A 72,089-nucleotide genomic window follows, 5' to 3' on the forward strand; every position below is an offset into this window, starting at 1 on the left:
TTCATGCCTTCTGATGAAGCTTCTACTCTGAGGCTTCTGTTCCTTGGAAGGAACTTCTCTTCTCTGATGAGGCTTCTTCTCTGAAGCTTCTGTTCCCTGAAGGAACCTTCTCTTCTCCAGTCTTCATTTCTGAAGCACCAGTTTCTGTAAAGGAACTCTTCTTTATGGATAGCTCTGCTTCTGGCCTTCTTGTTCCTTATGGTATTTTTACAAGACACTTAATTCTCCTGGTCTTTGCAACTGAACACACACTTAAACAATCAAGCACTTATTAGTTTGTAAGTAAGTGAGGTTGTGTCATCATCAAAATCACTAAGTCCAACAATAGGGAAGAAGGGTCGAACCACAGGGAAACAAGTCAATTTATTCCTAATTAATTAAAAGCAACCTAAATTATCAAGTAACCAAATTATTATTAAAAGGGTAATTAAACTACTAAAGGTAAGATTAGGAAGGAAATAAAATAAGAGGTAAATCAATGGAAGAAAAGCCTAAGCCATAGGTTCACTTATAAACAATATTCCAGGGTAAAACATAACAATCAACCATCAATGCATCAATTAATCAGATTGTAAAGGGCTTTCGCTACGTATTACAATCACAGAGTTAATTTACCGGTATTAAATCTCATCTCTCGAATCTCGACTTAACCATTTATAAATTAGTCCGCCTATTGAAACTAAGCCTAAATATCAATTCTCATCTCTCGAATCTCGAATTAATATTGCTAAACTCATACAATTAAATCTGGCCAGACCTAATTGCATAGCATTAAATCAATCAATAGGAAAATAATTAAGCATTGACAATCAACAATCACAAATTGCCCCTTCATACTATTTATTAGATCCCCATAAACCCTAAAAATAAAACCACTCACGCATAATTAAATCTAAACTAATCAAAGCAATAAAATAAGACATGATGAAAGAATTAAAGAAAATAATCGAAATTAAAATAGAAGAAACCGTTACCAAAAGTAATCTGAATTAAGGAATTGAATTAAGAACAAAGTTGAGAGAATTTTAGAGAGAGAAAATATTCTAAGTAGAGAGAGAAAGTCTAAAAGAGAAGGTAAATAAAAATAACGTACTTAAATCGTACTTAAAAATCTCTAAAACAATCCTAATTAAAAACTAAGAATTCGGCAATCAGGTGCCTCCAAAAACACGCGCTTGATCGCGCGAAGGGCCGCCCGATCGGGCCCGCCTTTTTCTTCAAGCTTCTCTTGAGCAGCCGCGCCCAATTGAGCTAATGTTCACCCAATCGGGCGCGCCTTTCCTGATGTCTTCTTTTGCTCGCCCGCCCGATCGGGCACAAGCTTGCCCGATCGGGCCCGTTCTCTTCCTCGAGGCTTGGACTTCGATTGGGCTTGATTCTTCGGCCCAATCCGAATTTCCTCTTCGGGTCTTGAATACTCGGTCCAAATGCCCCGGTATCACACACCGAGCCCTTAATCACCGGCTCTAACTGATCCTGGGCTTCAAAGATGGTCGTGTCCTCCTAATGTCCGTAGTTGCTCCATGAAAAACCCGAAAAACGCTCCAAATGTGCAATTTCCTACAAAACTCGAGCAAAACTACAAAAGCACTAGAAAACACCAATTAGTAATAAAAGTGGCTCAAAAGAGCCAAAAACACTACTAATTATGACCAAGGGACGGGGGTCAAACACTATAAATTGGACACATCAAACACCCCCAAATCTCCCTCTACGAAAATACTAGTATAATACGTATAATTATACCGTAGAGATAGACTTGGGTGTATTACCACTGCGTGATTACGCAAGGCTACTCGAAATACTTAACTCAACAACAAAACTTGCAGCGGAAACTCAACTTTGTTTTATTAATACTTTTAAAAATAGTAACACTGTTACGAGTCTCAAAATAAAGACAAGACCAACATTCCTAAACTAGGTGAAGCAAATCCCGGGACTCCCATATACTCATTCATGACTCCACCTGAAAATAGTCAACACTGCTTACCATTACGGTAAACAGGGCGAACCAAAACAAATAAGAAATACAGATTAGCAAATTATGCTAAGTACGATAAGTGCAAGATAGTGTAAACTCAATTTATTTGCAAACATGCTTTTAAAACCAATTCCAATAATTAATCCAATAAATTCAAAAATCATGATTCAAAACCGATTCTCAATATTCCAATATCAATAATCAATAAACCAATACCAATTATTTTAAAAACCAATTCCTCATATAAAAAACCAATTCCTCATAATAAACCAATAAAACCAATTGAACCAATTAAATCAATTCCTCTCCTAAGTGTGCACACCCCACAAGCTAGTCTCCTTTATATTACAAGGCTATTCTTGAGGAAAGACCCGGTCATACAAAGTCCAAGGTCTTATCAATAAACCAAATCCGCATAGTGAGATTACTAACAAGCTTATAAAGCATTAATAAAATAATTCAATGGTTCAATAAATCCTTTTAATATCCAATAGTTCCAATATAATTCAAAAATCCTTTTTAATTAATTCCACATGCTTTCAAAATCAAACCTTAGCTTGTAAATAAATACTTGAGAATAAAATCTCATATTAATAGCTTTTCAAAATCAATAACTCTTCCTTGAAAAACCTCTATTTAATTAAACAAATCTTTTAAAATCGATTCCTTTATTTAAACACGATAAGTAATCCAAACCATTCAAAACATGATTTAAAAATCAATCATTCAAAATACTTTTATTAAAATAAATACCTTCAAACATAATTTATTTCAATCATAATTCAAATCAGTTTAATTCAACCACCAATCAAATCATGTTAAACATGTTATTCAAACCAATCACTTTCAAAGGTATCTAGCCACCTAAATGTACCTTGATCATTGCTAGAAAAAACACACAAAAAGAACCTCAAGAACCTTGATTCCGAATATCAATCAACACTTCGCACTTTCAAAGTTCAATCACGAATACACCTTGCAAATAAATATAACCTTAATCAATATAAGGCTAACAAATAATTAAAAACCCCCAACTATATGTACATGAACCTTTTAAATTAATTTCTCATAAACATCATTAAAAATCTGATTTTATATAATTAAAACTACTCATAATAATTATTTATAAGTCCCCCATAGTAGTAGTAGTAGTAGTAATAATAATAATAATAATAATAATAATAATAATAATAATAATAATAATAATAATAATAATTGAATAAGAGAAGAGAATAAGAAAAGATAAGAAACCAAGGAAAAGAGAAGAATTGGATTTGCGTTGGAAAGAATAGGCAGAACTTGCAGAGGCTATAACTCCTTCAATATAACTTTGAATTGGGTGATTCTTGAGCCTAAACTCAAGTATTTTTCGAGAGGAACAATCTTTTGTGAAACATAAATACCCCAAAAATTGACCAGAAAATAACCTTTTCGTAGCGATTATTTTAACCTTTAGTATCGATTGTAATTGCAACAAAAAGCTTTCCCAACGAATGGTCATTCGATACAATATCCCCTGTTGCCTTAGCCTTTAGTAGTGGTTTTCAATATCGCTGGGGTTGGCCTCAATAATCGATACGAAAAACTACATCCAATCGTGGTGATTATTGTAGCGATTACAATCGCTATAAATGTTTAACTTATTTTTTTCAAAAAAAAAAAACATGCGTATGATCTTTACAAGATTCGGACATGCAACCTCAAACTCTTATATTAAATGTTTCACCAATAAGCTATGACATATTTTATGTATTCTTTGTCAAACAATATTTATATATCTAGTGTTGAAAAGGCTTTTCGTATCAATTTTTAGGATTTAGTGGCGATTGTAAATGTTACGATTTCTCAAAATTATATAAATGTGTAAAAATAGTGTTGATATGTATTATTATGTTTTCCGTATCGATTTTATATGGGAAAACCATGGCGATTGTAAAAATAATACGACATCCTTAATTATTTCACAAACATACTTGCATATTGTAGCGAATGTACAATCGCTATGAAATAATCCCTACGAAAAGAGATTTGTCTTGTAGTGAGAAGAATGAATGGCAAGAAAATATGATGATTGGATATTAAAAAGATGGAGAATTAGAATTAAGAAAAATAAGAGATTTTGGGAGATAATTAAGAATATAATTTTACCAAATAAATTCCCCCAAAATAATTCATGAGGGCCGAAAATATTGAGCTTACCATAGCTCAAATATTCGGATTCCTCTAGATATATTTAGGAAGATTTTTCTCGGTTTTTAAGGAATAAAATAACTGTATAAAAATATAGAATGAATAATTAATTAATTAAATACCAATTATTTACCAATAAATAATCAAGAAAAATCAGATTATCCATACATGGAAAATCCGAAAATCCAAGCTAATTATTTGGAAAATTTCGGCCATAATAAAATAATTAATAATATATTATTTTTCTTTAATTAAAATATCCGAAAAATGTAAATAATTCTATTTTAAAAATAGGATAAATGGATAATATATCTTATCCAAAAAAATGATTACTTTTAAAAATACTTTTGGCGCCAAAATTCAAATATTATTTTGGCTCCAAATAATAAATTTACTAAAATACCCTTTTATAAAATAATTCTTAATTAATTAATTAGAAAATACGTATGAAAATACGGGGTATTACAAGGAATTAATGAGTCTCTCGAGTATAATGAACATAGATGTCGAAAATTCAGCTAGGAGCGTCGAGACCGAGCGTTGCAAGTCGAGTCGATTAATAAAAGACGAGACGGTAAAAATCAATTAATCAAGTACCAAAATACCCCTAGCATCGAAATGCCCCGAGCAAACCAAGTGTTAGGGGAAATGGTGCTAGCACATAAGCTAGCATGCGCACCGCACCGCACTAAAGGTGTTGGCAGCACTAGGCTAGTGCAGGGTGCACCACGTGCTAGCATGCACGCTAGCATCGCTTGCTAGCATGGGGCGCAACACCATAGCGAACCATGCCTAGCAGCAAGCATTGCTTGCTTGGATGGCGCGCGAAGGTGTTGGCAGCAGCATCCCGCATCAACGCGAGGCTTGCTGGCGCTTGCTGCTAGCCCGAGCGACCAGCTGGCAGGCAAGCCAAAGGGCAGCAACCTTGGCGCCCAAGGCTGGTGTTTCGGGGTATTCTGATGTCCTGCGGGAGAGTTACAATTCCGAGACTGGAACCGGACGCCTGTACCTGCAAAACAAACGGATGCTCCGGATGATTGGAGATCCGCCTCCGACGGTCAAGTTAGTACTTGATTAAGGAGTAATTAATGCGGAAATTAAAGTGATTGGGTCTCTCTAGGTGAGAGTGTTTAATGTGTGTAATCTGCTTTTTAGCGTGTTCTCTCCCTTAATGAGGATTAAGGGAGGTATTTATAACCTCGGGAAACGTGTCAATCTAGGTTTAGGTTAACCTTGGGCTGATTGGGCTTCCCTCGGAAGTTGGGCCTAGGTGACCGGTTATCCCATGTGTCATGGGAAGGACACGTGTCGTGTCGTAATTGGTCCATGGTGGACGGATCATTGCTTGACACGTGGCAGGCTCCTATTGGCCCATGTGACGGACACATGGCGGAACCTGATTGGTCCACTTGTCAGATGGTGATTGGTGGGGAAAAATCCCCTAATCAGCTGGCAGCGCCAACTTGCGCGCATTGAGTGGCTCCGGTTTTGGGGTTGGTTGAGGCGGTTTGGGGATAATTAAATATTAATGAAAATTATTTTAAAAGTTATGTTATACAACTTTATATTAATTCCTATCTAACAACATATTTTATGATCAAATATATTTTTATTATGTTAGTAAAAAAATTATGGTCAAATCTAATGCGTGAATAGTAAAAAAAAAGTCCAACGTCTCTTGTATTGTGGGACGGAAGGAATAATAATTAGAGTAATGACTCTAATAACGCTCGTTTGTACAAAATTGTATTTAGGTGATATTGTTTATTACCAACAAAGACATCTAATGTTACGAACAAATCACTTTTTTTTGTTAGTTTTGATAAAGAAGTATCTTGGTATTATGGTGGTTGCTACATGTGTCAAAAAGGCCTCCGTTAATTGTGTACGATACCATATAAGGGCCTGTTCACATTTACTTAATTTCATTTCAGTTCAGTTCAGTTCAGCTCCAATCAGTTCAGTTCAGTTCAGTTCAGCTTCTAATTTCCCTCTCTAATAAAATATTCATTTCAGCTCAGTTCAGTTCAGCTCTAATTAGTTCAGTTCAGTTCAATTTAGCTCAATTCAGTAAATGTGAACATGCCCTAAACATAAGTTGATACCAACAAAACATTATTAGATGAAGTATTTTGGTAGCATAATGGTTGCTACATATATTCGGAAGGCCTCCATTAATTGTGTACGATACCATTTTTTTTAAAAGAAGTCTACGATACCATCTAAACACAAATTAATACCAACAAAACATTATTACAGTCACTAAAAACCCGTTTTCTTTAGCTTAATTTCAGTTTACTTCCACAATTTAGTTTAGTAAATTAGAATAGACCCTAAGAAACGTCAATAGAATACAAAGAGCACTCGCCACTCTCCCATGTTATTGATTATGCTAAACCTCTTACCTCCTAGTCCTCCCTACACTCTCCCTATATGATAAACCCAGCTCTTTAGAAACAACAGACTCCAGTACTCCACTAGTCCACTGTGCCAATTGCAATTTGCTAAACAAAAAATTTCCTACCATTTTCCTTCCTTGTTTATGTTAATTTATTAACTCATTTTTTCAAAAATTTTTCATGTCTTCCACAATTCTCATCCCCAATTTCCAAACCACAGTATTCTTGAAGCACCTATCCCCTCCACCGTTACCATGCCGCAGAAAAAAATTCAAATCTTCGCGCCCCAGACCTTTATTCATCGCTTCTGCTTCTGGGAATTCAAATGGGTTTTCCTGGGATAAGCTTTCGGGCTCCATTCGCCGCGGTTCCGACCGATTTTTGACTAAATTTGGCGAGGCAGTGATGAAGGAGACTGGCATTGATTCTGGGGACGCCCAGAAATTAATTTCTCAAGTTTCAAGCCGGGTTGATGGTGCTGTGAGTTATTTTGGAGCTGGGTTTAATCGTTTTAGGTTTGAATTGGTTCCTGAATTCATCAATTGGAACAAATGGGATAATTGGAAAGTAAGATTTTTTTATATTTTTTATATATAGAAATTTATATTTGCTATACTTCTTTTATGCTTAAATATGGTGTTTTACTGTGGAAGTTGATACATATTTGTTGAGAAAATGACTTTTGAAGAGGTGAAAACATATATGTCATTGAAATTTTAAAGATCAAAGAAAGTATTTTATTGCTGGTGCTGTTGAAGGGTGAATTCACTTTTTTTGTGTTTGTAAAAGCCAGTTTTAATGAACACTACCCTTCCCCCGAAAATACCGAACATTCTTAGGTGCACCTACCGGAAATACTCGGGTGAAAAGTCGTAGTTCTGGTGTATTCAAGTGCAAAATAGAGTTTCTCATGAAATTATCCTATATTTAAGCTTGTTCCAAAATATGTATAAGTTGAGGTTTTATAGTAGTTTATTGTATGAAGAAGTTTGCTTTTCAAGTAAAGATATCATTCTCTCATTTTAGTTGATTATAAGTAGAAGAAAATGCCGGTAAGTTGAATTCACGCTGTTATTGATGCAAATTCTTATAATTCCATTGCCTATTGAATAAGAAATATATGGACTCAACCGTTCCTTTTTTGGATTGAAATTTTTTTTGCTCAAGGCATTCTGTGAAATTATGTTAAAATCTAATTGTTTATATTCTTATAGTTTCTTTATGAAAATTTCGTTTTAGCTTGTTCAAGTATTGATCATCTTTAGATCAATCTAATGATTTGGACCCATGTTTTGTTCCTTCTGTTTTATGGGATGTAGGACACATGAAACTGATGATTTGCATCAGTACCAAGGATTTATTTGATTCCTAAAAATTCTAGAATAGTATGGCTAACATCTCATTCTACAGGATGTAAAAAGCTGGGAACCTAATCGTTTTGGTGCCCTGTTGCTCTATTTTCTTGCTATCGTAGTGTCTTCTCGGAAAATTTACATGGGTCTTCCAGCTCCTCGCATTGCACAAGAGAAGAAAGAGTTGACGGAAGCATATATGGAGGCATTAGTTCCTGTTCCCACGCCAAGTAATGTCAGGAGGTATGTTACAGCTGCAATGCCTCCGTCGAAATTGCCAGCTAATTAACCAAATCTACTCAAACCCAATTCTTCAAAAAAATAAATCTGATATGGAGTAAATTTTAAAGAAATACAAAGTATGTAAGATATAAATAGCTTTTCTTGCCAATTTTCTCAATATCTTATCTTTACCATTGTTACCCCTTTAAATAAATAAATATTCTAAAAATATTGAAATTCATAAATTTAAATACTTAGTATCGTTGTAATTTTAATTTTCCAAACACACTGAAATATTATCTACAATAACAAAATTAATACTGCCTTTATCAGTGCAAGTATTTAGATTATAGTTAAGCTTCTTCAATATCGAAAGTCCTTAATGACAATATATCTGTCACAAATGGAGGACTGTGCAGTTGGTGTCATAATGTAGATGAAGATTTATGTGATGTTAAACGAATTAGGACTCCAGCTAGCAGCAAGCGTGTTAATTTATTACTTCAATTTCTCTTCCAAGATAAATTAATTTACAACATGAGGATGAGTATAGGTTCCAACTCCCAAGAATATGAAAGAACTATTTGTACATTAGTTTGGGAAATCCATTCCATTTATAAAAAAAAAATAATCACTTTAATCAAAAGTTTCTTCTATAAACTTAATTAAAAAAAGGAAAAATTGTCAAGAACTACCCATCTAATAGGTCATTTTGTCAACAACTAGTCGCTTAAAATTTTTATCAAAAAAAACTACCCACTAAATTTAAAAAGTTTGAGTAGCACTACCCATTTTGGTTCTCCGGCAACAAAATTCGGCAAGTGTGGCCTAATTTTATTTTTTTCTTCCAAAACTTAAGCCTAAACCTCGTATTAACAACCAACCTAATCTCCTTTACAACGATTCACCCTAGAGGCACAAATTTTTTAATATTTCCCCAATTAAAGAGGGTGAACGTAATTGTGATTTTAATTAAGAAATATGTAATGCTTCTAAATTGATGTTAAATTCACTTGTTTTGGCTTCTTAATTGAGTGATTCATCATATCGTGTTTAAATTATGGAAGAAAAAACAAAAGTGAACCCCAGTCGCCGGAAAACCAAAATGGGTAATGCTAGTCAAAATTTTTAAATTTAGTGGGTAGTTTTTTTGATAAAAAATTTAAGCGAGTAGTTGTTGACAAAATGACCTATTAGGCGGGTAGTTCCTGACAATTTTTCCTTAAAAAAAATCTGTTTGAGGGACATAAAACAAAGAGCTGGCTAGCACTGCAGAAGATGCTACTGACTGCTGTAATATGCTACGGGAGGACGGGCTTTAGAATGTGGAATGAGAGATAGAGGTGGTTGTGGAGTTTCAAAGTTTGCTTTATTAAAAGGTTTTATCTTAAAGTGTTAGTGATATACTTATATATGTTTTTCATCCAAGTAGTAAGTGTGGGCTACTCGGGTTTGGTGCTTGGTAACTTTCAGATGTTGCTAAACAACATGGAACTCTTTTGTAAGTGCAGGCTGAAGAAGGGAATGTGGAGAAATACGATGCCGAAAGGACTGAAAATGAAGAAATTTATTGAAGGACCCAATGGGACTCTAATTCATGATAGTTCGTATGTTGGAGAAGATGCATGGGATTATGATAGTGAACAGCCTATCGAAAATGTGAAAGGAATAATCAACAGTGATGCAAGTTTAAGTGCAGAAGCAAAGAAGGACGTTCAAAGTGAGATTGGGGTGTCAGGTTAGTAAATAACCTTTATTTTGTTAAATAAATTTCAAAGTTGGTAACTGAAACTCTGGCTGAATTCATCATTTACCATTTAGGAGGAAGGGCATAAGAAACATCACTAGGCTTAGTGTGTAGTAAAGGTAGGATACAAGTTTTTAATGGGTAAAAATGACTTCTTCACTAAATATTGTGTCAGAAGCAGACATCATGGTCAATCTATTTTATCAGGCTCTGTCTTCCTCCACTTGATGCTTTATCAAATTCTGCTGCATGTTTCATAAAGTGAATTTGTATAGCTTGACAATGCATGATTGCATGTATCCTGTGTTAACTCTTATGTCCTGTTTGATCTGGGTTTGACTTAAAAACACAAGGATATGAAATGAATGATACTTGGAACCCAGACTCCTCTATCTCTCATTTTCTAAAAATTTAGGGCCAGAATTTCTGTTATCTCTGGTCATGCTTAAGGAGGTTATATTAGGAAAAATGAAGGTGAATCAACTAATTTTAAAAAATCTTTGAACAAGTTTGCAGTTGGAAACTCTCACTTAAACCATTGATGGTCGCGGAATATTGATTGCCAATGCCACTGAATTGCTGCTAAACCATTCCCTTTTAGTCATGTTGATTCTTTCTTTGTAGGATAGAAGGAGCCACTAGAGGTGGAATTAATGGTTGTGATTGTGGATGAAGGTGGTTGGAGTGAGATAGGAAGAAGTAGAGGCGGGTGGATGAGTTCTAGAATTAGTGTTGGATGGCTCGCTGATTGGAGTTATACGTTTTCTTTTTAGACTTTATGATTTTATAGTTACCATTTTGATGTTGATTGGAGGTGGGCAGTATAACCTAGAGGACTTTCCAACCCATATAGCTGATCAACAGAGAAGAAACCAGCCAAACATTGGGTCTGGTTTTATTTCATACTGTACAGTGTTTGTACCAATTCCTATAGGTGAACCAGATGGTGCTTTATGTATTTTAGAAGCAAGGTAATGATAGCTAGCTCTTAATATTTATCTAAGGAAACCAAGCTGAACAATTTTTTTCGTTAGAGATTGGACTTTTGTACGGAGCTACATTATCGTATTTCAAATTCCTCAATTATATACTAGATACATTGGCTAAAATTATTTCTCCTTTCTGGAAGTGTTACTAATTTTCATTGTCTAACCTTGCAACCCTTCTTTCTCTATCACATTGCAGCTCATACGCAAGAGCTTAGAGGATCATGGCGTGGAAGGCTCAAGGCATGGACAGAAATTCTGGAAAAGGAGAAGTTAGCAGAGCAAACTAGCCCTTTAAATGCTAGATATTCAGTTGAATTTGACATGAAAGAAGTTGAGGACAGTCTTCGAAAAGATGTTGTAGAAAAGGCATCAGATGCACAAGGAGCCAGGGCTTTGTGGATATCTAAGCGTTGGTGGCGATATCGACCTAAACTACCATACACTTATTTTTTTGAAAAGCTCAATAGCTCAGAGGTAGACTCAGTTTCCTTCTTTGTTGTATTGTGCTTTTGTCTTGCCGATTTGCTGGTAGTTAAAGAATATCTGAGAGCCTATATTGTTGAATTGTTTAAACGTCAGATTGCTCAGTGCTACCTACGGAGTATTTTGGTTGATTCTTTAATTTGTGCCTAATCATTTCCTCCATCAATATTTTAATATGTAGAAGAATTCACAATCATGAATCATGTCATGTCTATTGCTCCATCCTTGCTGTAGCCAATGTGTTTTCTTCCTTCTTAAAACAATTAGCTGGTGGTATGGATGATAGGATATCTTTTTATTGGAAGGTTTCCAATCTGAATGAGAACATTTTTGAGCTTCTGTATACCTTTGGCAGGTTGCAGCTGTTGTCTTCACCGAAGATCTAAAGAGATTGTATGTAACAATGAAGGAAGGTTTTCCATTGGAGTACATCGTAAGTGACATATATGCACACATTTCCTATATGAGCTGGATAGTGTTTCGAAACACTAACTACTATTTTTATCTAATCACTTCGTATATGTTAGAAAAAAATTAATAATTTAAAAGTATACATTGCGACGAATCCAACAATATACTACTCTTACATAATAACATCTGTAATTTACTCCGTATATATTAGTTAATAATATATCCAAGTCAAATTACTAAATACCTCTTTATAATTAATCTTTTCCTCATGTTTGTTAGATTGACATCCCTCTTGATCCGTACTTGTTTGAGACAATATCAAATTCTGGGGTTGAGGTGGATCTTCTTCAGAAACGGCAAATCCATTATTTTCTGAAAGTTTTAATTGCGTTGTTACCTGGAATTCTGGTTTTGTGGTTTATGAGAGAGTCATTGATGCTTCTGCACATTGCTTCCAGCCGTTTTCTCTATAAGAAGTATAACCAGCTGTTTGACGTGGCATATGCAGAGAATTTTATTTTGGTAAATATTTGGATCCTGGTAATAGAGTGTTCCGACGTTCTGTCTAGGCAGTTAGTTCATTAGCTGATTCCATCTGATCCTTTTGTAGCTTGTTGGTGAAGATGTTAAAACGAAGTCAATGTACAAAGAAGTAATATTAGGGGGTGATGTTTGGGATCTTCTCGATGAAATAATGGTTAACATGAGAAACCCTATGCAGTTCTTTGAAAGGGAGGTGCAATTTGTGAGGGTACTACTCTTGTCCATAATTAGTAGTTAGTTGAATTTTGTATTATCTATTTCAATTTTTGGCAATATTTCCAGCTCGTTCTGGATTTTAGTCTTTTACAATGGAACTCGTGATTTTATTATCTTATATCATGTGCGGATGATGTATAAGTGATTTTTCATGTTTCTGTGGCAGGGTATTCTTCTTTCAGGACCTCCAGGTACTGGTAAAACACTATTTGCTAGAACACTATCAAAGGAAAGTGGTTTGCCTTTTGTGTTTGCTTCAGGTGCAGAGTTTACCGACAGTGAGAAAAGTGGCGCTGCAAGGATCAACGAAATATTTTCAATAGCACGAAAAATGTAATTGTCACTCTTGTTGGTTACATTTTCTTATTTTCTTAAAGAAAGATTTGCTTGGTTCTTTATGACATTACAATAGATAAAAGGTTGCAACAGTTGAGTGGTTACTTGTTATCCATGTTTAGCCATTCAGTGGTGTTGGGATTGAAGTGGGACTGTGGGACAGGGAGTTGCACATCAAGCCCTCTTCAAGTGTTTCTTAGGCTGATAGAACCATATCTTTGGTGTCTTATGTGGTCTCATGCCCTAGCAACCTTTCGTAATTCATCACTTTTTAATGTACAATGTAATTAAATGCAATGTTCTTCCCTATTTTGAAGAGGACTTCTTGTCATTTTCCATTGCAAAGTGAGTTTTATACTTTTCTTTCCATAGCAAAACTTTTTTTCCCTCTTCAAATGAAACTTTATGTGTATAGTACACTAATTGATGGTGCATTTGTTGGATGTAAATTAAACTACAATGTCTAATGCAACATGAGGACAGGCTTACTATTGTGTATGTGTATCTATGTTTTTTTTTTTTTTAATTTATATTATTTTTTTTAAAGCTCCTTGCAGTAGCTAGATTTTGTTTTGTTTTTGTCTATTTCTATTTTTTAAAATTTTTTTCCTGGTAAGACATTAAATGCCTGCTATGTATTTTTGAATTCAAATCTTGTAATTAGTTGATGAATTGATGTCAATTTTTCTTTTGCTTTTTCGTTTTTTTTGTAGGCTCCGTCATTTGTTTTCATTGATGAAATTGATGCCATAGCAGGAAGGCATGCTAGGAATGATCCTCGAAGAAGAGCTACGTTTGAGGCCTTAATTTCTCAGCTGGATGGAGAGTAAGGCACTGATTTTTTGCTTGCTTCTACTGCATCATCAAATTTCTTTGTTGCTGAGCTAAATACTGTTCCTGTAAACAAACTGGCATACTATTGGAAAATATACACATTGCAAAATTGAATAGCAAAACTAAACTAATCAACAATTTCATCATCAACGTTGTATGCAAAATATACTCATACTTGTCCAAAATCAAATCAAACAAACAACAAGTAATTCAATCAAATATCAAGAATCAAAAACTAAAATTGCATTCTAGAGTAAAGAATTCTTACAAAACTTTGATCAAAATCAAAGAGGAAGAAGATTGAAAGTAGCATTCATCAAATTCACCAAGTTTCTCTCTCTAGAATCTAAGAACAAAATTTTTTTCCAATTTGAGCTTCTCTCTCTAAAAATCCAATTTATTTCAAATTCTAATCTAATTCTAAGCTATTCCCTCTCTAAAAATGAAGAAATTCTATATATAGTGAAACTAACAAAGGAGGAGTTAGTTAAACGTCCAAAAAAAACTCCAATAGGCGCGCCCTCTCCTCTACATGCGCGGCCGCAATGAAATGGGTACGGAACAGGGGGAGGAAGGCTGTGCGACCGCACCTCCCACTTGCACGGCTGCGCCACATCCTGTCGCCCTCGTGCGCGCTTGCACGTGGGAGCAAGGCACTTCCTTCTCGTGTATCCGTTGATGCTCCCGTGCGCTCCACTTGATGCATGGTTGGGGTGGCAGTCTCCGAAGGTCTTCACGGTGGGTTCAACACCGATTTTGATGCCCACGCAGCATGAGAGCGCGGCCTTGAAGACTAGGCTTTTGCACTCCTTCACTTTTGAGCTTCAAGGGAAGGAACCGGCTTGCACTTTAAGCCTTGCAAATCCCGAGAGAAGGTCATTTAGTTCCTTAGATGTCTCCATTCAAATAAAAGAGAAAAAGCAAAATAAACCAAGAAATGCAAGAAAATGGGAAAACAACTTAGGAAAACACAAACTAGAGAAATATTAAGTAAAATTAAAGAAAAATAGATAAAAGGGATATGAAAGCAATCAAAATTCATCCTAAAAGAAGCTCAATGAGTGCCATAAATGACACTCATCAATAGGAAAGAAAAGAAATAAACCTACCCTCAATTTCGGTCTTTTTAGAGTGAGTTCACAATTCTCTTTTGAGTATATTGTTTAAGAAACTCTTTCATTAGCCTTTCTCTTTTCGGTCTTTTCCCCACCCCATCCTCCTTAGTAGGGATGTCAATGGGGCCGGGGGGGGGGGGGCGGATGTTGGCCTTCCCATCCTTATCCCCACCTAAAATTTTCATCCTATCCCCATCCCCAACCCCGTAGCGGGTCTAAAATTCATCCCCATCTTCGCTCCGGCGGGTACAATTCCAAAAACATCCCCGCCTCACCCCCCACTTGGATATCCATCCCCACTAAATCCCTACATAAGACCCGCCTAATCACCACCTCCCTATACACAATCCAACATAATTAATATTGATTCCAAAAAAAAACATATTGTTAATATTACACACTTTTTTAGTTATAATATTACTATACTAATTATTATATCTACTATTTTATTTTACATAATTTTTTTTATATAAAATAGTATAAAAGTATATAATTTTGTTTTTAAAAATATATATGTGGGGGTGAGGCGTGTACAATGTAACATTCACCCTCGCTGCATCACCCATGGCAGGTTTGATTTTTATCCCCATCCCCGCTCTACCACCCACCAAACCAGGACCCATCCCCGCCCCCATTGGGGCGGGTCTCCTACTTGACCCACCCCACTAACATCCCTACTCCTTAGCTTTCATGTCGCCGTACACCTTTAATCGCTACCCCTACTGCCTTCAATTACCCTCTTCACTACCACTGCCAAGGTCTATGATTTGACCTTGGGTGGTTTAATTGAAGATCAATTATACCAATCCATATCACTGACATCTTAAATTTCGGTGGTGTGGCAAGTTAATTTTCTAGTTAATCTTGTTCTCTCTCTCTCTCTCTCACACACACACACACACACACACACACACACACACACGCACACACACACTTGTGCTGTTGTGGGGTCACAGACTTGCGGTAGGTTATAGAAGTGGTTTTTTGTTTTTAAATAGTAGTTTTGGTGGCGGCTGCTTTTGAAGTATTCTGGTTGGAAGTTAGTTCGGTGGTTGTCAAAACCTTGTGATTTGCGGTGATTGGGAGGAGGAAGTGTAATAGACTGTATTTAATTACAATGAATTTGGACTGAACTGATTCTGTTAATGGAAGAAGGGCTGATTTTTCATTTCATTAGTCAAAGGATTACAAAGGATAGTTTATTAGCTTGAGGTTACAAATCTCCAAGCCACTTTAGGTAGCCACTCTCTTGTGTTTGCCTTACAAATTTCTGGATGCCTTCTACAATGACTAAACTATTTTACTTATACAAGATTACTAGAGGTCAAAGCTGACTTTAAGGTTTACATGTGACTTACTTAAACACAAATTGGAAAACCATTAAAAACATAATAGAAGCAGGCTGCTTTCTTTCCTTCTTCTATATTAACTTTGTCTTCTACTTAATTGGAGTCTTCAAATCTCGAAATTCTCTAAGGTGTTGCTACCCTTTGTTGTTCTTGGTGCCTTCCTGCTCTCCTAGTGTAGACCCGAGAATACGGTTGACCCGGATCCATCACATTACTCCCCGCCACAAGTTTCACCTTGTCCTCAAGGTGGAAGGACGGAAAGCGATCATTCATAGCCACTTAATAAGGACTTCCAGCACCACCTTGTTGCCTCCCCTTTTCTTGTGGACATTCAAAACGGCTTCTGGTTCCGCCAATGATCCGCAATAATTCGGGTATAGTGGGGCTGGTGGGTCGATCACCGTCATCCTCTTCAAATGCGACACATGGAAAGTAGGGTGGAGCTTACAGGACGCCGGCAGCTCAAGCCTGTACGCGGCCACCTGCTTCTGGAGAATCTTGAAAGAACCATAAAATCACGCGGCCAACTTCTCAAAGGGACGTCGTGCCAAGGATTTCTGCCGATAAGGTTGGAGCTTCAGAAATACCATCTCTCATACTCCGAAGCTTTCATCTCTACTATGCTTATCAGGCCTTCATCAATTGTTCTTCCAAGGACCCCACCGGTGTTTGGACTTCCATAACTTAGGCGGAGGACGACCGTAAACCACTTGAAACAGAGTGGTTTTGGTGGCTGAGTGGGGAGACGTGTTATACGCGTACTCTGCCCAATGAAGCCACATCGCCCATGTCTTCGGTTGTGTAGACGTGAAACATCTCAGATACGCCTCTAACCCCTTGTTGACGATTTCCGACTGCCTTTCCGTCTGCGCATGGTAGGAAGTACTCCTCTTCAATTGCGTCCCCTGTACCCGAAACAATTCCGGCCAAAAGTTACTCATAGAAATTCGATCTCGATCGGATACAATCGATGAAGGGAACTCGTGGAGCCGCACTATTTCCCGTGTGAAGATGCCGACAATCTTCTCGCTGGGTGCTTGACTCCAATAAAAATGGCCATATTTCGAAAAACGGTCCACCACTACTAGGATGACATCCACACCTTTCGAAAGCGGTAGCCCTTCTACAAAATCCATTGAAACATCTTCCCACACCGCCGTTGGTATGGGTAGTGGTTGGAGAAGTCCTGCCGGTTGCCTCTGCGAGGCTTTGTTTCGTTGACAGACGTCACATCCCCTCACATAATCGCCTATGGATCGGCGCATCCCCACCCGTACCATTCGGTCGCCGCTCGTAGGTAGGTCTTAACCTCTCTGTCGTGGCCGCCGGTAGGGGAATCGTGGTACTCATGGAGCAACTGGGGAATCACCTTAGCTGACTTAGGTAACACTATTCGACCTGTATACAACACCCTGCCTTCTGCCAAAGTAAAGTCATTGGGCCCTTGGCCCAAAGTCTCAAGGCCCTTCTTAATTTCTGCCAACTAAGGATCCCTTGCAAGTTCCCCTTCTAATTCCTTCCAATCAATTTCTTGTGTACAACACATCGATTTTAATTCGCCACCCACTCGTGACAGCGCATCCGCCACCCGGTTGGAGGCCCCGGGTCGGTATTGAACCTCGAAATCAAAACCCACTAGTTTACGCATCCACTTTTGGTGCTCACTTCCCACCTCTCTTTGTCAAGTGATGTAGCGTAAACTTTGTTGGTCGGTTCTAACCACGAAGTGTCTCCCTAACAAGTAATGCCTCCACTTCACGATTGCTAAACAAATTGCATGAGTTTCTTCTTGTATATGGACTTGGATTGGGCCCGAACCCCTAAGAGTTTGCTATAGTAAGCAATTGGGCGATTCTCTTGCATCAACACGTCCCCTAACCCATAGCCCGAGGCATCGGTCTCAAGATTGAACAATTTATGAAAATCGGGCATTGCTAGTACCGGAGGGGTTGTCATGGCCACCTTTAACCTTTCAAAGGCTTGGGCCGCTTCATCGGACCACCCAAACGCATCTTTCTTGAGTTGTGATGCAAGTGGACCGGCCACTTGAGCATAATGGGCCACGAACTTTTGGTATTAGCCTGTCAAACCCAAAAATCCTCTTAATTCCCGCAAATTTCGTGGGCTAGTCCAACTGATTATAGCCTTGATCTTTTCTTGATCCATGGCTACTCCCTGACTTGAGATTACATGGCCTAAATAAGCCACCTCATGCTTCCCAAACTCACATTTCTTATGCTAGCCCAACTGATTATAGCCTTGATCTTTTCTTGATCCATGGCTACTCCCTGACTTTGAGATTACATGGCCTAAATAAGCCACCTCATGCTTCCCAAACTCACATTTCTTATAATTAGCATATAATTCATGCTCTGAGAACTTGTTGCAAGTGCACTTGATGTTCCTCTTCACTCTTGCTATAAAAAAGAATGTCATCAAAGAATACTAGAACGAACTTTCTCAAAAATGGTCGAAAGATATCGTTCATTAGCGATTGAAAAGTGGTCAGGGCGTTAGTTAGCTCGAATGGCATCACAAGGAACTCATAATGTTCCTCATGAGTTTGAAAGGCCGTCTTGTGGGTATCTTGGGCCTTGACTCGAATTTGATGATAGCCAGACTTCAAGTCCAACTTAGAGAAGATGACCGCCCCATGTAGCTCATCCAACAACTCGTCTATTACCAATATCGGGTATTTGTCTGGTACCGTTTCCTTGCTACCGTTTCCTTGCTGATGGTGCGGTAATCTACACAAAACCACCACGATCCATCTTTCTTCTTGACAAGCAAAATCGGGCTCGAAAACGGACTAGTTGAGGGCTTGATAATACCGGCTTCCAACATTTCTCGAATTAATTTTTCAATCATCTTTTGTATTTGTGGATATCGATACGGTCTCACGCTAACGGGGTCGCTGCCTTCCTTCAAAATGATTGAGTGTTCGTGGCCCCTTGATGGTGGGAGTCCCGTAGGCATGTTAAAGACTTTAGCAAATTGCTCCAAAGTGGACTTCAAAAATTTCTGGTGGGTTGGCTGCAACGAACTAGCGTGGTGTTGATGAATAAAACGGACGGAAGGTTGATTTGGATAGATAAAGCCTAAGCTTGCGTACAATCGTCAATGGCTTTAGGCCATCACTCTCTAAGAACTCTCTAACTTAATACTTTCTGCCTACCCTCTCCATCCTAAATTACTACTATTTATACTACTACTACAAAGCATAAGATGGCAACAATGCCTTAATTACTACAATTACTACTCTTGTCTTCTTCCCATTTTTGCACACTACAGACAAATGGCCTAAGGAGGTCTAGCTGCTCCTCTGTCTCCCTCTGCTTGTTGTTGTTGATGGTTTCTGTTGTTGTTGTTGGTCTGCCACTGCTGCCTGCTGTAGGTGGGTGTCACGGGTGGTGGTGGGAGTGGGTTCATTGCATTGGCCTTGGAATTGGGCCCAACTTCTCCTTCTAGCCCAACTTCCATTTGTTCTACTTGATTTATTTCCACCAACAACTCATTCCTTTCCTTGCCCAAATTTCGAAACATGGCCTTAAGTGAGATCTTGTCCGTTTCCAATCCGATGAGTTTCACGGGTACGTCGGCCACCGTGAACTTCATTTCGTGAGTCTTCCAGTTCGTAGTGGTCTCGAGCTTTTCTAACCATTGCACCCCGAGTATCACATCGGCATTTCCTAGCCCAAGTGGTAGAAAGTCTTCCACTTCGTAGTGGTCCCGAGCTTTTCTAACCATTGCACCCCGAGTATCACATCGGCATTTCCTAGCCCAAGGGGTAGAAAGTCTTCCACCACGGTTATACCACCTTCCAACCATACTTTCACCGCTTGACACACCCCTTTTCCTTTCACGGTATCCCCATTACCTAAGGATACTCCGAACTCGTCCCCCTGCGTTATGGGAATTTTCATTGCTTCCACCACCGCCATCGAGATAAAGTTATGGGTTGCTCTCGGATCAATCATCCCCACTATGACCCGCCCCTTCACCTTTCCTAACAATTTCATCGTCTTTGGGTTTAAAATGCTAACCACCGAGCAAAGTGAGACTCCTACGGAAGGCTCATCATCTTTTAATTTGAGCTCAAAATCTCCTCCTTCCTCAAACTCCTCCTCTTCTTCATTCTCGACCAATAACACACTCAATTCCTTCCGTTTACACCGGTGTCCCACGCCCCAACGTTCTTCACAACGGAAACAAAGTCCCTTGGTTCGTTTGTCTAGCAATTCACTCTCCGTGAGCCTTCTCGGACCTGTGCTCGATCTTTGGGGTTCTGGAGTGGGTAGACCCACACTAGCAGATCCTTGGGACTCAGGGGCCCTTGTCCAACTCAAACTAGAACCCCCATTTCGCAGCCCATACGATTGTATGAGGCCCTCGCTGCTTCGGCCCACTAATTGCGACCGGGCTAGGCCAAAAATTGCTTGGTCCAGCTTTCCAAGGCCCACACTCTTTTCGCCATTTAATCCTTCCTGCTAAGTCCATTGCTTTCTCCAAACTCCCAAGACTCAACAACCTCAATTTGGCCTTAATCTCATCCTTCAGCCCATTCACGAATTGTCCTAGCATTAAGCTTTCTGGAATATCCTCGTGGGGAAAAGCGAGTTCGATGAATTTCAGGCGGTATTCCTCCACCGTCGTCGTTTGTTTGACGACCAACATTGTTCATGGAGGCTGCCGTCGTTCGAAGGTCGGAACTCCCTCAACAATCGGTCCTTGAGATCCACCCATCCTCTGAACAACCTCCTCTTATTTTCCCAATGAAACCACTGTAAAGCGGCCCCGTCCATCGCAACCACGACGGCCGATACCTTGTCCTCCTCCGACCACCAATAAAAATCGAAATACATCCTCGCGCGCATCACCCAATTGTTAGGATCCTTTCCCTCAAATGTCGGCATCTTAAGCTTTTTGTGCTTCCAACGGTTATCTCCACCACCATCAAACTATTCACCGTCAAGCCACCCTCTGGGTTCTCTCCTCTTCCATTCAGGCATGCCAAATCTCTCTATTCTCGGGGTTCTCACCTCGTTTTCGCTATGATTTTCGCTGTTGACCTCACTGGAATGGTCGATTGCAACGGGGGAGGTGGCGGAGGTGGCTGTGGTCGGGGTTGTGTGGCCGAGGCCAGGGCGGCGCGCATCTCCTCCCTCAACTTCTCCAGCTCCCTCGCCGCCAAGAACCTCATGGTCTTTTCGGAAGCGGTCGACCCGCCCTTCGAGTCTGACTCTGTCTTCCTCCTGCCGTTTTCGCTCCGCTTAAAAAAAAAACGTGTAGTGATCGGTGATGTTGTTCTGGGTGTCAGCCGTGGCTCGGCTCACCGCTTTGCCACTGCTCGACCAATGGAAGCGTCCTGGTCTCCTCAATGGACTTCAGCCGTGACTCAACCTCCTTGAGTTTCTCGTCCACCGCGTCTGAATGTCCGCCATGATCGACCGCTATGATACCAAGTTGTAATAGACTGTATTTAATTACAATGAATTTGGACTGAAGTGATTCAATTAATGGAAGAAGGGCTGATTTTTCATTTAATTAGTCAAAGGATTATAAAGGATAGTTTAGTAGCTTGAGGCTATAAATCTCCAAGCCACTTTAGGTTGCCACTCTCTTGTTTTTGCCTTACAAATTTCAAGATGCCTTTTACAATGACTAAACTATTTTACTTATACAAGATTACTAGAGGTCAAAGCTGACTTTAAGGTTTACATGTGACTTACTTAAACACAAATGGAAAAACCATTAAAAACATAATAGAAGCAGAGCTGCTTTCTTTCCTTCTTCTCTTCTTAATTAACTTTGTCTTCTACTTAATTGGAGTCTTCAAATCTCGAAATGCTCTAAGGTGTTGCTGCCCTTTGTTGTTCTTGGTGCCTTCCTGCTCTCCTAGTGTAGACTCGAGAATACGGTTGACCAGATCCATCACAGGAAGGTGGTTGTGGTGGTTGATCCAAGGTAGAGAAAAGGTTGTAGTTGGTGGTGTAATTGATTAAAATGGATAGGCTACATGTTGTTGGATCGGTGGTGGTGATAAGGAAGTTTGTGATGGAGATGTTAGTATTAGTGCTTTATGGCCATGTGTGCTTAGGTTGGTTGAGGCATGGAGAACATGATGTTGGGTAAGTTATGTTGAATGTTTGACTTTATTGGGGGGGGGGGGGGAAGAAAGATGAAGGATTCCAAGTCAATTATGTTGAATGTTGGACTTTATTGGGGGACGGGGGGCGAGGGAATAAGTTTGGAGGTGGAAAGTGCTTAAAATGAAAAAGACCGAAAAAGGCCAACCCAACAACATTTATGAGCATCTTGGGACTTATTTAGTGTGTGTGGGGTGGGGGGAGGAAAGATCGAGGCTTCCAAGTTAATCAAGTATTTGGTGGAAGGGGGCGAGGGAATAAGTTTTGAGGAGTTTGGAAGGAGCTTAAAATGAAAAGAACTGGAAAAAGGCCAACGAAACAACATTTATGAGCATCAGGGTACTTATTTTTTCTTTCCCTTTCCTTTATTTCCCCTTTTAAATAAAACCCTTATGTATGTTGCCTTATAGTGGGTGTGAAAGATCATATTTTTAGGATTTCTCTTTGTATATTACATGGATAATCCGCAATCTTCCGGGATACAATGGGACCTTCATAAAGTTGATCATTATGAATGTTATGAGTCTATGAAAAATTTGATTGGGAAGTCCAATGGAAAAAAGGAGATTCATTAGTTTTTTTTTTTTTTTTTTTTTTTTTTTTTTTTTTTTTTTTTTTTTTTTTTTTGGAATCAGTAAAAATTATATAACAAGCTCTAGAACAGGAGATCCCTATGAGAATTTAGGAATCCGACATTTCAATAGAATTTAAATATTTTGAATGGAATGATTTTGAATATCGATTCAAGTCCAACAAATAAAAAAAGAAGTGCAGTAATATACCCCCTAAAGGGACTACTTAAGTATAGTGTATTTTGTATCGTTTTGGCGGCATTGCCGAGTGGTAAAGTGGAGGACTACAAATCCTTGTTCCCCATCTCAAATCCGAGTGTCTAGAAAAATTCATTGAGTGTCCTAAGCATCCCTATTTTCTTAATGTATATGCAACTAAGTCCCAAATTTATTTAGATTGAAGAAAAACTCTTGTAGTAGCTTATTTGGGCTGCGGGGTGCTGTAGTTTAATATTGTTATAGATTTTGAGATAATAAAGTAAAAATTTTACATTTCTTATAAAATTTGATGTAATAGTATTTTAATTTAATCTTATCTATAATAATCAATACTATATTAGAAGCAACATTTATCCTCATCCGACTTTGATTGTAATGTGTGACATTCTCTTATCTATTGGCCAAACGAGTGCTAGTCTTGTGCAAGATTTGCATCTTTGAGTGTTCCTAATGGGTATGGGCAAGAGAGTCAATATAATGTAGATGAGACTTTCATTAGTGCGTTAGTTTTACTCATTTTTTTTTTTCTAAGCAACACACTAGCTATATTTAAACATGGGTTTGACTGTTAATATCTTTGATTTGTAAAAGTCCTTTCCCCCACCTATGTGTAAAAGTCCTCCACTCCCACTTTAAATGTCACTTCTCCCTTCAACAATTGATCCAACTTATCAATTGATACTTGAGTGTGCTTTGAGTAGGTTTTCATCGGTCTGTGATACATCATTGGTTGAAACGTATGATGTCCAACATGGTTATAAATATTGTGCTCTATACAATTCCCGAGTTTGTGATTATACTCTCCCAAACAGCTCAGCTTAATAAACAACTAATTTCGAATAAACTTGTGTATAGAAACAGTATGACAACCTAGTTTTTGCATCATCTGGTAGAAATACCCCCTTATTGACATCTTAGTCGTGAACTCAACTGCATTCTCAAGTAGGCTATTTCCAAGCTTAATTAGTAAAATTTTCTTCGAGTTGCGTCCTTCCAGTGTTACTAGCAAGAAAAATATTGTCTATTGGGCCAAAGGCTCATTATTTTCTAGTTGTCCATTTCCTTTCTCAACTACCACATTGATGCTTTTTGTTGGTTTCTCTCGGTCCGAGTTGTCTGACATTTGTATGGCCAGAATGTTCAACACTCTCTTATTAGTCACTAGTTTGCTAAAGTGCTAAAGAATATTAAATTTGGTGTAAAGACAATAAGCTGTCTGCTGAATTTGTGACTTTGTGTGTCCATTCACTAGTTGGCAAAAGTGAGATTCTGGCTGTCTAGCGGATATTTTACTAGTGTCTCCAATTTGTATACATCAAGGCGACAATAAATATGGATGTCCGTTGATGTAAAATAATAGTCTGACTAAAAGGATAACCCTTGCTGGCTAAAGTGCTAATGGAAATTAAGTTTGGTGTGAAGGTTTATGATTGTCAATATGTAATAGATTCAAGCCAGATACAAATAATCTAACACACACAAGCCAATTTGGGGAAGAAAGACAGATTTTTTTATTCAAGTTCAAGCCAAAAGGTTTCTTACAAATAGTGGGTTTAGCCCACAAATCTCCTAGGGTAACTTTAGGCTACCAGCCTCTACTAAAATTCACTCACAAATTGCCTGCCTATCTCAGTGCTCTCTTCCTTTTATATATTTACGTCACACATCCCAAAGATGATTCTAGTGCCTGCTTCATTTGTCTTCTGGCGCTGCTGTCATTTGCTCATCCTCTGCTGCTGCCAGGTCAGTGGTTCTCTTGAGTGTGGTCTGTTGTTGTTTTGACTGCTCTGGTCCTGCTGTGAGACCGTTGCCACTTGCTTTGGTGCCTCTCCTCTTCCTAGAATATGTGAGGACCACTTCGGGGTATCCAGGTGAATTACACAATTACCCCACTGTTGGTTTTTGACTTTTCGTGATACTGTTAAACTTCCTACAGCTCGTTGCTTGTACGCTCTGCACGACTGCACATGATTTCTTATAGCTAGGAAACTTAAGTAGGCCTCTGCCAAGGTTCTGCATGGACATAGTACCCAACATCCATGGGTTAGAGACGTAGGTAACACCATAACATTAAAACTTGGGTAATTTGTATGTGAGGCAGATTCATGGTTTTGAACAACTTCGTGTGGGCTCATTTTTCTTCATGAAGGTTTCGATTTGGTTTTGGCAGTTGAAATATTATGAATGCATCAACTCCAATAAATACTCCGTCCCCAAAAATTCGACCCTTTTGGCCTAATTTTAGTCCCAATATGATCGATCCATTTGCATTAAGATACCCACCAATTTACAACAATATTTGTGCAAAATTAGCTTCCCCATATAAAATTTTGTTTTTTCATGTACTTTTATTATTTTCTCCCTCTACTTTTTTACAAACCCCATCTATAAATTTATCTTTCCAAAATACTTTTTCTTCTTTTTATTTAACTTTCTTAATACCCGCGAAATCAACCTTAAAGGGTCGTTCTTTCGGGGACGGAGGGAGTAGTTAATTGTGATTCTTTTTTGCTGATTAGATGAGATTTTAAAATTTTATCTGAGAAGAACTAAAAACAGGCAGCAGCACTTGGAATATGTCTTGTTTTATTCATAATGTAACACCCCAATAATTCTCTCTTTAAACCTCTGAGGACCCTGAACAATATTCAAGAGAACTACTGGCGTGCTACCGCCACGTGTTCAAACGTTAAGGCTTATCAGAAATTAGCAGCGGAAAAACTAACTCAGTTATAAATAAGTTTCAAAACCAACAAATAAAACAAAATTAAGTGATACAAGATGGAATCATTAAGGCCCTTATTCAAAACCCCACAAAAGTAGTAAATAAATAAAACTAGAGTTTAAATAAATTCAAACTTATGAAAAGAAATAAACTGCGAATAATAACAAACTCTCTACTCAAAATCCCACAATGCGAATGCTGCGTATGTAACAAACTCTCCCCAATATTACAAGTGTAAAAATTGGATCGACACACGGTCATTGAAAGGCGAAGGCCATGACCAAAGAAAGACACATACAAAAACACGCAATCAGCAAAGCTGAGTACATACAAGCTGCGAAATAAATTAAGAAATACCTATCATGCTACTAATAATCAAGCATAAGCATCATTAAATCATAGACTCAACACATGACTCAAATATCAAATTTATTAAGACTTCACTAGTTTTTTTTTTTTTTTTTTTTTTTTTTTTTTTTTGGAAAATAAGATATTATTACCAAAGAGAGAAAGTTACAACTTACAAAAGCTAAGTTATAACTACCACCAGAACACCAAAAGACCTGAAAACAACAGGCCAACCCCACAACCCGTTCTAGATCCAAACCTAGCCACGTTCTAGGAAGGGTTCTAGGAAGGACCTAGAACAACTGGACTCAGATTTCCGGCCACCTTCTAGGAAGGGTTCCGGAAACCAGGACCAAACAATAAACACCTAGAAAAACAACAAAACCAAACACCCAAAAGACACCAAAACCAAAAGTCAGTAGGAGACAAGCCTGCAAACTGACAAGAAAACTAAAACAACAAAAAGACAGCAAAAAAAAGAACCAAAGTTAGCCTCAACTGCAGAAAATGAAGCACAAAACAGCAGCATAAAACAGCAAGGCAGACAGCAGAGCAGCAGAGGCACAGAACAGCAACAACAGCAAGCAGCAAGCACAGCAACCAGCAGCAGATTGCAGCAGCCAGCAAACAGCACAGCAGGACAGCACAGCAGGCAGCAGCAGAAGCAGACCAGCAACAACAGATCAGCAGCACCTGCAGCAGACTGCAGCAGACAGACAGCAAACCACAGCAGGCAGCAGAACACAGTAGGCAGCAGCAGATCAGCAACAGCAGCAACCAAACAACAGCAAAGAAATAGCAGCAGCAGACTGCACCAACACCAGCAGCAACACACCAACAGCACAGCAACACAAACCACAGGCAGCAGCAACACAGAAGCACAGCAAAGCACAAAAAAAAAGCCTGTAGAAAAGGAAACCAATACAAAAAGAAACAACGGGAAACCCAGTATCAGAACCCAAACCAAGGAAACCAGAACAAAAACACAAAGAGCCCGAGACAAGCCCTAAACGATCAAATATTTGCTTCCCGCCGGGATTCTACAAACTGAGTGAAAGACAATATCCCGAACAAGAGCATCAACTGATTTGCAACAACCAGTAAAGAGAACTGCATTCCTTTGAATCCAAATACCATAAACCGTTTCAGTGAAGGCCACTTGGATCACTTTATTCTTCAATCTGGAACTTCTGCAGATTTTCTTCATCCAATCAATCTCATCACTAAACTGCTGAACAGGCTTGGAAACACGTAAGATCCCCAAAACCTTACTCCAAACCTTCCTAGAGAAATCACAATCAAAGAAAAGATGCTGAACACTTTCATTGCCATTCAGACAAAGGAAACACTTTGGATCACAAGAGATGTGCCATTGAAGCAACCTATCCTTAGTGACAAGCCTATTCCATAAAGCTAGCCACAATATGAAAACACTCTTGGGAGTTGCTAAGTTATGGCAAGTAACTCTCTTCCAAGGAACTTTAGGCACTTGAGGCCTAATAGCAGCATAAAGCTTCTTGATTTTCAACTTGTTGCCCTGAACGAAACCATCCCATCCCCCTTGATCATTCACAATATCTCTACAACTCAAAATCTTCTTCAAGAACCAGGAGCATCTAGCAGGGGTAGGAGTGGTCCAACAATCTTTGTGCTTGAAATAGTAGATATGAACCCACTTAACCCAAAGATTATCAGCCTTGTGAGCAATATCCCAAAGTAACTTAGTGACAGCTGCTTTATTCCACTCAGGAAGAGAAAGCAGATTCCAGCCACCACAAACTTTAGGAAGACAAACATTATTCCAAGCAACCAAAGACTTCTTAGCAGGAGGATCCCGTCCAAAGAAAACATCTGAACCTAGCCTCAATCTCTTTCAGAATTTTCTTCGGAAGAATAAAAATTTGAGCCCAATAAGTCGGTATACCAAACAACACACTCTTCACCAATTGAAGCCTCCCAGCATAGGATAGGTGTTTAGCCATCCACCCTTGAATCCTAGCAGTGACTCTCTCCACCAAAGGCCTACATTGAGCAATAGTAAGCTTCTTTGAAGAGAGAGGGACCCCAAGATACCTAAAAGGAATGGAGCCTTGAGAAACACCAAGAAGCTCCCTCAACTCATTCTGAACCTCAACAGAGACACCTCCAAAGTAGACTTCACTTTTATCAAGATTAGAAAGCCCAGAGGCACCCGAGAATTTCGAGAAGGCTTGGAAGAGAAGCTTAACAGAAACACTATCAGCTCGAGAAAACATCAATAAGTCATCAGCAAACATCATGTGAGTTAGGTTTAACTTTTCACATCTAGGGTGAAAGTTAAAGTCAGGAGACAACCTAAGCTCATCAAGGCATCTGGAGAGGTATTCCATACCAATAGCAAAGAGAAGGGGAGACATAGGATCACCTTGCCTTAGCCCTTTCTTAGCTTCAAAGGGGGGAGCGGGAAAACCATTAATAAGAATAGAATAAGAGACAGAAGTAAGACAATTCCAGATCAAATCAACAAATCTTTGAGGGAAACCAAGCTCTTGCATGACAGTGATCAAGAAACCCCACTCAACCGAATCATAGGCTTTCTTCAAATCCACCTTAACCATACACCTAGGAGAGATAAATTTGTGATCATAGCCTTTGATCTATTCAGTTGCAAGAAGAATATTGTCACCAATGTGCTTGTCAGGAATGAACCCTGAACCCTGGCTGAGCATCATCAATCACCTCACCAATGACAGCAGCAAGCCTAGCAGTTATGACTTTAGAAATGAGCTTATAGACCACAGTACAACAGGCTATAGGTCTAAAATCCTTAACATGAGAAGCAGAAAGGACTTTAGGGACCAAAGTAATAGTTGTACAATTCCATTGCCTAGGCAAAATCCCATTATTAAAGAAATCAATAACACTAGCATAAATATCATCTTTCACAATATGCCAAGCTCTCTTAAAGAAATAGGAGTTAAAGCCATCAATACCAGGAGCTTTAGATACATCAATAGACTTCACTAGTTGATATTAACTAACTCATTTATTTATTTAATTGGATTTAACAATAAACAAGGTTGTCCAACCTATGTCCCATTTGGAACATCAATAAAAGAAAAACCCCATGCCTCCTTTCGGATACATCAATAAACATCCAACGACCACGGGCGCGACTCCGTGACCGTAATTAGTATGAGATCTCACCTAACTCCTAGTTTTGAAAAATATTTGAAATAGGAGGCTCGTAGATCAGACGGCCTCGATAAAAGTACACGGTTAATACCCCGTGTACCCCAACCCCTGATTGTCATTACTCCAGAAGTGCACCAATCTAGAGTTTTATTGCTCATCCATCTTGCACTTTACGTGATTTACAGGTTTAGACTTGGTGATGACTCATATGCAAAAAATACATTCAATCCAATATCAATTCAATCAAGTAAAACAACTTTCCAATTTCAATTCTTGATTTATTAGTGACAAGCAACATTTATTATTTATTCCTTAACTACCTCGGTGTATAAACACCTTGAGTGCATAAGGCTCCCCAAAACCTTAACCTCGTCTTATAAGACTTGAATTCTTCCGTTACTCATCCTATTTCAATAATCATGAATGAGTAATAAATAAATCATTCCACAAATCACATACCTTTGTCTCTAAGCGCACCTTTCATAATTAGAGCACAAATAATTCTTGCAATATAAAATAGTGCACGTCATACGAAATTCACAATGTATAACCAAACAATTTAACTCAGTCATCCTTATACATGATACTAAGTTCTCGATCCGTCCTTAAACATGCACCTAAAAGCAAGGTTTCGTAACTTGTACGTACCTTGAACAAACGAATTAGTATGCCACTTTACTAACTAGAAATCACCTTCAATAAACTCCTCCTAAACCAAATAATAACATCTCAATCAATACCCAATCAATCAAATTTACAGCAATACTAACTTACTTTAAAACCTTCAAAATCCAAATCAAACAACACTTTAAAACTTTCCCTTTAGTTAAAATTAAAGGCTTATATATATTTCTTTAAAATTTCTTCTTAAAAACCTTAAAATACACTCTTATACATGAAATTACAGCAAGTTTAAAGTTTAATAAAAATCTTAAAATTATTTTGAAACCCCTAATAATCTCCCTTTTTAATGGGTGATTAAGCCTTTTTTATAAAACATCAAAAGTAGTACTTAGAAACTTATTCAAGCACTTAGAACTTCAATAAAAACATATATTTATGCTTAATTAACTTTAAACATAATTAATTTTATTAATCAATCTCAAGGATAATATTTTAAGTATAAAAAAACTTCGTTAAAATAAAAAACTGTTCGAAAATCATATTTAGAAGCTGAATTTGGCCACGAGAGGGTGGTGCTCTCTGCCCAAGGTAGTGAGTCTTTCTTAAAACGTTGATTCCACATGGAAAACACTACTTTTTTGTCAAAATCGGATGAGTTCAGAAACTGATCGGGATTAAAACGAGATTAATATTAATGAACGAAAATCTGAATATTAAAACACGAATTTATATGTTCAAAATAATCTGGAATTAAGTTAAACTAATCATTAGTTATAAATCACCAAAATTTCAAAACATCAATACTATAAAAGCCCTAAATCAATTGTTCATAAAAACCCTAAAATCATGATTTTCAATAATTAAAAACTCTAGGTTATAAAATTCACAAAATCTGAAAATTATGACACTTATGAAATTATCAAATTTAATCATCAAAATATAATTTGATACTAATTAAATTAATTTCAAGCAATAAAATCAAAACCCATAAAACAATAATTATAATTATACAAATTAATAAAACAAAGGAGAAAATAAAAACTAACCTTTTTGTGTGGGAAATTTTTGGGGATTCATGGGGTATTTATAGGAGACAATTGTAGGGTAAATAGAAAGATTGGGCCTCATAAAAATAATGGGTCAATTAAGTAAACAAATGGGTTAGGCTTGTTTGATTGGACATAAATTGTAGAATAAAGGTGCATAAAATAATTTGTTCAATTAATTTTCGACCCAGATTAATAATTTGAAACTTTTGAAATTAAATTCCGGAAAATAACAAATAAATATTATAAATAAAATAAAATTCCATTTATAAAATATTTAAAAAATACGGGGGATTACACATAATGTATGTAACTATTTGTTTTATGTTTTGCAGCAAAGTGAAGACTGGGGTTGACCGGTTCTCTCTTAGACAAGCAGTTATTTTATTAGACATAGAATTTGTTCGTGCTGGACGAATAGACCGTCGTTTGTACATTGGATTGCCCGATGCAAAGCAGCGTGTGCAAATCTTTGGGGTGCATAGTTCAGGGAAGCAGCTGGTTGAAGATGTTGACTTTGGAAAGGTAAGTGAATTTATGAGATTCATTTCGTTACGACCAGGATGAGTCAGTTAAGTATCAAGCAAGCTTCAACAACCAATAGTGAAATTTGTTGATTTTACAAGCTGAATTCATTTTGTGATGTTAATAATGCTAAGCTGTTTCAGATAACGGGTGTAACTTTTCAGTTGTGAACTAGCTTTGTTGGGATTATGCAAAGGATGTGACAAATATATTGCGTTTGATGTTAGTTTTTTTATGCAAATTTTATTGTGATGGATCTGAAAGTTACCTTTGTGGTTTGTCGTATCCATTATACTCAGTTTCAATTTTTTTTTATTTTTTAATTTCGTTTTGATGAGTTCTTTTTTTTTTTTTTTTTTTTTTTTTTTTTTTTTAATATTCTTACTTTTGCTTTATTCCTTTTATAGTAAAGAATATTTCCACTTTTATCACTTCTTAGCTATGTTATTTGGACTCGGGTACCCATGTCCAACATGGGTACGTGTCCAAGCGTCCGACTCGGCTATTTTGTGAAAAAATTCCATGATTTTGAACTAAAAGTGAAGTGTCTGGGCGTCATACCCATGTCCGAATGTCGAGGGTCCGACACCGATACGTGAGGTGAAATGAAGAGTCCGAGTAACATAGCTTCTTAGCCCACCAAATGTTCTACATCAAACTATATTATAATTAAAAAAAGGAAATAAATAATCCCTCCTTTGCTTGGTATTCCCAAAACAATCCCACCTTTGACATGGATCTTCTTTTAAAGATCCATGTAACCTACAATCACTTAAACAGGTTAAAATGTGTGTGTGTTTGTTTTTTAATCTCTTTCCTTCTACCTCCCAACCCCCTTCCATGGCTACCTACCACAATAACCACCACAGCTCCACCCACTGCCGCCTGAAATGGAATCACATCCAACCCCAAAACCCCTGAACAAAGTAGCTCAACCACTAATCCCAAAACCTCCCCCCAACCAGCACGAAATCCCCTGCCACGCCACAAAAACTCTTAATAACAACCTCGAAATCCCAACCCTGATCCCGAAAAAACCCCTTCCGACGCCGGAAAACCACCTAACTATCCGAGACCCATAACCCTACCCCTATCCCCGAAAACTCCCCTGCCCACACAGACAACCCTATTCTCCACCAAAAACACCAACCCCGAAACACCCACCTTCAAAACCGGAAAACACCACCCCCAACCCCCACCTCATCCTCCCCTTTTCCCTTTTTCGCTGCTCTGATCTGATTGAACCCATATGACATTAGTTCATGGCTAAGTGGAAGAAAGAGACGGGGTTGGGGTTGTGAGGGAAGGCGAGGATGTGGATGTGGAGGGGAAGCAGTGGTTGTTCAAGCCAGAGGTGGCGCAGGGGTGGGAATGGGTGGCTTGATTTTTTTTTTTTTAAACAAAACTATTTTTTTTAATTATTGAAAAGAAAACCCCATTGAAAATCGACACGTGGCATATAACTTAAGTTAACCGGTTGCCAACGGGTCATGGATCTTTAAAAGAAGATCCATGTCAAAGGTGGGATTGTTTTGGAATATTCGTGAGGTGGGATTATATATTTCTATTTTTCCTATTATAATATCAATGTTTCTCAACAAATTTGTTTGTCCTATGTTAAAAGTAAAAAAAAAGGGACCCACTTTCAACTTAGTACTTCATGTTACATGAATAATAAATACGAAGATAAAATAAAGAACATAGGGAGTACCACTTTAAACTACTTATACTTATTTTTATCCTACAAAAAAGATCTATATATCATTTTAACCTGTGGTATTATTTCATTGCCTAGCTGTCTAAATTGTGGGTACTAGTATACCTCTTATTTAATTTCATTCCACAGCTTGTCTTTCGCACCATTGGCTATTCTGGGGCTGATATCCGAAATCTTGTCAATGAAGCAGGAATTATGTCTGTAAGTTATTAACTATTTATTTATTTTATGCATGTGGTGTTCATATCACTTCATATTTATGTTGCATTTATTTTTACTCCATTTCCTACAAGTTAATTTTAGTAGCACAAAGTCTTGGAGTTCCTATATAACTAAGCATGTGTTAATGTGTTCTTAAACCTATCTTCTTAAGTTTTCAGTTCAAATTACATAGCGAAATCAAGTTTAGTTTCAAAGTAGCAACAATAATGGGTGGGTTCTATATAGATATGTGTATTTCCTTCCAATCGGTTCCAACCATGTCTAATAAGCTCTAATAAGTTCCACTAATTTAATAGGTATACTAAATGTCAAATAATATTCCCTCCTTACCTTTTTATTTGTCCCATTTTTTTTTTTCATAGTTTATGATGCACATATTTGAATATCAATCCCTTCAAATAAATTTTTTATATTTATAAATTTTGTGCTAAGATTAATCTAACAAGATTCCACATGAATATGTTTGTTTTTATATTTATTAAAAATTGTTCATACTCTATATCTAAAGTTTCTCTCCTAAAATTGAAGATTCTAAATGGGGACAAATAAAAATTAATGGAGGAATTATATTAATAGTACCATTATAGTTATATGGATATTTTCCTTTATCTTAAATGCACGTGATGCGTGCGTTTGTATATTAAAGGTGTTTTTCGCCCAATTGTTACTACAACTTCGATATCACATAATTACTAATACAACTTCAGTGTCTTCCTTACAACCTTTCAAACGTAATTTCAAAGTTTAGAGGCCTTCTTTTATGGTCTTATATGAAATTTCGTAAATGCATAGTTTTTGTTTTTTTGTTTTTTCCCAAGGGGAAGAAAAATTTCATTAATAATTAGCCTCTACCATAATAATGCATAGGGGTTAATATCCCTTCACATGGTAATATTAGTAGTATTTTACATGATTTGATATTATTCTCCCATGTATTTTTTTTTTTATTTTTTTTATTTTTGGAATTATGCAAATATGGTGACTAATGTGTACTTTATTTATATCTTAATTGTCCGAATTTCCTTCTAAAGCATTATTGTGGTAATATTTTAGAAACTAACATAATTAGAAAAAAAAACAGTTATTACGTATTTAAAAACTAAAAACCGAGATGAATGTAACAAGATCCCACATGACTATGTTTTGAAGTGCAAAAAATCGATAAATTGTTATTTCCATTTTTAACGGGTTCTCTTAAGGTTCCAAATGGGACAAACAATAAAAAACAGAGCGAGTTATAAGGAAATATATACATTATATTAATTGATTGATTCTTATAAATAAAAAAGCTCTTTTTTTTTTTATTTTTTTTTTTATCATGATTCATCTTATGGCCAGATATGAATCAAGAACTCAAGACACATCATCTTGGTAATGAGGGTGGCTTATTAGCAATTTCATGTTCTTTCTTTCTCTGTGTGTCTGTCTTCAGTCGTACTCTCTCTGAGTGTGCGCGCATCCGAATATTTCTTGTGTATGCAGCTTTTAGACTTTTATATTAGCCTTTCATTTCAATCACTGACAAAATGGTATGCAGGTGAGGAAAGGGCATTCTATGATTTCCCAACAAGACATTGTTGATGTCTTAGACAAGCAATTACTGGAGGGTATGGGTGTGTTGCTCACCGAGGAGGAGCAACAAAAATGTGAACAAAGTGTAAGTTTTAGCATGTTGTCGAGCTATTACCAGTAGATGGTTTTCTTGGATAAAAGCTGACATGAAGAAAAAAAGAGTCTGCTAGCTGTGCATGAAGCTGGTCATGTAGTATTAGCTCATCTATTTCCAAGATTTGATTGGCATGCTTTTTCTCAGCTATTGCCCGGTGGTAAGGTAGGAGTTTGAATAAGTCATTTGGGTGAAATTTTGATTTTTGTGATTCTTAGTATCCGATCTAATATCTCTTAACATGGACAGGAAACAGCTATATCTGTCTTTTATCCAAGGGAAGATATGGTGGACCAAGGATACACAACATTTGGTTACATGATGATGCAAATGATTGTGGCTCATGGAGGCCGATGTGCTGAGCGCATAGTATATGGTGATGATGTAACTGATGGAGGAAAAGATGATCTAGAAAAGATCACAAAGGTTATAGCTTACAGATTATTGTTTAGGTGTAGTCATGGTTTGGTATGGTATCTTATAATATACTTCAATTACAAAAAAAAAAAAAAAAAAAAAAAAAAGATGATCTGCCTAATGTCTTTTAACTAAGAGGGATTTACCTCCTAAATTCTTCCTTTGTTTCCTCCCTTTTGTTGTGACCATACGTGATCTTAAAATTTTACATTTTTCAGTCTTCCATGTTCTTTCCTGCCCAGCACCCTTGTACTCACTCCCTGTCCCTCTGTTCTCTCTCCGTCTTTTCCTCTGGCGGATTTGGTTTTCCTAAAAAAAAAATTAGAAACTAGAGGGCATGTCTCTATAATATTTTGAAAAGTTTTTGATTTTTTTTTTTAAAATTTTTTATGCTGCAACTTTCTGTTGGAATCTTCATGATGATATTATATTTTTCATCTTCTGCCTTCCTTACACACAATCCTGCTTGTGTGCTCCCTGTTCCTTTGCCTGATTCTCCTAAACACTTGATAAGTTTGATGTTGCTTGTGCTCCCCCTTTCCCCATTTGTTAATCTCCTTTATGCGTGGTTAAGTGCTTATGTTCTATTATATTGCTTCAATATATGTTAACAAATTTTATTTGTACGAATTGCTTTGTTCAGATTGCTAGGGAGATGGTTATTAGCCCAAGAAATGCTAGGTTAGGATTAACAGCATTAACAAAAAAAATTGGTCTTGTGGACCATCCAGATAATCCAGATGGTGAATTGTTACGATACAAGGTTTGCTTTCCTTAAAGTTTTTATACTTTTGTTTACTTTTATTTTATTTTATGCGGAGTAATTTTTAAAATCAATAATTTATTGTCATTTTCATTTTTACTGACTCATTGTACTATTTGATAGTGGGATGATCCACATGTAATTCCTGCAGAGATGACGCTTGAAATATCTGAACTCTTCACTCGAGAATTAACAAGGGTATTTATTTATTTTTCTCTATAAAAATTCTTAATACTATTAATTTAATACAAAAGTTGTTCTAATTAATATCATTGACTTTTATGCTATTTTTTTAACAATACAAAAATACTCCGTATATGTTCTCGATGGTGTTACTTTATATAACCTCCGTCCTCTAACAATTGTCTTGTATACTATTTTGGTTGGTACTCAAATCATTATCCTAACCTAACTCACTCCAACTATGTGATGTGACCCCTACCACTAATTATTACTCCCTATGTTTTTAAAAACTTACTCTGTTTCTACTTTTTGCACTATTCAGTTGTCCTACTTTGACTAATGTTTGTGATTTATACATAAGAAAAAAAAAAATATATAGTCTTGTGGGTATTTGTTGGAATCATCTCAATGCATAGATTATCAATTTTCAATTGTTAGAATTTATACTTATTGATAATTAAAGGTATTATTGATCAATGATTAGCATCAGCATATGTGTCGAGGAAAAATGGAGCAAGTATTAAAAAACGGAGGGAGTATCTTACTCTATTTCTTCACATTTCATCTGATATGGACTCCACCACAAACTGTTTATTCTTTAATTAAATTTTTATGACTACTTTTTACTTATCTACCAAACAAATCTATGCTACATATTTGTATGTGCATAAACCTAACATTATGATAATTAAAAAATGTTGAATGTTCGAGTAATATTTCAAGAGTCTAGATAGCCCACATAAGTATGTCATGTTATAATATTACTCCCTTTGTTTCTAACAGTTTTAGGTTGAGCAGTGATTTTCTCATAAAAATTACTGTCAAATTAAGAACATATAGAGACCGATGGATTAATTTCATATAGAAATTAATAACGTAATAAAAGAGTTTGATGATTTTGAAAAGACTTTAATAAGAAAAATGTTTTCTATAAATCATTACAAATAACTATGTTTTGTAAAATCAAATATAACTTGTAGTACATCTATATATCATTAGAAAAATTGGTGAAATGATATATAAATAAGATCCATATGTAGTATATCTTTCAAAAATTAAAACTATGTTTTGATCCATATATGGGCGTGTGAACTTTAAATTTAAATTCAATTTTTGTATGTATGAGAGAAACTTTTATGGAACATAAAGAGACAACTATTTAAGTTATTTTAAATTAGTTCATGTGCAATTAATTAGGGGTTAAATCAATGAAAAACTCCCACTATTGTTTTGATCTTTCTACTTATTGTAGGAATAGAAACCAAGAAAATAAAGAGTTAGTGGATATGAGCGCCCCCCCCCCCCCCTTCTTTTATTTATTTATTTATTTACTTTGCTAGTAAGAGAGAGAGAGAGTTGTCTAGAGTCTAGACACATTGATATTATTATATAGTAGTACAAATTAAACGGGAAATTGTATTTTGTGAATTGATATATGGTGTGTTCAATTCATTTTTCTGATTTTTAAACTAAGGGAAATTAAATTTGAGGCAGGATTAGACCTTTTGTTTGTTTATTATTGAAATAAGGTAGTAATTGTATGATTATAAAGGAACAATGTTAATTTTGGCCTTTTCCATTGTTTAGGAGGGTTAACAATGAGGTTTTTTTAAGAGGAACAGTTGTGGGAAGGGCTGTGAGAATTTTTTGGCTTCTATAAGAACAAAATGAAATGCATAGATTGAAAGAGGAAAAATGTCATCCTTATAGACTTCCTCCCTCTTTTTTAGATGCATAATTTGCAAAAACACGGACGCCTAGACAGTTTTTGGAGATGAGAGAGATTGAGAGAGAGAAAAAAGAGGACCCATGTGATATGAGAGAGATGGAGAGAATTTAATAATTTAAAAGGAAAGTGATCATCTAAAAAAAACGGATGTAAGTATAGATAAAAAGAGAGAATGTAGTGGGATAAGGAGAGTTAACAAAGAGAATTTCATTTGCCAAGAATGAATAAACTATAAGTAGGAAGATTAAAAAGGTAAATGAATACATGGTGTTATATATATGGGCTTGGCGACAACCATCATCAAGAGAGAAAGGTCCACTTCACAAAGCCAAAAGAAGTTCCACCTTAATATTATGTGGCAATAAGGGAAGTCATTGATGGAGTAGAGGAGGGTGTATAAGTGTATTCTCTCTTGTAGTTTGAATTTTCCCAACTTGATGTTTGTTCATTATTGACATGTTTATTCACTTTTCATACTCTTGTATAATTGGACCTATTTGACAGTACATTGAAGAGACTGAAGAACTGGCAATGAAGGGCTTGAAGGAAAATAGACATATACTTGATGCGATTTCCAGGGAGCTGCTGGAAAAATCCAGAATCACCGGATTAGTAAGTTTTACTTGTTTCTACAAAATCTGATGTTTGAAAGGTTTTTGAGTTTCTTAAAATCTTAAATACAACTAATACTTTCTTCAAAAAACAAACTTAACTTGTAAAATCATCTATTTAAATCCAACGGGTTCCTACAATGTCCGGCAGCCTGGCACGCTTTTGTAGGCTTTATGGAGCATTGGTCGTTCCCTTAAATTCAAGTGATAAAATACATCAGTAACTGTTTACTTTTGGGAAAAATCTTAGATTGATGTGGTGGTTTTTTTTTTTTTTTTTTTCATAGTGACCTTACTTTTGATAACTGGCCACCACCCAACCAGCCAATCCAATAATCAACACACCTTACTGTCACCATTGCTGCCATCATATCCCCCGTCTTAGATTATTGCTTTTCATCAGAAGTCCAATATAGCAGAGGAAGGGGGTTGAAAAAGAAGTGAGAGAGAGGGGGAAAGAGAGAGAGTTCATTGAGGAAATTTTTTATTTGTCTTTTTCCTTTTTTTTTTTTTTTTTTGACTTTTTGTGTTTTGAAACTTCCACGATAAAATTTTTTGCAAAACTGGAGGTTAGCATCTGGAGTTTCCCAAAAAGTTAAATTACTTAATGGAATTTTGATGTAATTTGCTTAGGTCACAAATTCATGTTAAGCAAAACACAGGATTACCATGGAAATGAAAATATAATTTCCACGATAAACTGAAGGTCACCATCTATAATTCCACTTTATTTTTTGTTTGTTAGTTTTGTGGATTGAAAAGAGGGAAACCTTTAATAGGGTCCTAACTATTCACTGTTGTATCCCCCCTACTCCTCTTTCTTGGCTTTTTAAAAGTATTTTTACTACAGTAAACGAGTGAGTAATGATTGATTCGTCTAAATATCTTAATCTTACAGTCTTATAGTAATCATGAAGGCTCACTGCCTTTTATATCTTTATCTTCTGTCATCCAGGATGTTGAGGATAGAATGAACAAACTCTCTCCAATAATGTTTGAAGATTTTGTACAACCATTCCAAATTAATTTAGATGAGGTAATATTTTTTTTTTTACTTTTTATTCCATGTTTATTTCCTGTTTCCTCTCAAATTTAACTGTTATGTTTTAAGTTATACGCTTTGGTGATGCAATACTATAAAAGATTGTGATTTTCTTATTATTTGATGCTTTGCATCTATATGATATATCTTTTATGTCTTATCTTAGCACCCCTATTGTTTTGATGTTGTGATTGTCATAGTTTCTATATTAGTTTTCCCAAATTAAATTTCCTTTTTCTTAAAGAAAACTTTGTATCTCTTTACTATTGTTCTTCTGTAATATCCAATGATCCTACAAATCACCCAAAACAGTTAAAATATAGAACCCAATACACTTCAAACAAATGACAATCTGCTTAATCATTTTCACTAATAATAATAAAAAAAAAAAAAGATCAATTTTTGCTTCTTGGGCATGGTATCAAATCTTTGTCATATCTCACATTACTACATCGCGTCCACATTGTTCAGGATTTTGAGTTTATTTTGGCCAAAATGTTAGGTAGTCACTGATATGAAATAATCCAAAAACCCAAATTTCCTATCAAAGCTTCAAACTTAAAGTGGCAAAGACAGAAAACAATAAAGATAAACTCTTATGCCCTGTTCTTTTGAGCTTCTGGGCAGCAGGGGTCAGTAGAGTAGAGCACAACAGATTTAGGATAGCCGAGCATGTTTCAACATTATTATTAATACTTTTAATAATGTTATTATTATTATTATTATTATTAATGTTATTTTTATTATTATTATTAATACTGTTATTAATGTTTTTTTATATTATTATTATGTTATTTATTATTTTTAATGCTATTATTATTATTATTATTATTATGTTATTTACTATTATTATTATTATTATTATTATTATTATTAATACTGTTATTAATGTTATTATTATTATTATTATTATTATTGTTATTATTATTACTGTCATTATTACTGTTATTATTATTATTATTATTATTATTATGATTATTATTATTATTATTGTTATTATTATTACTGTTATTATTATTACTATTATTATTACTGTTATTATTATTACTATTATTATTACTGTTATTATTATTACTATTACTATTATTGTTGTTGTTGTTGTTATTATTGTTATAATTATTGTTATTATAATTTTTATTATCATATGGAAAGATTTGAAAACTATAAAAATATACAAAAAAACCTTCTTGAAAACAACCTCTTTTTTTTAATTCATACATGGAAAGATTTGAAAAATAATTCAACTCAATTAAGTTACAATCAATATCCACATAAAAGGTTTCTATACATTGTGATTCTAATGTCAAATGTTTATATAAATTTTTTTTTATTACTTGTTATTATTATTATTTATTTTTTTTGAAAGAATTGTTATAATTATTAGAAATTATTAATTAATAATATTATCAAATATTAATTCTTAATAGTTTGAATTATTAAATACTAGATGAAGCCCGTGCGATGCACGGTTTGTTTGAATTTTTAAAAATATATATATTTTTAATTATGTGCTAAAATTTGTCATATATTTAGGTAAAATTCATAATATTAAAAGATAATATTTTATATTTAATTAACTTAAACTTTAAAAATTATTATTATGATTAATAAATATTAATTATTATTAATGTTAATAATTATTATAATTATTTAAATATTAATAATGATTATTATTATTTAAAATAATAAATTATTATCATCAATACAATTTAATTATTATTATTGAATATTAATTATTATTTGAAAGCGAGCAGATTTCTTTTTAGCGGGGCAGATTTGATAGCAAAGGATCTAAAGAACGGGGCCCTAGTCTCTTATCACATTGATCATCAAGTTTAATGCAATAAAGGTTTAATCTTAGTTTAACAAAAAGTAGAGCAGATATTTGGGGATGCAATTACGAAGTTTTCAATAATTACAAAGGGTCAACAAAGACTATGGTAGAGAGACATAAAATCTCATTAGATTCAAAATTAGGCAAAAGTTTTGAAAACAACAAGCTTTGCAACTCTAGAACTTAAAAACCTATGATTACAAGATGAATGCCAGATTAAAAACAAGAAAGCAACTAAAAGATAGAAGAAAAACCGCTACAGAGGGTCAAAGCGGACGCTCCAAAGCTTATGCCAAAAATTCCAAATCAAGATGGATCGGTCACTCAAGAAAGTTGTTCCAGCGGTTCTGCAGCTCAATTTTGATTGCTCACGACTTCTTCATTTCTTACTCAAATTGGGCATATGACTATCATTGGGAATTTCTCGGACTCTACTTTCATCTCCCATTTAAATTGCTTGAAAATTTTCTTATAGTGAAGATGATATGGCTGATTGAAGTTGAGTAATGCATTTTTTTTATCAAGCACAAGCCTTTCTGTTTACAAATCATTTTTTATCTCTTAGTCAATACTTAGAACCCTTTGAGCTTTATTCTAAGCAAGTAAAAATATCACTTGAGTTTGATGATGGTCTATCCCAAGAGGTGACCACCAAAGGAGCTTAGCATAACTACGTTTCACGACACACACGTGGAACTTCTTCAACTTCCTCCACTAAGTTACATCCACCCGCATCAGTTACAACCTCATGCCACCTGCATTGCCACAAAAGTGGCTTCAGACCGTTGTTGTGACCACATATGAGATTTATAACCATGTTACTTGAAACAAAACAAAACGGGGCTAATCATTGAATGTCAGTCAAAGATGAATGGTATCTTTGGTTTACAAGCAATCTTTTTGTGTAAGTTGCAGATAGAGTCGGACAAGATGGTGAATATTGTGATTGTACTCGAATGTCTTTTGCTAATTGCATTGCTTCATAACTTGCTGATCAATTTTGGGAATTGAAACAATTTAAAAATTGAGACAAATTGATCAGCCTTCTTTTGTTTTTTTCCTTTTTCTAGGTACATATCATTAGACAGACCCATTTGGTTTTCTTAGAAATGTATACAATTCCTCATTCTCATTTTTGATCACCCTCTCCATTATTTAATAATGTAATCTAGTAGCTTAATGCCTCCAGTAGGTCTTATATTAATTAAAAATACTCACTGGGAAAAATTTAGCTCTGTAAATTATGAAATGTTAATGTTGAAATCATACATGCGATAAGTCAATATAGCATTTTTTTTTATATGTTAGTATAAAATCATGTCAAAAGAATGTATGAAAATACTGAATAATAAGCAACTAAATTAAGTGCAAGGTTGAAAGGGATGTAGATAGCTTTAAGACATATACCTTGTATATACTTTTTACCTAGCATTTGGAAGCACCAATTTTGTCAATTGTGCCTTTGTAATGATCAATCAATCAATCAATCAAAGCCTTAATCCCATAAATGGGGTTGGCTACATGAACCAAAAGTGATTATCTCGTTTAGTCATTCACAAAAATCTTCATACTCTATCCCTTACGATCAAATACCTCGTTCTCATACAAATCCATATTCTTCATATCCTTCCTAACTGCAGAGGCAAACTTAGGCAATCAACCTGATTGATGAATTTTGTCAATCAGTTGCTTTTTGTGGGCCCCCCTTCCCAAATAAATTAATTTTATACTACTATTCGGTTTTGAAGACGTTAGTAACTCTAACGTCTGTTTCTTTTTTTTTTTTTTAAATTTTATTAACGTCTTCTCCAATCTTCCACCCCAACACCGTCATAGTCACCATCACTCCGACCACCATCCGAAACCCATCACAGCCACCACCATCTTTACGCCTTCCGCCGAACGAACCCAGAAAGCCTGGGATCTTCGTCCTCTTCTTCAGTTCTTCCCGTCGTCCTCTTCTTCCCAACAATGGCAACTTCGCGGCGAAACTAAAAGACACCCTACTTGAATAGAGTGTAAATTAGGGCCATATCAACCCTTTAGGGAAAACATTTCATTTGCGGCGACATTTTAAACTGCCATATAAGGTGGGTTTTTGCGGAATTTCAGAATTGGGTGATGGGTTTTGGAGCTTGAGTTCCATGGAAATGGAGGTTGAGAGAAATTGGGGGTTGAATTGAGTGGTAATTGTGGTAATTGAGGGAGTGAGAATGAAGATGATGATGATGATGAGGTTAATCAAGCTTTCAGGGTGGTTGTTACTTGTTAGGATTGGAAGCTGAAATTCTGGGTTTTGAGTGACCGATTATTGTTGTTGTTAATCAAGCTTTCATGAGGTTAATCAACAAGCATTTTTATTTAATTTTTTGGGTTGTTGTTGGAGTGCTTGTTGATTGATTTTAATGGAAGGAGGAGGAGGTGGATTTGAAGGGAGTGGGGTGGATTTGCAGGGAGTAAGAGTGAGAGAGAGAGAGAGTGAGGTGGATTTGTGGTAACGGCAATGAATATCAACGTTTGCACAAGCTGACCAAACTACCCTTACTAATATGACTGAAAAAACGAAATTGACCCCTGATTTACACAAACTGTAAATCAGCCTGATTGACTTGTATTTCCTCCTAACTGCATGGTCCTTTGTAATGGTGAATATAATTAATGAAGTGGGTATAATCTAAGTATGACCGGAATGAAAGGGATATAAAGGGACACTATACAATCTTGTAAGGGTGAGTAAGGATGGATCCAAAATTCAGGGTTTGATTGTGTGCTTACTGCAAAGCTGGTGAAAGAGTGGTAGAGGACAATATGAGATGACATTAGCAATACTTATACCTAGTTTACATGGATTTTTTTTTTCTTGAACATGCTATCAAACATATCTAAGAAATGTGATCTAGTGTATTGTGTTGAAAATTAAAATTTGGACATAATTTTGAAAATGTTGTGGTCCATGTAAATTTCCTGCTTTGAATTGACATATTAAGTCGATATTTTAGTTTGCTACATGTGGGTGTAAGCTTATTCTCATTTCTTCATCTCTTGATTATGTTTACTAAATTATGTTTCTATTTTTTGAAGGATGGTCCTTTGCCTCATAACGAGCAGTTACGTTACCAACCATTGGACATATACCCTGCACCACTTCACAGGACCTAAGACATGCCAAGCCTTGTGGTGATGATTTGCATCGCCTGCTGCATTGCATAATCGGTGAGACAATCTGATTCCCAGAATCTTAGCAGTATGATAGGTACTGTCAACTGCTGAACATCAAGAGCTCGGCACTATGTTTTATCGGTGTATATGGAAGCAATTCATCATAGCAATTGCAAACTTGCATAATGCTACAAATCAAGCCACAGATCAAATGGGTATTAATTGTCAGTGGAGTTGCACAGCTCATGTACTTCTGATTAGGGCACAGTGGTACCCTTGAGACATTTTTTGCTCGGAAACAGGTTCTTCATGCTTCATCGTGTATCACTGGAGATGTTTGTATTTCTCAGTATTTTGGGTACAAGAGTATGTGTCACATCAATAGGCTGTAAATTTGCTGATTGCTACCAAAGTGGGAAGGGAGTAACCGAGTGAGCCTTAATATTTGTTTATGTATAGCTGTTACAGTTTTTGATAAGGTTTACTCATACATTGATTAGTGAGTCTTTTTTCTGCCAAGTCCGAGAAAGATACAACCTGGAAACTTATGACTAACAACTCTTACCAGTTTTAATGAGGGCATGTCTATGTGATGGCATATCATACATGAAAAACTTTGAGCTTTGATGACGAGGTTGATGAAATCAACAGCCAAAGATAGTTTGTTGATAATAAAAAGTTAGCTGAGCAGGGTTACGAGCAAAGAAAGAGGAGGCTTCAAGCAAGGGGTTACTTTCCCTCTCCCGTATAAATTCTAGCTTAGTCGTCGGTTATAGTCGATTATATTGTAGTTATCGGTTACAGTTGATTATGTTTGGGTATAGTTGGCTATGTTAACAAAAAACAGCCTCGCCAGTGATATGTTAGTTGATTAATCTAAAGTCGTCAATACTAATATTAATTAACAATTTATTAGCAAGTTGTTTAGTTTTATGAGATAAAAGGTAAGATTAAACAAATTATTTTATTAAGATTTACTTAGCAACAAGAAATTACATTATATTTTCCAAGCCATACGAAAAGTAAAAAGCTTCATCTTCAATCTTTATCAATGCTCAATCTTAGTTGATCAATTTTCCATTTTCAACCTTAACAATTAATCCCTATTTTTGACTTCATCAACCTCTTAAGCCCTTAATCTGGAACCCTATACATTATCAAAATACATGGTACATTAGTAAAAACAATTTTTTTTACTGGCCCAAATTAAATTGAAAGAAAATGAGAAAACGATATAGGATGGAGATAATATGAGTTTAATTTTTAGGCAAAATTGGCCTTTATAACACCAACTATGGGTTGAGTGTAGAAAATAGCACAACCTTAATCAGGTGTACACTACATCACAAACTATTAAGTTTAGTGTAGAAAAATGACATCAAAGGATGAAGATTTTGCTGAAAAAGTGTAAATAATCCAATTTTCACCCTTTATTTTAATCTACTTTAACTTATATAATTACTTTATTATACTTAGCTTGTGCTCCCTAATTACTTTTTTCTAACTTATTTTGTAATGATATGATCATGATAAATTGCAACAGATGGAATATGTTGGCAAAATAAATCGAAATTTAACAACACAAATTAATACAAATTCAACCAAATAACATAAAAAATTCAACAAATCATCATAACACCAACTAATATCCTAATTTAATGAAATTATGAAAAAAAGACAAATAACCAAATGCATGTATTCAACAAAGAGATAAAAATTAAATTTTAAAAATTTACCAAAGATTAAAGAATAACTTGTGCCGATTGACTACTTAGGATTTTAGTACTCGTTTACCTTGGGGGTAACGGGTGAATAATAATAATAATAATAATAGGAGGCTTGTCCTTAGTGTAGTAAAGTAATCATATACGTGAGAGAAAATTAAAAATAAAATGTGAAAATTGGTTATACATATATATTTTTGAAACTATACTCTTCGGAAAAATCTCCAGTCTTTGATGTCTTTTATGATATTTTTTGCACTGAATTTAATAGTTTGTGATATAGAGTGCACCCAATCAAGGTTGTATTATTCTTTGCAGTTTGCACCCAACATATAATTGGTTAAGATTCCTGTGAGTATGTAGAAACTTTAAAGGCATTGCGACAAGATACTAAAAAGGTACTTGAAGGAAGCATATAATTTAGGAAAATTTAACATAAGTGGACAAACCTTTGCCCGGTTCTCCAATATTGGACCAACCTTTAAATCTGCCCATATTAAACTTAAAAATTTAACTTTTCTCCCAAAATGGACTGTGGTGACTGGGAACCGGTTTGCGAAGTCAACAGAATGCATGTTGACCTTTGGGAAGTTAGTTTCCCTCCCAAACTAATTGAAGCGCCATTACTCTCTTCAACCAACTGTGTCGAATCAGCCATTAATGCTCAAAAAAGCACCCCTCACCTCTTCTTTTTACCCAAATTTCACTCTCTTTCGCTTTCAATCCGTACTCTTCTTTCCCTTTCTGCTAATTGCTGGTCCCCAAATTTTTTTCCCTAAATTGGCTCTGCAATTGTATTGGATTCGTGTAACCATTGAAGTGATTTTGAAGCTGGGGAAGGTCTTTCGATGTTCACTTCCTCGATTTATCAATGGTACGTATTCGGAAAACCCTAAATTAGTTTAATTATGCTGAATTGTGCAAAATTGTGGGCTAAATTTTGAATTTTTTGCATTGAAATTGCACTCTTTTGGTTGTGTTTTGTAGTTAGGTTTAGTTGCGGATGTGATTGTTATTGCTATTGTTGTTATATTTGTGTCTGAAAGATGGTAATTTTATGTTTAATGCTAGATGGATGATCCTTTCGCTGTTGTAACTCTTAAGTACTGGTATGGGGGGCGTTTTAAAACCTCGCGTGATGGTACTTTAGTGTATGAGGGTGGAATGGGTAGGACTTTTAGTATTGATCCTGATCAGTTATGTTGGTGGTGGTTAGAGGATTATGCAAAATAGTGTGGGGTTGAAAATGTAGAGTCTTTGCTGTATTTGGAACCAGGGGAGCCATTAGAGAGTGGGTTGAGAAAGGTTTATTCTGACAATGAAGTGAATAGGTTGAGGGAGATGCTGCTGAAGTTTAGGTGTGAAGAGATATATGTACATAAAGGGGTTGAATTACCTAAGTTAGATCCTATTCCAACACAAGTACAAAAAAACATGCACAACCTTTGACCCATGACTTTGCACAGCATAAACTACCAATAAAGGGGGCCCCACAATTACCTTTAATGATAAAAGATGCTCCCTCACAGAAAGATGCTCCCACATCAATTTTTTTGTGTCCTTCCACAAATACAGATACAATTACCCAACCTATTTCTGTTTTCCCAAAAAACAAAGGCAAAGCAAAACAAAATACTCTTCCTTTAGCTTCCTTCTACCAGCCTGCCCCTCTTTTTATTGATAACTCTCCATTTCCAGATCTGACCTCAAACAGTACACTCCTAAATGATGATGATGCTTGGGTTGATGACAGACCAAAAAGTCCTTTGGATTGGGGGGAGATTCTAGGGTTGGGTGATGAGGTAGAGGGAGATGAGAAAGATCCCTTTTATGATCCAGCTGTTGATAAAGGGAAAAGTGTTGTGAGTTTGGGCAAAGGTGAAGGGAATGAATATGATGGTAGCTTATATTTGGATGATGATGAAGAGCAAAATGGTGAGTTGTTAGCTGGTGGTATTGATGGTTATGACTCTGAGGTGGATGAGGAGGCTTTGACAGCAAGGGAGAGGGTGACAACTTGTACTGCAATACAGCAGATTGCAAGTCAGCTACAGAAGGAGGTTGCTGAGGGTAAACTAGGTTGTGAGGCTGATAGGGAGGGTTGGAAAGCACCTGAATTATTTGCAGAGGGTTATGCTATTGAGTATGATGAGAGTGAAGATGATTTAATAACCCCACCAAATAGTGGAGATGAGGAAGAAACTAGAGAGCAAAGGAGGAATAGGGCTGGGAATTCAGTGAGTGCAGACACTGATTTAAGTATTTTCAGTTGGAAGGTGGGGCAGAGGTTTTCATCCAGGGAGGCTTTCAGGGATGCTGTATCTAAGTATGCTATTTTACAAGGAAGGGATTTGTATTATGATATAAGCAACATCAAAGTAAATCAAAGATTAGGTGTGAAGTGTGTGGAGGGTTGTGCTTTCTATTTGTATGGTGCTTAGGAGAGTAGGAGGGCAACCTTTATTGTGAAGACAGTGCAGTTGGAGCTCACTTGTCACAGGAACATGAAAAGGAATAGACAGTTAAAGTCTAAATGGGTAGCTAAGCAATTTTTAGATGTTTTCAAGAGCAGACCCCATTGGCCAGCAAAAGAGATAGTTGAAACTATTAGAAGGGCCTTTAAGGTAGTTGTTCAAAGAGGATTTGCATACAAGGTGAAGTATGCAGCTCACATAATGCTTTATGGGTCAATGCATGACTTTTATGCTAAGGTTGGAGGTTACATAGCTGCTTTGAAGGGTAGCAGCCCTGGTAGCTCTGTTGAGTTGGTGACAGTAGCAAAACTCATCAAGCAGCCTGCACCACCCATATTTCAGAGGCTGTTTACTTGTTTTGAAGGTCCAAAAAAGGGTTAGGTAGATGGCTGCAGGAAGGTGATATGTGTGGATGGGTGTTTTTTGAAAACCTTTTTAGGGGGGCAGTTACTGTCAGCTGTTGGTAGGGATGGGAATGAGCAAATGTACCCTATAGCTTGGGCAGTTGCAGAAGGGGAGAACAACTTATCATGGGAGTGGTTTTTTGAGCATCTGAAGAGCAATCTTGGCCTAGGGGATGGTGATGGTGTGTGCATCATATCTGATGAACATATGGTGAGTTTTTGTACCTTTTGTTGATGTATTCTTTTTTTGATATGTGTGGATGTGATAATGTGTGATGTTTGATGTCTACCAGGCAATTTTAAATGCTGTGAAAAATGTTCTCCCTAAGGCAGAATACAGGCATTGTGCTAGGCACATATATGCTCACTGACACAAGACTTACAAAGGGGATGAACTGAAGCTGATGTTTTGGAAAATATCCAAGTCATACAACATGGCAGATTACAATGAAAACCTTGAAGCACTGAGGAAGCTGGACCCTGATGCAGCAAATGCTTTTACAGCATACAATCCAAAATTGTTCTGCAGATCCCACTTAGATACAAAATTCAAGAAAGATGCAATCACAAGCAATATGGCAGAAACATTCAATGGCTACATCATCAATGCAAGAACAAAGCATCTGATTTACATGCTTGAAGAGATAAGGGCCAACTTGATGCAGAGGCTTGTGCTGAAAAGGCTGGAAATGCATAAATGCAACTCCTTTTTGTGTCCAAACATCCAGACAAGGTTGGAAAAGGAGAAGAATAAGGCTACATATTGTGATGTTATGCCTTCATCAGAGACATTGTTTAACGTCAGCTACAAGTTGGATTCTCTGGTTGTTAATTTACAAGCAAAAACTTGCACATGTAGAAAGTGGGACATTGTTGGAATACCATGCTGTCATGTAGTGGCTTGCATTTTTTTCTTGCACCAAGAAGCTGAGTCTTATGTTGATAGATGTTACTGGAAGGAGGTGTATTTGCAAGCATATGCAGGTATGAAGCTTAATGTTAGTCTAACACTGACTTTATGTTATACCTATGTAAATGTAAGTCCTAACTTTTTTTTTTGAATGCAGGATCAATTCCACCTTGTGAAGGGGAGAGACACTGGCCTGCAGTTCAGTGTGTTATGGACCCTCCCCCTATTAAGATAGGGCCTGGTAGACCCAGGAAAAACAGGATCAAAGACCCATCTGAAAATCCATCTAAGCCAGGTCACCTCACTAGAACAGGGATAGAGATGACATGCAATAATTGTCATCAGAAGGGCCACAACAAAAGAAAGTGTGATCAACCAACTGCCACTGCCACTCAGCCTCCCACCAAGAAGCAAGCAACTGCAGCTGCACCTCAACAACAACAAACACCTGCTGCTGCTCAATCACATCATGAGGCTACAAGACAACCAAGCCAACTTGGGAAGGGTGGGAGAATGATTAGAGGAGGGAGGGGTTATAGAGGAAGGAGGACTGGTTCAGCTTCTGGTGGAGAGAGCAGCAGTGCATCTACAACAGGACTAGGAAGGGGATCAAGAGGAGGCAGAGGCTCAAGGGGAGGCAGGGGCTCAAGGGGTGGCAGGGGCTCAAAAGGTGGAAGGCTACCACTTGGTGAGGGAGTCCTGTTTGGTGCAGATGGTTCTGTACATAACCAGGGTCCTTCTCAATCTGATGTACACCAGGGTCCTTCACAAGTCAGCAAGGTTGATATCCCCACTCAAACAAGCCACATCTGATGTATGGCACTACAAGCTGCTGTAATGCACCCTTATTTTGGCAAGAGCATGTTTCTTGATGTTGCTTTTGATTAGTGAACAATGTCTTTTGATGAACAATTTGGTTTTTTTGTTAAGCAACTGTGAACTAAATCAAGTTGATGTACTTTTAATCAGCTTTGACTTATTATTTTGGAAGCCTATTATTTTAGCATTTGATTGCCCACATTATTTATGTTTGTTTTCAGTTATTGCACAAATATCACAAACAAAATAGTATAGCAAAATAGAACTCTTTTTTTTTTATTGAATAAGCATTCTTAACATCACCAAATAACAACTACAAACAAACAACAACACTGCAAATTCATGTTCCTCCTACATCATTGACATAATCACTATCCCAAACAAAACCCAAGACAAAATCAAAGCCAAAGAAAAATTCCTCTCATTCCTTGCGCTCTTCATCAACTCAATTCTCAATTGACTGGTTTCCCCCTTTAGTTCTTGAAGATCTTCTTCCAAGTTCTCTTTTTTAAGCTGAACCCTCTTCACCTTATCTTCCAGCATCTTCTTGTGTATCTCTAACTCAGCAATGGTTGTTTCTTTTTCAAACAATTGAAACCATAGATCATCAACTTCATCCCTCACACCACCTATCCACTTAAAGAACCCACAATCCGTATCCTGCACATTACACCACAATTAGTTAATAAAAGCATAATTCAATGAAATTAAATTGGATAAACCAGATCGCTAATGCCCCAATTAAGTTCTTACAGGCCATAATGGACAGCCATGGAACTTCAACCCCACATTTGGACCAGTCTTCACCAATCTCACAACTGCATCTCTTCCACAATTACATTTAATCCTGCCAATTGACCCTCCCCTTGATGAAGAAGAAGACCCTGATGTTGCAAATTGATGCTTTGACCTCTCCATTGATGACTAATTCAAGGAATTGATTTTCGAAGATTTTTAATCGAGCAATTTTGTTCAAGAATATAGGAGGCCGTTCCTATTGAAATCAAAATAATTAAAAAAAATTATAAAATAAAAAAACAAACCCAACGGTAATTGCCACGTCATCCCTAAACCGGTTACAACAGGTTACGTTACCTGTTCAGTCCATTTTGGGGGAAAAGTTAAAGTTTTAAGTTTAATATGGGCAGATTTAAAGGTTGGTCCAATATTGGAGAACCGGGCAAAGGTTTGTCCACTTATGTTAAATTTTCCTATGATTTATCTTCTCTTAATAAACATTCATTTAATTTTTGTTTCAGCATGAACTAAATTTCCTTGCTAAGTGCATAAAAATTGTTCAAAAGTGTTTGTTTGACATCATGGGAATTAGTATTTCCTACAAAATAACTTCTTATGTGTAGGCGTACGTAGGAATTCACTCACCTAGGGGGGCTTGTTGAGTTATTTCCCATGCTACATGGGAATTTGTCATTTGCCTATCATTTGTCCTATGAAATGTTTAGAAGTGCATTTGATAAACTCTTCTGTTCATTGTAATATTATTTTATTAGAGCGGTCATGCTAGGACCTTAAGCAAGCCTTTTTCAGGAAGTAACCCATGTTTTATTTTTTTCACTTTCTTTTCTTTTTAGTATATTTCTCACATGGAGATGTTTGTGTGCCCTTTTCTAGGTACATGACTTGGCATAATTTGGTGCATCAATATTAGATAAAGAACTAAGGAAGATTGACTCCTCCTTTCTAACATATGGCATATGAGGCATAGCTTTGGATAAAATTGACTTTGAAAGGTTAAATTGGGTCATTTGCAGGTAATTACACCCACCTATATCTAGTAATATATTTCCTTGCTCTTTCTTTAATGGTTAGTGACTTGTTGGACATGTGTTGGTTGGTTGGAATGATTTCTTTCTTTTTCCCTCCCATGGATTCTTTGATTTATGTTTGAGCATGTTGTCTCATTAAAGCTTAGGGAAGGGTATGATGAGTGACATTTATGTCACACTTTGGAAGTAGTTTTAGAGTCATTTTGGGGCTCGTTTGCTCTTATTTTCTATTTGATAAAGTTTCTTTTTATTTTGGTAATTTTGGCATGTTTTAGTTTATTTGGTTTATTTATTAGTATTTTAGTTATTTTGTTATTTTATTTGTTTTTATGTACTTGTATAGTTTTAATTGTTTTTCTTAGTTTTAGTTTGTGTCGTCTTTTTATTTTACTTTACTTTATTTATTTTCAATTTATTTTATTCATTGGCCCAATCTCTTCCCGGTTTTCTTTGTGTGTGTAGGTATGCATGATAGGAATGGAGTCCATCGAACAAGTGTATTATTCCGATAGAGGGTTCGGAATTATTAGAAAGCTACTTATTCAGTGAGGTCAAGTGATCCAAATGCCTAGGTGGAGGCTGCTTCCGATCAGTAATATCAATGAGTAATTTATATTACAGCTTAATCTTGACTGAACTCTTCGGGTCACACCCAAGCAACTAACGAACCGACACGACGAATTAATTCGGAAGGAGTTGACGAGTCACTCGAGTAATTAATAAATGGACTACGTCGGAAATTCGAGTTTGGAGCGTCTAATCCGAGCGTCGGAATTGATTCAAAATAATAAAGGACTAGATGGTAAAATCACTAATTAATCAACAATTTACCGAAATAACCCTAAGATCATAATGGCCAGAGCAAATCAATGCCTAGGGGCATTTGGTATGGCCAAGGTGGCTAGCAAACACACCAAGCTGAGCATAGGCTGGCTGGTGCGTGCTAGCGCACCATGGCTAGCATGGTGCTAGCTGCGACAGTCGGGCCAAGGCAGCAGCCGCAAGCCAAGGCCAGTAGCTAGCTTGGCCGAGCCTACGATCGTAAGCCGCAAGCCATGGCCAGCAGCTAGTTGGGCCGAGGCTGCACCCGCAAGCCGCAAGCCAAGGTAGCAGCTGCTAGGCCGTGGCAGCAGCCTACTTGGCCTGCCTTGGTGCCCAATTTGGGATGCCATGTGGCAGTCGCAAATTCGTGGTTGAGGTGTGTAGGTGGCCGAATCTTAATGAGGTCCTTGGGATCAAGTTTGGTCACCTCCCCTCCTTGTGGTCCTCACCTAACTCTTCTCCTAAATGTGCCATTTATTGATTGATTCGTTGTTTGATATTTAATTTTATTTTTGATTTAAAAATAAAGAAAGAATATTGATTTTACCAACTCTCCCACATTGATGGGAGAGAGGATTTCACTCTTGGTTTTCCCTATAAATAATCAAGTAGGGGTATGGGAAAAATCACTTGAGTAAGGTGTTAGAAAAGGCATCTCCATTGAGAAAACCTTTAAACACATATAATTACTCGAGTATTAGGTCGGGCTTAGCTAACCGCTAAGCATTGGACCTTGTCGGGGTCGAGTTGCGGGTTGATACCATTGGCGAGACTAAAGGCTTTCTCAAGTAAGAGTCGAGGGTACGAGCGCAGAACGGGTCAAAGGTAATTAATCTTTTCTTAATTCTTGTTAATTAAATTAATTATGACTTGTGATCATATTAATTGTGAGTGTGATCTTAGCTCAGGTTTTCTACTGTGGTGAGTTTGACTCATCAAAACCCAACAACGGTATCGGGGCCTTGCTCATTTATTTTTAAAATCATAATTTTCAAGGTGTTTTTGTGGCTTTATTTTTCTGGTTTGATGTTGCTAATTAGATTAGTAGCTCGGTTTTATTATTTTTAAGCTCGTATTAGAGCTAATTATGGCCCCAAACCTAGATTTTCACGCAAAAATAGTGAATTTTGGGTGGAACAGGTGTTCTGGAAATGATTTTTCCCTTTCAAAACTGTGTTCTAGGCCAAAACCCTACCAGAAATTCCTTTTTTGAGGGATTTTTCGTTTTGATGAAAATTTTTAAGTCTTTCTAACCTTGAATATTAATGGCATATTTCTGGTGATTATGTATATGGTTTTTTCCTTAATTTTTTTACAATTTTGAACCTCTTTAAGCATGGTTACTTGGTAGTGATTAGTGCTTGAAGATTGGTTTATATATTCACATAATTGCAAATCTATTGCATAAGTGTGAAAAATTTATTCTTTGAGGCTTCTAAATAGTCAACGGAGTGATTTAAATTGCATGAAAAATTTAATTACTCCAAAACTAAATGGTTCATCATAGTGCTTTACATTAAAATTGTCCAAAATTAATTAAAACACTAAAATAAGGAAATCAAAGCCAATCTCCAATGTGCCTGATTCACATGGCCTCAACGTGCTTGTTGTGCTTCACTTGAGGGAAAGGTTTAGTTAGTGGATCGGCTACATTGTCATTCGTTCCAACTTTACAAATTCTGATTTCACCTTCTGATTTCCATTCTCGAATCATGTGAAACCACCGCTTGACATGTTTGACCTTCTGATGTTCTCTTGGCTCTCTGGCCTGATTAATAGCTCTATTGTTGTCACAATAGAGGTCTATTGGTCCCTCAATGGAGGGTACAACACCAAGTTCACCAATGAACTTCCGAATCCAAACTGCCTCCTTAGCTGCCTCAGATGCTGCCAAGTATTTGGCTTCAGTTGTAGAATCTGCATTTGTGCTTTACTTAACACTCTTCCAACTAAACGCTCCTCCATTGAGACAGAATATGTACCCAGACTATGACTTGAAGTCGTCTCTGTCTGTCTGGAAGCTTGCGTCGGTATAACCCTCAACAACTAATTCATCTCTGCCACCATAGACCAGGAATTTATCCTTGTTCCTTTTCAGGTATTTTAGGATATTTTTGGTCGTAGTCCAATGTGCCTCTCCTGGATCTGATTGGTATCGGTTCGTAGCGCTCGAGGCATACAACACATCTGGCCTAGTACATATCATGGCATACATGAACGATCTAATAAGCAAAGCATATGGAATCTGATTCATCCTTTCTCGCTCATTAAGTGTCTTTGTACACTGGTTCTTGCTTAGGGTTATGCCATGCGACATGGGTAGGTGGCCTCTCTTGGCTTCTTCCATGCCGAATCAAGTTAGTACCCTATCAATATAAGTACTTTGACTCAATCTTATCATCCTTTTTGATCTATCCCTATAGATCTTGATGCCTAGTATATACTGAGCCTCTCCCAAGTCTTTTATTGATAAACATTTTCCAAGCCAAGTCTTTACAGACTCTAACAATGGTATGCTGTTTCTAATGAGCAAAATGTCATCGACATATAAGACTAGGAAGGCGATGTCACTCCCACTGACCTTCTTGTAACCAAACTCACTAATGGCTTCATCAAATCGCAGATTCCAACTTCTGCTTGCTTGCTTTAATCCATAAATGGATTTCTTAAGCTTGGATACCTTTCCAGCATTGTTTTGGTCAACAAAACCTTCAGGCTATGTCATATACAAAGTTTCTTTCAAAATACCATTTAGGAAGGCGATTTTAACGTCTATATGCCATATTTCATAATTGTAATATACATCAATCGCTAGGAGGATCCAAACGTATGTAAGCATTGCGACTGGAGAAAAGGTTTCATTGTAATCAATACCATGAACTTGTTTATAACCTTTTGCTACCAATCTAGATTTGTAAATGAATACATTTCCATCTTTGTCGGCTTTTAACTTGAAAATCCACTTACATCCGATAGGTGTGTAGCCTTCAGGTAATTTAATCAAGTCCCAGACTTGATTTTCAAACATTGAATCCATTTCATATCTCATGACCTCTCACCATTTAGCAGAGTCGGTGCTTGCCATCGCTTGCTTGTAGGTTGCCGGCTCATCTCCATTCATGATTAGGATGTCTTGATTCTCAGTTAAAGACAATACAAGCTATCTATCAGGTTAAGATCTCGGCCTTTGAGACCTACGTAGGGTAATGGGCTGAGCATTTGCCTTGTCGGTTCGACTTTACATATTTTGACCTTCGTCAACAGATGCTGCTTGAGCACTTTGACTGTTGTTTTTATTTTATTGCTCATCCTCACGAACTTCGCCAAGTTCGGATTTCCTCCCACTTGTCATTTGGAAAGGTTCTCCTTCTCCAAAAAGACACCATCGCGAGCAACAAACACTTTGTTCTCCGATTTTTTGTAGAAGTAATACCCTTTGGTTTTTTTTGGGTAGCCCACAAAGTAAACCTTATCAAATTTGGGATAAAGTTTGTTAGAAATCAATTTCTTGACATATGCTTCGCATCCCTATATCTTTAGAAAAGTCAACCTAGGAGGTTTGTTTGTCCATAACTCGTATGGAGTCTTTTCTATAGCTTTCGATGGAGCACGGTTCAGTGTTAGTGCCACAGTTAAAAGTGCGTGTATGTCCCTAGAAAGAGATAGGAAGATCACTAAGACCCATGGTTGATCGTACCATGTCTAACAAGGTTCGATTTCTCCGTTCGGATACTCCGTTCCTTTGTGGTGTTCCTGGAGGTGTCAGTTCTGAAAGTATACCATGATCTTTCAGATGGTCATCGAATTCTTGGCTCAAGTATTCACCACCTCGATCCGATCAACGGGCTTTGATTTTCTTGCCAAGCTGATTTTCCACTTCACTCTAAAATTCTTTGAACTTGTCAAACGATTCAGATTTGTGCGACATTAGGTAGACATAGCCATATCTACTATAGTCGTATGTGAAAGTGATGAAATATCGATGTCCATTTCTTGTGGCAGAGCTCATTGGTCCACATATATCGGTATGTATTAGACCTAAAAAGTCACCTTCTCTTTCTCCCAACTTGGAGAACGACAACTTTATCATCTTGTCTAATAAACATCTTTCACAATTCTCAAAAGATTCTAAATCAAAAGAGTCAAGAACGCCTTCTTGAAGAAGCTTCTTCATGCGTTTGATGTTAATGTGGCCAAGACGACAATGCCACAAGTAAGTTTGATTTGACTCCATGGTCTTAGCTCTTTTGGTAGTATTATTCACATTATAAACTTGTTTGCTAAAGAAAGCACATAAAGACCATTTTCATAATGTGCGATACCATATAAAACATTATCAAGATAAAATGAACATAAATTGTCTTTTACTCGAAATTCAAAACCTTTGGCATCCAATGTCAAAATTGAAATGATGTTTTTGGTAATGTTGGGAACATAGTAACAACTATCAAGTTCCAAAACAAGCCCAGAGGGCAAAGACAAACTGGGAGTTCCAACGGATACGGCCGCAATTCTGGCTCTATTGCCGACCCGGAGTTCAACCTCTCCCTTCTCTAGCTTCCTAACGTTCCTTAGTCCCTGAGAATTGGAAAAAAGGTGTGAGCCACATCCGGTATCTAATACCCATGATGTTGAGCTAGTGAAGTTTAATTCTATAATGAATATACCTGATTTAGAAGCAACGTTTCCGTTCTTATTATCTTCCTTGAATTTGAGGAAATCTCTCTTCTAATGTCCCTTCTTCTTACAAAAGAAGCATTCGGAATCAGATTTAGAAGATGCTACCTTCTTCTCCTTGTTGTCCTTGGTAGCTTTCGGCTTAGGCTGAAAGTTCTTCTAACCTTTCCCCTTAAAGCCTTTCTTCTTCTTGCCCAAGGCTTGAACGACTTGCCCTTTTTCACCATCAGCATATCATGTTTTCCCTCATCCTTGAGCGTTTGCTCGGCTTGCTTCAACATACCATGAATCTCAGTGAGGGTTTTCTCCATGCTTTGCATATTATAGTTCATCTTTAACTGATCATAGCCTTTGTGCAGCGAGTGGAGAATGATGTCAATTGCCATCTCGGTTGAATACCCCGCATCAAGCCTTCCCATGTTCTCAAATAATCCTATCATTTTGAGTACATGTGGGCTGAATGACTCTCCTTTCTTGAGCTTTCTCTCAAGGATCTGTCTGTGGGTTTCAAACCTTTCCGTTCGGGCCTGCTCTTGGAACATATTCTGCAGTTCGGAAATGATCTCAAAAGCTGTCTCCTTTTCAAAGAAAGTCTTTTGAAGCTCGGGAGACTTCGTGGCCAACATGATGCATTTGACATCCCTATTGGCAATTTGCCATCGGTTTAGGGCAGCTTGAGTCACTTCCTCATTAGGAGCATCGGGAATTTCCTCATCAAGGACATATTCCTTTTTCTCTTGCCTAAGAACAATTGGCAAATTTCTTTGCCAATCAAGAAAATTTGGCCGGCTCAACTTCTCCTTGTCGAGAATAGAGAGTAATGAAAAATGGTAATTTGCGTTACTTGAAGACATGATTCTACAATTAAAAGAATTTTTATGAAAAACCATTCGTATTACTTAAATAAGATTGAATTTAATTCATGCATATTTCAAGCTTATTTAACGTCTTATTCACACTTAAAATTGTCTCCTTTTAGTGAAAATAAGTCAATTCCAAGATCCAAGGAAACAAAGAGTGGCTAATCATGCTTTGGCTTGTCTTGGCACTCAATCTCCCAAGGTAAGCAACACTTTGCTAATGTCTCTAAGCCACTCTTGGTTGAGTAAATCGTCGCATCTAATGCTCTCTCAACAATTTATTCACTTTGCCACGACATGTTAGGACTCCATCACTCATATCGTTGAGTACAACCAAAATCAACTTGCATACCCGGTATGCCTTATGAGTCTAGGGAGTAGTAGTGATGCCTCACTTTGACGTAGCCCATCACTACTCTCAATAGGTCGATAAGTATTGTTTTGAAATGACAATTTTAATCAATATTTAGGGACCTAGGGTTTCTATGTTGGTTGATTTAAGTGAACTTAATTAATCATCACAACATTCGAAATCCTAAAAATGCATCTAACATATAATTCATATATAAATAATCATGAATATGTAAAGCATAAGCATTTTGATGCATATTGACAACTAGCATGACCCCTTGAATTCTTCAAGTCTTCAAAAGGTCTTCTTTTGCAACTTCATGGCTTTGTCTTCTAAGAACCTCCATTTTAAAGACTTGACGGAATTATGCAATACTAGTATCTACGATTAGGAATAATCTAAATATTAAGGTACAAAAATACTCAATGGTACGCAGACCGTATTTAGATTTACAAAGATACATCACGGATCGCAGTCCATATTTTCTATCCTAATTGGGCCCCACTAGTTGCCATTTTTATAAAACCTGTGAGAGAATATACATTCCATTCATCCATTCACTATTTGTGAATGGCCCATGCATTTTACAACGATAAACAAGTAAGGATGCATAAAATTACAATAACTGGTAACTAATTTAGGTGGTTAATCCAATTAACATGCCCAATTAAAACTGGTCAAAGTTGTTTTAACCGAGTTTGTAAATAAGAACAATTAATATTTTATGGTCCCACTAAATTCCGCATCCATCTTAATTAATCCAATTAATTAAGCCGGTAAAACCCAACTCTTTGCCAAAATAAAATTTTGCAAATGCTGCTCTTTAAAACCGAGGCCTAGCCTCCAAATTTATTAAAATAATTAAAACCAAATTAGATTAATAAAATAAATAAAAGGCAAAATAAGCAAACACGAAGCCAACCGTACTCAACCGGTTCACGCACTACATATGTGCCATATGAAAGTCAAGGTTGTCTAACAACCCCGTACTATACGGCTTGACACATGTGCCTTCACCACCCCACGTAGACTAGCAAGGTACACCCTAGTAGCGTTTGCTACGGGTTATAAGGTGCTAGACACAAGGCCACGGCTGCTTGCCCCTTTACACCAAAACACCAAGCACATACACGCACTCAAAAACGCTCGCACACCCCACGCACCATAGCAGCCATGGGCTGCGCTACCGCAGCATCACGTACGCACGTAGCACACTCGCAGCGCGCTGCTGCTTGGCTGGTGCTGGTGCGTTGCTGCTGTGGCTGGGCACGCGTGCCACACACATGGCGGCACGCATCGAGAAGCCCCTTGGCAGCCACATGCAGGCTTTTATGCAGCCTGGCTAGCCAAGGGAGGCTTTGCCTTGATTTGCGTGCCATATCCTTAGGATTTGAATCCCAAATTTCTCGTGACAATTTGTTAATTATTGAGTTTAAGACTCCTATAATGCCTAAAAGGAAGAATTATGTGAAAGGGAAGGGTAAGGAGAAGATGGTTTGTAGAGAGAAGCAACCAAAGAATTCTAAGAAAGGTGAAAGGGGTGAAAGTTCGACTAGGGGTGAAAGCAACAAAAGACACATTAATGGTGAAGGCCGACCTAGTTGAAAAAGAGAAGGAGGTTCCTAAAGTGAAGAAGGATTAGATCAGTATTACTTTGCTTATATGATTTATAATTTTTAAAATAATGCGCATGATGCCAATAATTATAGTCACATTTATTTCAATAATAATAGCATATTTATTTTCGCCTTAAATAAAAATTACAATGACTTTTTTTTTCTTTTTTTTATATATATCCGAGTCAAGAAGTCGGACGCAATGGAAGAATGAAAATAAAAAAACGTTGATCAAATAACCGAATTCGCCAAATCTGCATCACTAAAAAAAATCGGAAAGTCTGAGATTCCACCGTGCCAAGGTGGAAACTGTCGTGACACGGTGGAATACCCCGTGGCACGACAATCTTTTTTTTTTGGACTTCCACCGTGCCACGGTGGAGATTCCCGTGGTGCGACATTTTTTTTGGACTTCAACCGTGCCACGGTGGAAACTGCCGTGACACGGTGGAGATTCTCGTGGCGGCCGGAATTTTGTTTTTGGACTCCGGATGCTGAACCGACAATTTTTTTGATTTTAGCTCCATTTAGTTGTGACGCAATGCTGAACTGGCGCGTGTACTTGATCAATGGAGGAAGGATTTTATTTTTTAAAGTGGCCGGGCCCCCTTGAGGGGTTGCCTACATGTCCTTAAAAAGGAATCAGGCCAAACGTAGCTCTATTGTATCATGAACCCATGCAACTAGGCATAGAATTTCTTGAGTTGATCCAAGTTGGTTAAATTGTGGAAATCGTTACCGTCCATGTTTACCAATTGTGCCGCTCCGCCAGACAAGATGGATTTAACAATGTACGGGCTTAACCAATTTGGTCTAAATTTTCCTCTTGGATCCAACACATTTTTGCGAAGTGCCTTAAGCACCAGATCACCTTCTTTGATGTTCCTAATATTGACTTTTTTATTGAAATGTCGCGCCATACACTGTTGGTAGGTTTGGACATGATGCAAAGCTGCCAAGTGTTTTTCGTCAAGTAAGACTAATTCATCATATCTTGCTCTAATCCAGTCGACTTCATCTAGTTGGCTTTCCAACGCGATTCGGAGAGAAGGGATTTCGAGCTCTAGTTGTTGTACAACTTCAATTCCATAGACCAAAGAGAAAGGGGTAGTCCCCGTTGACGTACGAACAGAGGTTCGATAACCCCAAAGGGCAAAATGTAGCTTACTTGGCCAATATTTGTAATTTTCCGTCATATTTTTGATGATAGTTTTTACATTTTTGTTGGCCGATTCAACCGCACCATTTGTTTGTGGCCTGTAGGGTGATGATCTGTGATGCTTGATATGATATTTTTATAATTATTCCGCGCATTCGGCTTGGAAATACGTTCCATTATCATTGATCATCTAATGAGGTACCCCATAGAGGCATATGATATTTTTCTCAATGAATTGAGCTACGTGTTTTGCCGTTAACTTAGCATATGAGGCAGCTTCGACCCATTTGGTGAAATAGTCGTTTGCTACGAGGATGAATTCATGGCCCCCTTGTCCTGGTGGCGTTATCTTTCCTATGATGTCGATACTCCAAGTAGAGAAAGGCCATGGAGAGGTATATGTGTAGAGAAGCAAAGGTGGAACGTGCTGTAAATTTGCATACAATTGACATTTCATACATTTCTTGACGTATTCGTGACAATCTCTCTCCATGGTAGTCCAATAATAACCTTGTCGTTGAATCTTTTGGACTAACATCTTAGCATTCATATGCGTTCCACATATGCCGGCATGAAGATTTTCCATGGTTTTGTGTGCTTCTTTCTTGGCTATGCATAAGAGATTTCTCCTTAGTGCAGTCCTTTTGTGGAGTTCTCCCGTGATGAGCACATAATGTGAGGCCAGGAGCCTCAAAGCACGCCGTGCCCTTTTATCAGTATTAGGAGGGTATTCTCCTTTTGTCACGTAGTTAAGGATATCTGTATACCATGGATCTTCATCTTCTTCTTGTGATTCTTGTTGATCATCAAGTGCGTGAACATAAGCCGACTCATATCTTCTTTCTACGGTCAACGGCATTCTGATTGTATATGTTGGTATTTGCACCATTAATTCTAATTTAGCCAGTACGTCGACAAACTGGTTTTCTTCTCTAGGAAAGTACGTATATTCCACTTCATCTAGTTGCTCCGTGAGAGTTTCTAGATGAGCTTGATACGTAGCGCGACTTTCACTTCTCATTTTCCATCTCTTGGAGATTTGGGTAATGATTAGTGATGAATCACCATAGATTCTGAGCCTCTTAATTCCCAAGGAGACAACTATTTCTAATCCCAAAATGCATGCCTCGTACTCTGCGGCATTTTTGGTGACATCAAAGTCGAGCTTCATGGAAATTGGGATATGCTCTTCAGTGGGTGATATGAGCAAGACTCCTACACCACAAACTTTTTGGTTTGAAGCTCCGTCGAAATAGAGCAATCAGCTATCATCTTCGGTCATGAGTAAATCTTCGTCAGGGAAATCTTACTCATCTTCTTCTTTCTCAACTTCTTATAGCGGAAAATCTGCTAAGAAGTCAGAAACCTCAGAACCTTTGATGGCTTTTTGTGGTACAAATTTCAAGTCAAATCGAGCAAGGTTGACTATCCACCTTGATAATCTGCCATTGAGTGTTTCTTTTTTGAACAAGTACTTGAGAGGATCCATCTTGGATACGACATGCACAGTATGAGTGAGCATGTAATGTCTTAGTTTCTGTGCGGCCCACACAAGTGCGAGACACAACTTTTCAAGCGGTGTGTATCGTGTCTCATATCCTTGAAGCTTCTTCCTCAAATAGTAAATTGCATTCTCCTTGCTTTGATCTCTTGGGCTAGCATTGCTCCCATCGTTTCTCTTGTGACCGTAAGGTAGAGTCGAAGAGGAAAGTCAGGTATTACTGGAGCTAGCACGGGTGGGTTTGCTAGGTACTCTTTGATTTTGTCGAAAGATTTTTGGCAATCATCATCCCATGTGACATGGACATTTTTCTTAAGCTTCTTGAATATAGGTTCACAGATCGCCGTGAGTTTTGATATGAACCTACTTATATATTGCAGCCTTCCAATGAAGCGTCGAACTTCTTTCTCATTCTTGGGCAGTGGCATGGCCATGATTGCTTTGACTTTTGTGGGATCAATTTCGATCCCTAGAGAACTGATCACATATCGAAGTAGTTTGCCTGATGTGACCCCAAATGCATACTTTGCTGGATTTAATCTCATGTTGTACTTTGCGGAGTCTTTCAAAGAACTTGCGAAGTGCAATGATGTGGCATGGGCGATCTTTTGACCTAACGATCATATCATCGACATAAACCTCCACCTCTTTGTGCATCATATCATGTAACAATGCTGTGGCTGCTCTTTGGTAGGTGGTACCCGCGTTTTTCAACCCGAATGGCATTACCGTATAGCAATATGTACCCCATTGTGTGATGAATGTGGTTTTCTCCATATCTTCCTCAGCCATTAATACTTGATTATATCCAGCATAGCCGGCGTAGCCGTCAATGAACGATAGGAGTGCATGGTTTGCTTGTTATCGACCAGAATGTCAATGTGAGGTATAGGGAACCCATCTTTCGGGCTTGCCTTATTGAGGTCCCTGTAATCAACACACATTCTGACCCTTCCATCCTTCTTTGGAACTAGAACCACATTCGCTATCCACTCTGGATACTTGGATACTTTGATGAAACCTGCGGCCAATTGCTTTCTGATATCTTCTTTGATATTAAGAGACACATCCGGTTTCATACAGCGAAGCTTTTGTTTGACAGGCTTCATACATGGAATGAGTGGTATCGTATGCTGAGCTATATCCCTGTCAATTCCTGGCATATCTGGGTATGACCAAGCAAATACATCAACAAATTCACTAAGCAAGTTAATTATCTCTTTACGTTCATCTTGACTTAGTGTTAATCCAATTTTTAGTTCTTTGATAGTCGTATCATTAGAAATATTAACTGTTTATGTATCTTCAATAATCGTTGTTTTATTTTTGTGTTCTTCCATTGCTTTTATTATTTCTTTATCATTTTTATCATTAGCAAAGCAATATTGATCAGGGTCAGGGGAATGACAAGCGTCGTAAGCAAAGGTATTCATTTTATTGAATTCATTGGTCATTACATCAAGGAGGGAAAGGTCAGCTGCGACCTCGCCGGAATTATTTGGGATAGAAAGAGAAGGCTCGACAAGAGACTCAGGATTGGATTCTATAGCAGAAATAGGGTCGTCCTCAGACCCTAAGGACTCGTCTACAGACTTAGACTCAGACCCGGACTCGGACCTAGACGACTCAGACTCATCAAACATAAGACCTTTGCCAGCGGTTATTTCCAATTTCTCTCCGCTTGGCGTACTGATCTTCACTGTCTTGCGCCATCCCTTTGAAATATTATCAGCCTGGACGATTAACTCGGAGGGGTCAAAATCCTTGCTTGATATAAAAACTTGAATGAGCTTGGAATCATCATTGCAGACAGGCTTGGATTCATTCTTTTCTAGTTCAAAAAGAAGGTTAATGTTCAGATCATCAGAGCTTGGACTAGCTGGTTTCTCAGTTGTGAAGAGTTCTTCGCCTTCATAGACGAAGTCACAATCAAGGAACATCTCGAATCCTGGTTCACGCTTCCCATCGTGGATGAAAGGTTCAGGGAATTCATAGCATGGGAAGTCTTCCCCTTCTTTGATATATTGGTTATTGAGGGTGAATGGATATGGATCCATGGCCATTTCCGTCTTCATGATTTAAGCATTATTGCGAGCCTTCATTTTCAGGAGGGCTTGTTTCACATCTTCTTTTGTTGGCTTGAATCCCAAGCCAAAGGTATCTTTCTTAAGTGCACCAGGCTGGCCCCAAAGTTCAGCCATTTTCTTTTTGAGTCCGAGGGTCATTCTAGGGAAATACCCTTGCTTCTTCATAATGGAATTAACATTGGTATTTGAATAAGGATCAAAGTCGAGATGACACTTCTCCTCTTCTTTGATCATGAGAACATCATCGAGTGAAAACCCCCAGAGATCTTCATCTTCTTCATCATGTTCAACATGGACGATGGGAGTATCGATAACTTGAATGCGCATGGGGGCATCAATGGTTATTAGAACCCCTCCAACTATGGCTTTCACTTTCTGGTGCAACTACGATGGGATCGCCTTTAGCTCATGAAGCCAAGGACGTCCTAACAACAGATTAAAAGAAGCCTTAATGTCCACCACCTGAAACTTGTTGCGACGTTCAATGGATCCAGTAGTTATGTTTAGCATGATAGTACCCACGGCTTGACGGTGAGTATTATGATAAGAGCGAATCCCTTGAGTAGAGGGAGTTAGTTCTTCATTTTTTATGCCCAACTTCTTTGCATTGCGGAGTGGGCATACATTGATTGCAGAGCCATTATCAACCAGGCTCATAGGAACTTTCATCTGCCTACACACCATAGTGAGGTGTAAGGCCTTGTTATGTTGGTCTCCTTCCGGGGGAGATCCTTGTCAGAAAAGGAAATGAAATTGCTAGTACTTGGCAATTCAGTAGTGAGAAAGTTGACCAGTCCTTGAGGAGTCATATCATCATCAACTTCTATTTTCACAGAGCATTCATCACAGCCTTTCGATGCTTGTGAGAGGTGGCCAAAATTTTCCATACATTCATTTCCACCTTGGTCTTTTGTAATTGTTTGACCACATCGTTGTTCACAGGGTTAATGGGATCAACTATTGGTTGTGATTGCGGTGGAGGTGGACTAGGCTGTTGCAACCGTCCACTTCTGGTGAGAACCTTGACCTCAAGGTCTCCCCAAACATCTTCACTTGTACCAAGAGACGAACATGCTATATCTTTGAGATAAACGTCTTCATCGTCACTATCCTAAATCCCATTCACTTCTTCATAGCTCGAGATAAATACAACTTCCGGCAAAGGTTCGTTCACAAGTTGAATGAGTATTGACGTATCAAAGGAGACTTCATCTCCCATGATAGCCAAAGCATAAAAAAGAGGACCTGTTTGAATGTTAGGCTTCTTGCCCTCTGGAGGGACAGGATGTTGATTAGTACAATCAGGTCTTGGATCGCATCCTTCAACCTCCAACACTTCTCAGTATTATGACCCTTGCCTTGAAGAAACTTGCAATGAGCATATTGGGATCATAGCTAGCGGTTCTGTTCTCTGGTCGAGGTTCTGGAAAATGTCCAATTGGCATGATCAGTCCTTGACTATGCAAGCGATCAAAAGCAGCATCATAAGTCATTCCCAAAGGCGTGTAAACCCTCCTTTGCCTTTGGAATCTTTGAGGAGGAGCATTAAGGGCCAACACATCATTGATATTGATATTGTTGGTAGCATTATTGGGCTTGGAAGACGAAGAAGAAGGAGTGTCGTTCTTCTTGTTTTTCCAAGTGTTGTTGTTATTATTGTTGCTACCAGCACTCTTCATCAGTTCATCTTCGATATTGATTCTAATATCGTATACAGCTTCAAAGGTACTCAAAGGCAGAAACTTCAAGTGTTGCTTGTACTTATGAGTTAAATTGGCAATAAACAAGCGAACCATCTCTTTTTCCTTGGGGGGATCCACCAAGAGCGTGGATGTTTCCCTCCACCTGCTTAAGTAAGTGGTGAAGCCTTCATTCTCTTTCTGTTTGAGAATGGAGAGTTCACGTTCAGAAGTCTTGGCCTGGATGTTACACTTGCAACGATTCATGAAGCTTTCAGCGACATCCTCCCAGGTTGCAACATGTTTGGATTCCAGAGAGTAGAACCATTGTTGACAGGCATGCTCTAAGGAAAGAGGGAACACAGTAGGGAAGAGTGTCACATCTACTCCCTTAAGAGCCATGGTCGTAGAAAAAGCCTTCAAGTGGAAAAGGGGATTATCAGTAGGCTTGAACTTGGGAATATCAGCAGTGGAAAACTTCTCAGGAAGTTTGTCCCTTATGGACGAAGAGGTGACAGGTTGCTCCACATAAGTGAACTCTTCAGAGATCTTACTCATCTATTCCTTAATCTTGTCCATTGCAGCGGCAGTGACATTGTTCTGATTGTCTTGCTCTACCGTGTTGACTCTAGTGGTGAGTGTTTGCATCATGTTAGACAACATTTCAATTGTCTTGTTGATGTTCTCGATATCTTCCATAGTAGTAATTGGTTGAAAGTAGACTAGAGATGGATCTTGTGGAGATAATTGTGGTGGTTACCTTGTACGCCTCTTTGGTATAGGAGGTTGTTGAGGTATTGACTTGAACCGTAACAATCTACCCCTGCTTCTTGACCAAGTGGTGTAACACCGAAACAAACACACCTTTAATGACCAAACTTAACCTTAACCCATCCGGAAGAAAAAAAAGTTTATTTATTTTGAAATTTGAAATTCTCTTTATTTAAAAAAAAATGGGAGGATACCATCCGACTTACTCCGAAAAAAAAAATGACAAAAAAAAAACGACACAAGACTACCCTAAAATACGGTCATAAAATGGTGCACGACTAACGGAAAAAGTGTGTGAACATGACATGTGAGTGATTAAGTGAAGGTTATGGACACGTGTTATGACCGTACAGCTAGACGGGACACCAAACCAGACATACGAACCACATAAGCATGCACGAAGACCAAAAAAAGGTTGACTTGACAAACCTACTGGGCACCGTGTCACGGTGCTGACTGTTGTGACACGGTACAAAGCACCGTCAGACGGGGCAATGTACCTTGCCACGACATTGTACACCGTGGCGCGGCAGACCTGCCCTGACAAGGTGCGCAATTCCAGGCCTAAATTTGCTTATTTTTCAGATTTTAATCAGTTTTAGTCCGTACTAATTACTATGTGGAAATAAAAACCCTCGGTCATGGGTTAAACAAAAAGAGCAAACACATGAGGGTTAGCACCAAACAAACCATGTAGCATTTAGTCACGATGATGTAAAAAAAAAAGTTCGCAACCTAAGGTCAAGATCTATGTTCAACTATTGGTTAAGCTTTGGGTGTCAAAAGGGTACCATGGTTAAGAGTTTGGACGTGTTAGCAAGGAAGCCTCCCTTGAGGGTGTATGCCAACAGGCGGCTCCGCGAGTTCGTGATGAAATCAAACTCGAGACCATGGTTTGGGTGGATTTAATAACTCCGATGAACCCTTATTGCCATGAGTGTTTTTGGGTTGATAGAGCTTAAATCCCCCGGGGCTAAGATGCATGTAGAACACACACGTTTTTTTAGAAAAATCGAAGGAAGTTGACTGTGAGAAGGGAAAACAAGCCAGCAGACTGATTTAAGGACTACCGTAACACGGCAGATAGCACCGTGCCACGGTGCAACCCACCGTCAGACGGTGAACTGCCCGTTACACGGCAGATTCTGCCGTGGCACGGCAGTCAGAAGATCTGATTGTTGCCCCGTTTTCCTTCGTACGCAATCAAGCTATTCAAATTTTCCTACGGGACAGACTTAAATGCGACGTTAAAACGTCTATGCTTATGAAAAAATGCCAAATTAATCACAGGAATACTTTCAAGAATCTTTAAAGTCTCATCCACTCATCTTAATTAAATATTGATCACTCAAATCTATAAATAACCAAGAATCCTCCCCAGTAAAGTCGCCAAATTGTATGCGTCGTTCGAAGTGCGCCTACGTTAAATCATGTGTGAATATGCTTGGCACTCTTAGGAAGTGGGAATTGACGTATACGATTAGAGACAAGGAAAGTAGGGAGCCGCCAACAAGTTTTTAAGGAACTTGTAAACCGTTCACGGATCATAAAAGGCAACCACGATAAAGGGACAACGATAGGCAACAACTATTGACCCGTGAAGGTTACACCCCATTCATAATCCATGAGATTACTAACTCCATATGGTTTAGAACCATAAAAGGAGGATCGGGGATGATGGTACGAAGTGAGTCATGGAGTCACATTCACCCGTATTAGCCTCTACTCGATTCTTATAGTGAAAAGTGATTCCTGCGATCTCTAAGGCATACAAACAGAGATTCAATTTGCTACAAACTATTATTATGCTAAATTGGTTGAATATTAATGCAACATATTGATATGTCCAATTTATATAGTGTTTTACCCCCGTCCCGTGGTCATAATTAGTAGTGTTTTTGGCTCTTTAGGGCCACTTTTATTACTGTAGACACCCATTTGTGTCTCCCCAAAACCAAACCTAGCTATGAGTGCCTTTCACGTTGAATCATAATCGAATGAAACAAAAGTGTGGAAAGGTCTAGTGTTGCGGAAAGTTTTATTTCTTTTCTTTTCTTTTCTCTTCTCTCTGTTTTTGAAAACTTTATTTTAAGAAAACAGCCAATCCAGCTTGGTTGGTCCATGATATGGGTCCAATAGTGGTGTAGTTGGATGGGGTTTGCAAAGACCTTTCCAACGATATATTATAAGCCCAATTCCGATGAATATTGAGGAAATTATGGCCAATTTACTAAACTGGGCCCGGTTTGAGTTTTAAGTACGGCCCAATGATCTAGGGGAGGGCCTAATATGATTTATCATTCCTAATGTAATTAGGAATGGTTTTGGTCTTCTAGAACATTCTATAAGGTTCTTATCATTCTTAATTCAATTAGGATTCTTCAGAGTTTTAATTAGATCAAATAGCATTTTCGACTGAAATTATATTATTTTATCTTCCAGTACAGTAAAATTATCAGATTTTTGAAAACGCGTTAAAAGCCGGTTTGGCGTCCAACCCCAGACCTTGGCGCCTAGAATCAGGATTGGCGCCAGACGCCAGCCATTGGCGCCTGGCGCTAGCCACTGGTCCTGGCGCCAATGAGCCAGGGCTGGCGCCAAGTTAGTTTTTCGATCTTCAGGCTCTGTTTTGATAAATTATCTTTTTTGGATGATTTTCTCTATAAATATCGTATAAAAAACTCCGGTTTCATTCATCATCTACATCTATCGTTCACCAATTCTCTTTATTCTTAAGTTTTCATCAACTATCTTCATCATCGATCATCAACTCTCTTCATTCACAAATCGTTCATCAATTCAAGTCTTTTCATTCATTCATCAATAATTCTTAACATTCATTCATTCTTTTCTAAACTTTGCTTTTTCATACAAAATTCCGCATTCACAAGATCTAGAAACACCTAGCCATATTCGATGTGCCTTCGCCCTAGACGTGAAAGGTTTTAATTTCTGAGGGTTTGGTCCCAAATCTCTATTTCAATTACTTAATTTGATTGTTTTGATTATTATTTTTCCTTGAAGTTACTAACGCGTGTATTTTTTTATTAGAAAGAGGTACGAGGCATCCAAGTAAGTGCTTTAATTGATTAATTGATATTATGATGTAGAAATCATGTTTATATTGTTATTATGATATTCCTAGTATCTTGTCTAGGTTAATTTTAATATCAAATATGATTGCTATGATGCCTTTTATGCTCTTCCTAATATTTATGATTGTTAGTATCATGTTAGGGTTAAAGATTTGATTTTTATTGTTTAGTGACATGCTAGGGTTTGTTATTAATCTTGTTAGTATCATGCCTAGGAAAAATTCTATTCGATTAGTGCAAATGTATTTCGTATGGGACTTCCCCGACAGATCTAGAGCTAGGTAGTTATATAGTAACAATAACAAATGTTTAAGAAAAATCATATCATTTGATTGACAGTGTAAAAATTAAAACGTCCTAGATACAACCTTCATATTATTCATTTCATATTTATTTCCTAATTCATTTAGTAAATTTACCTATGCCGACCTATATTATGTACAAATTAACCATTTAGTAACCA

General features: G+C 37.3%; 1 protein-coding gene and 1 pseudogene across 1 annotated transcript; one reads left to right on the forward strand and one right to left on the reverse strand.

The window, feature by feature from the left end:
• The first annotated feature begins 6,543 nt into the window (after nucleotides 1-6,543).
• LOC110731982 lies at nucleotides 6,544-45,328 on the forward strand (annotated as a pseudogene).
• A 6,063-nt stretch (nucleotides 45,329-51,391) lies between these two features.
• Nucleotides 51,392-52,274, reverse strand: LOC110731963. Its single transcript, XM_021911870.1, has 2 exons — nucleotides 51,974-52,274; nucleotides 51,392-51,880 (listed from the first exon to the last, which is right to left on the reverse strand). Exons 1-2 carry the CDS (start codon nucleotides 52,136-52,138, stop codon nucleotides 51,572-51,574), a joined length of 474 nt encoding a protein of 157 aa, XP_021767562.1. The 5' UTR covers nucleotides 52,139-52,274; the 3' UTR covers nucleotides 51,392-51,571.
• Between the last annotated feature and the right edge of the window lie 19,815 nt (nucleotides 52,275-72,089).

Source organism: Chenopodium quinoa, unplaced genomic scaffold (assembly GCF_001683475.1).
Source record: "Chenopodium quinoa cultivar QQ74 unplaced genomic scaffold, ASM168347v1, whole genome shotgun sequence".
NCBI lineage: Eukaryota > Viridiplantae > Streptophyta > Magnoliopsida > Caryophyllales > Amaranthaceae > Chenopodium > Chenopodium quinoa.

Bases quoted from the DNA above. Each gene is read 5' to 3' on its own strand.
- LOC110731963 (XM_021911870.1), bottom strand. From the start codon at position 52,138: ATGGAGAGGTCAAAGCATCAATTTGCAACATCAGGGTCTTCTTCTTCA. The intron at 51,881-51,973 runs GTAAGAACTTAA...TGTAATGTGCAG, and splicing joins ATGGCTGTCCATTATGGCCT to GATACGGATTGTGGGTTCTT.